The sequence below is a fragment of the Cardiocondyla obscurior genome, linkage group LG01, assembly GCF_019399895.1.
Source record: "Cardiocondyla obscurior isolate alpha-2009 linkage group LG01, Cobs3.1, whole genome shotgun sequence".
Lineage (NCBI taxonomy): Eukaryota > Metazoa > Arthropoda > Insecta > Hymenoptera > Formicidae > Cardiocondyla > Cardiocondyla obscurior.
The window spans coordinates 4,052,906-4,124,994 of record NC_091864.1 but is presented as its reverse complement, the minus strand read 5'-3'; the positions used below and the strand labels follow the sequence as shown (position 1 = coordinate 4,124,994).

The window sequence follows — 72,089 nt, the reverse complement described above, 5'->3', positions numbered from 1 at the left end:
AACGAGACGAGACGGACACACCATAGTGAACAAAGTATTGAGTCAGCAGTAGACTCAGTATCTGAACCCGTGATAAAAGAAAGGAAGGAAGAAACAGCCAAGCAGTGCGACGAGGAAGCAACATAGCGGCCAAGCAGTGCGACAAGGAAAGCAACATAGCAGCCAAGCAGTGCGACAAGGAAAGCAACATAGCAGCCAAGCAGTACGACAAGGAAAGCAACATAGCAGCCAAGCAGTGCGACAAGGAGAGCAGTATAGCAGCCAGCAACAAAACAGATCAAACATGCGAGTCACAGCGTTAATGTAAGTCCGAAATATTTTGTAACCGACCGATCCATGTCGGATAGCGAATTAGAATTACAACGCCGCGTTGCAAACAATTCGTGGCTACACAGCTAAGCGGCTAGACGAGCGTTACAGCCGACACCTGTACAACCATTGCGAGTCGCCATAAACGCATTAAACGACATTAGAAATAGGGTACGCCGCGTGTTAGAATACGAAGACGACCCCGCGACAGAAAGCGAGGAATCCGTAAATGTTATCACGCCGCGCGAATTTGATTTTGGCGAAATAGACGACGCGCTATTAAACCGCGGAGACGGAAATATTGCGCGCCGTACACATAATCAAATACTCGCAGACACCCCGAGCGACATTAGCGGTATTTCGGACAGGGGAGAATTCTCCTTAACGTCATACGATAGTAGCGTGTTTGATCCCACGGAAATTTTCGCAAATAATTTAAACACTACCCGTGAAAAAATGACACATAACTACTCATTGCTGGACGGAGCGGTTGGAGGAGTACCGGAGATACTCATCGACAGAGAGGTAAACGCGTTGCGAGAGTTACATACCGCGACGCCACACCCGACACAACGACAAGAACGATTATTAGAACAAGTACTCGAAAACTTGCGAGAAATGAATTCTCGAATTGTTCGCCTCGAACGTCGACCAAATGAAAGCCGAGAAACGCGGGGAAATCAAGAACTCATCGAAGGAAATGGACGCCCGCACGAAGAGGTACGAAATAGACCGACAGAACCAGTATCTACGTTTAAACTTAAGGACGCACGAGCAATGATTCCGACGGTAGACGGAACAAATCATGCTCAAACGAAAGAATTTTTAAAAGCATGCGCGTACGCCGCGAGACATGTCGCACGCGAAGACACCGAAACGCTATTAGAAGCAGTACTCTGCACGAAATTGAAAGGCGCCGCGCTATTAGATTTCGACGCAAGAGACATCACGACGTTTGACCAATTCCTAAAAGAATTCGAAAAAACATATTTAAGAAAAAAGGGGACTTCGCGTTTACAAACAGAAATGAGCTCGTTGAAACAAAAATACGGAGAAAGTGCGACTGCATACGGACTACGCGTACAAAAAACCACGATGGAATTATACGAAGCGATGACGGATGAAGAAGAAATGACCAGCGAATAGAAACGGACGGTTCTAAAATTAATTCAGCGACAAGCGTTACATTATTTTCACATGGGACTAACAGACGACATTAAAACAATGGTCCGCTCGCAACATTTCGAGACGTTAAAAGACGCAATAGAAGGCGCAGTGGAAGAAGAAAAAATAAGGATAACAAAATATAAAGGCACGTATGAGAAAACGCGAACAAACGAAACGCACGAAAAACCGCGATCATCAAGCATTACATGCAACAAATGCGGGAAAGCAGGGCATATAGCACGCGAATGCCGAAGCAACAAACATATAAACGGATTCAACTTGCCGCGAGCCGAAACACGTGCGAGAATTAATAACACAGAGAAATTCTGCACACACTGCAGAAAGCCAGGACACACTCGAGACGAATGCTGGTCGGTGAACGGACGGCCAGATACGCGATGGCAAAGAAAAGACAACAGACAAACAATACGCACAAGACAATCACCCGCGATAAACATAGCTCGCACAAGTAGGAATAGAAAAGAAACCAGCCGAAGCAAGGAAAGCGGAAGCGAGAGCGAAGAAGAAAGACAGAGACCAAGAGTGATAAGAGCGGCAAGAGAATATCAAGTTGCGAATATAGCGACGAAAGAAGTGAGCAACGGATTAAAACTCATCACGCTAAACGTCGAACAAGCGAAAAAGGGAAGATTAAATTTATTGGTGGATTCAGGAGCAACAATCACACTAATAAAAGTAGGAAATTTAAAGGAAGACACACCGATAATAGAAGAAAAAATGGCATTAACGGGTGTCACAGGACATAAAATCAATACGATAGGGAAAATAAGAGCAACAACTAAAATAGGCAGGAAAAATGTAAAACAAAAAATGTACGTAGTAAGAGATGATTTCCCGATAGAGTACGAAGGAATACTAGGAATAGACTTTCTGACTAAACAACGAGCATCTTGCTTGCACGGAAAGGAGCAGATAGTAATAGACGGAGTAAAATTTAAATTACATCCGTACGAAAAATATATACTACCCCCGCGCAGCGAAACAATACTCCGAGCAATTACAAGTCAGAACCAAGTAGGAGTAATTAATGCGGAAGAAACAAAACCAGGAGTATTTATAGGAAACTGCCTGGTAGCACCAAAAGATAACGAGTGCCCAGTAAGTGTGCTCAACATGACAGAAGAACCGATGGAAATACATACACCGCAAGTGGAGATAGAAGAACTGAGAACCATCAACTCCGCGAAAGTGCTGACGCTGAATAAAAGAACCGACAACGAAACGATACAGGAGCGCAGCGAAAAACTAATGAAGCAGCTAAGAACGAATCATCTAAACAAAGAAGAAAAAAGAGAACTTGAAAAAATATGCCTACATTATTGTGACATATTTTATTTAGAAGGTGACGCACTAACGTACACAGCAGCTGTCAAACACGAGGTAAATACACCAAACGAAAATCCGCCAATAAATAGTCGCCCGTATAGACTACCAGAAAAACACAAAGAAGAAGTAAATAGACAAATAGACAAAATGTTGAAAGAAGACATAATTCGCCAGAGTAGCAGCCAATGGAACGCGCCTATACTGGTAGTACCAAAGAAAGTAGACGCGTCAGGAAAAGCGAAATTAAGAATAGTGGTGGATTTCCGAAAAATCAACGAAATAACAATAGGTGATTCATTTCCAATACCAAATATCACCGAAATACTAGATTAGCTAGGAAACGCGAAATACTTTACCACATTAGACCTTGCATCTGGGTATCATCAAATACAAATGAAAGAAGAACATAAATGCAAAACAGCATTCTCAACACTACATGGGCATTACGAATTTAATAGAATGCCCTTCGGGCTAAAAAACGCCCCGCAACGTTCCAAAGACTAATGAACTCAGTACTAGCAGGATTACAAGGTATCAAGTGTCTAGTATACCTGGACGACGTCGTGATATACGGACCGACACTTGAAGAACATAACAAAAGGCTGACGAGCGTATTTAGCAGACTAAGAGAAAATAATCTGAAACTCCAACCAGACAAGTGCGAATTCCTACGGAAGGAAGTATTATTCCTAGGACACATAATTACAGAAAACGGAATACAACCAGATCCAGCAAAAATAAACGCAGTAAAAAACTACCCGACGCCGAAAAAAGTAAAAGATATACAAGCGTTTATAGGTCTGGCAGGATATTACCGGAAATTCATAGAAAATTTTTCGAAAATCGCGAAACCACTAACAAAACTGACAAAAAAGGGAGAAAAATTCGAATGGGGAATAGAACAGCAGAACGCATTCGAAATATTAAAAGAAAAGCTAACGACAGCTCCGGTGTTAAGTTACCCGGACTTCACGAGACAGTTCCTGGTAACAACAGATGCCTCAGATTATGCAATCGGAGCAATACTATCACAAGGAACGGTCGGAGAAGACAAGCCGATCGCTTATGCCAGCAGAATTCTAAATAAAGCGGAACGAAATTATAGTACAACGGAAAAAGAACTGCTAGCAATAGTATGGGCGGTAAAACATTTCCGACCATACGTATACGGAACAAAATTCATGATAATAACGGATCACAAACCATTAACATGGTTATTCAACGTAAATGATCCAGGCTCAAGACTGATACGCTGGAGATTAAAATTAGAAGAATACACATATCAGATAGTGCACAAAGACGGAAAGAAAAACACAAACGCTGATGCACTAAGCAGAAACCCGATCGAAGAAACCGAAATAAATAAAATAGAAAACGAAACAAAAAAATATTCTGAAGAAGAAAAAATGGAAATATTAAAAGAATACCACGACTGTCCATTGGGAGGACACCAGGGTGTGAAACGTACAATAAATAGAATAAAACTCAACCATAATTGGCCAGGCATGAACAAAGAAGTGGAAGAATACATCAGTAAATGCGAAAAATGCCAAAAGAACAAACTAAGCAAAAAAACGAAAATGCCAATGGTAATAACCGACACGCCGGAAAAGCCATTCGAAAAATGCGCACTCGACATCGTAGGACCATTAACAGTAACAAACGCAGGAAATAAATACATCCTAACATTTCAAGATGCCTTAACGAAATTTAGCAAGGCAATACCAGTAGCAAATCAAGAAGCAGCAACCGTGGCGAAAGCATTCGCAACAAAAATAATTTTTGAAAATGGAATCCCAGAAAAAATACTAACAGATCAAGGAACAAACTTTGTAAGCGAAATGTTCAAAAACATATGTAAATTATTGAAAATCGAGAAAATACAGACAACGGCGTATCATCCGGAAAGCAATGGGGCGCTAGAGAGATCACATCGAACTCTAGCAGAATACCTAAGACATTATATAAACGGAGACCAAACCGATTGGGACGAGTGGGTACCGTATGCGATGTTTGCATATAATACGACACCGCACACAGCAACAGGGTACACACCGTTTGAATTAGTGTACGGGCACCAAGCCACACTGCCGACGGCACTGGCAACGGCACCAAGGAAAACGTACACATACGACGACTACGCGCAGGAACTAAGGGAACGATTACGCGCATCAAATACAATCGCGAAGGAACATTTAAAAGGAGAGAAAGAAAAATCGAAAACAAACTTCGATAAGAAAACAAGGGAAAGAAAATTTAAAATAGGAGATCAAGTTTTATTGCACGATGAAACAGTGAGAAGAGGAAGATCAAAGAAATTAGAAGCACAATGGATAGGGCCGTACACAGTAATAGAAAAGTGCGGAGAAGTAAATTACAAAATAAAAGGAGGCAGAAGAAGCATAAGAATGCATGCAAACAGGCTAAAGGCTTTTGTAGAGCACTAACAAAAAAAAAAAAAAAAAAATAATAACTTAAAAAAAAAAAAAAATATTCGTACTTACCAGTGTGCATCGGATATACAGCACGAGTCACGCCGTCAGGACGTTCCTCCACGACAATCAGAAAATTAGGCAGGAGAGTGGGACGGTAGGCCCGCGGCCGCACGGGAGACACCTCCCGCACCAGACAATCACGGCAACGAAGTGCCATGAATTCCCGCCGGCAAGTGGTACAAGCCACCCACCGACGGGAAGATTCCGCAGAGTCGAAAACAACATCAACAGACGAACTATAGAAAATAACACAAAAATAAGTGAAAAACACAATAACGCCCGAAGAAATAAAGAAAAAATCAAAAAACGTACGACATTATAAAATTTTTTTTTTCACAAGAAAGAAACTTAGTGAAATAAGACGGCGAGAAGGCAACTGACGGACTGACGGAACGGACAACGAGGCTAAGAGACAAATCCGACGCGATATAAAAATGCATATTAAAATTTCGAGAAGTGCAACGCGAAACCGCGCGAACACAGCAGAGGAAAGTTATAAAGACTTACCTCGTATCATAATACACAGTCGCTCCCACGAAGAACACACACACACATAACAGATAACACACACGAAAAGAAATAAAAAATTAAAACCGCGAAAAAAGTCAATCTGAAAGAAAATCATCTTTCAGAATAATAATCACCGTGACGCTGGGCGCAAGCGACAAACCGCCGGAGATAAGCTCACCGTACACGGTAACGCAGTTCGTACATGAACCCGGACTCTACTACGAAAACGTGGGACAACTGCAGCTATCAGACGCGTCGTGGAAATTAGTAATAATAACTAAAACACAGGAATTAAAAGCGCAATATGAAAAACTACAAGAACGGGTAAAAGACGGAGAAAAAGCGTGCGAAACATATAGCGGAGAATTACTTAAGGATAAATGTAAATACTTAGCAGAAACAGTACGATCCCAAAACGAAAAATTAATAATAGCGATAGAATTATTAACAACATATGAAGCACAAAAAACAAAGCGAGGATTAGTAGATGTAATAGGAAACAATAAAGTACCATGAGAAAGTTATAACAAACGCGACGAAGCTATTAAGCAAAAAAGTAGACGGGGTAACGGGACAAGTAGAAATGACGGAACATTTCTACATATTAAGAATGTTAATAACAGATCTATTAACAAACGTGCAAGAGACGATGAAATTCATAGCACAAACGAAATTGGGGATAAAAAACACGCGAATGTTACCGGTTAATAAAATAATAGAAGAATTAAAAGAAGCAACCGCGCACCTCGAAGAAGGGACGTATTTCCCCTTCAGAATAAATACAAAAAATTGGAACGCGATAGAACAATATGCGGAAATAAGCGCATATAGTGACGAGCAGATGATAGTCACAATAATAAGATTCCCGATAGTAGACGACGCAAGATACGAATTAAAAAGAGTAACGCCGTTTCCTGTATTGGACAAATCGAACGAGAACATATTTAAAATAATAGAAATAGAAAATGAATACATAGCAGTAGATAGAGAAAACAATAATTACCTAACATTAAAAAGAGAAGATATCAGGCAATGCGTAAATAACGATAATATATATATATGCGAACAAAGCATCCCGGTATACCATACCAGGGCAAGCGCACCGTGCGAGGTAAGAGCGATTACCGAGCCAGCAAAAAAGCCGGACACGTGCGTAACGCGAGAAGTTGCATCACGGGCAACAGTATGGATAGCAGTAAGCGAACCACAAGAGTGGATATACTCCACGACAAAGGAGCAAACAATAGAAATTCAATGTAGACATAGACCGAGTAAAAATTAGAAATAAATAGAACAGGAATAGTAAAATTAAGAACAGCATGTAAACTAACAACAACAGAAATGACAATAAAAACAAGAAACACGGTAGGAGAAAGTAAAATAGAACGACACGTACCGACGTATAATTTAACAAACATAGAAACAGAACAGGGCGAATAAACCGACCCAATAATAAAGAAAATAGAAGAAATAAGCCGCGACAAGGTAATAAAAAACCCGAACGAATTAAATAAATTAGGGATAGAATTAAGTAAAATGAACAAGCAACTAGACGGAAATGTAATATTAACAAATAGAATAATCATGTATACAACGGGCACAAGCGCCACAATAATAGCTATAATAGCGACTATAGTACTAGCAATAGTAATAGTAAAACTGTACAAAAAGAAAAAGAATAAAGTAACCGAACAAATAATCCTACCTAGCGAAATAAAAAGAAGAAAAAAGAAAGAAACGCAGAGTGTAAAAACACCACGACCAACGGTGATACAATTGTAAATAGAATAAGAAAACATATTGTAAGGAAGAAAAGATTGAGGTGTATAAACACACTCAACCTTTTCTTCCCCCTAGGGGGGAGGGATGTTGTAACCCAAACCCCGTTACAACACGAAACATGACGCAGGGCATTTCGGAATAAGTATCTCGTAATTAAATAACCTCGGAGGATGCAAGATCAGCAAACCTCCTTAAGAAATTAAATAATAAAAGAAACACGTGCGAGAACTTATTGCCGAAATCGCTGAGGTTGCATTCGCCGAACTACCGAAGTTCGGCATTGCAACCCGAGGAGGCCAAGGCCCTGCGTCACTATTAAATAACCGCGAACCGTCACGGACGGGCAGTCGCATCATAGTCCGTACCGTAAACTGAGAGCGGTGATAATCAAAGTTCGGTCGCGTGCCAAGTAAGAGGAGACCTCGCGGAGCCGAGGACGCGTGACAACGCGAGGACGTGCGCCGAACCGACAAAAGGGAACCATAGGGAGATAGACAAGTGCAACATTGTAATTGAATAAAACTCTAATCTTTTTATTTAAAACAAATCATTTCGCCCTCCCTCACGGATCCCGAAGGACGGACCCCGTGCACCGGCCCCGGTGCAACAAATGAACTACGGTCTACTTTCCCCTTAACTAAATTTTCCAATATGTGTCGAAAAAAAGAGACGCGGAGTCGAAGACGTAACATTGACATCTCATCCTACATTAGGATGCACACTTTATCCTTTATCGACATTTGGGAAGCATATTTTTCTAAATGTCTCAGAATAAAAGTGTTCAACCCCGGGGAAAGAGATATCTTGTGGAGCGCCAACTGCAAAGTTTTAATTGCCGGTAAATGTTAAAATACTTCGCGTAACCGCGTGTAGACACGTTTTCCCATTGTTTTATACAGAGTAAGCGCAAGGGTTTTTTGTTCATTCTTGAATCTTTGTCCCTGTTAAAATAAACAAATAAATAAATCTGTTTAATAGCAATTATCTAACAATTAAGGGATAGGTGCCATGAAAGGGACGGTTTTGAATGGAGCAAATTGCATTGCAAAATGTCTGTACACATTGCATATTCAAATTATTTTTTATTTTATTGTGCTGTAACATTTGCAACAAATAATTAGGTAGGGACACATAATAAAATACAAAATAATTTGCATATGCAATGTGTACACTCGTGGTCAGAAAGGTTGCAACAGTAACGAAGTTAGGTACACGAATCTAGTACCTGAATGAGAACTGCTACTTTTGCTCATGCGCAATGAATACGATATAAAGTTATCTAATCGGTATATACGCGGTGTATTTTGAATTATATTATTATATTTAAAGACGCATCGCATTGCTTACTATATTCATAAAATTATACAAATCCGAATAATTATAAATGAATAACGATTTAAATTAATAATTAAATTTTTGCGTTTTTTGAACATATAACTTTATTATAATAACTTTTGTAACATTAAATAAACATTTTATAAAAACATAAAACATAGAAAAACATTAAATATTAAACAAAACATTTTTTACATTTTAACAATTTTAAACAATTTTTTGTAACATAATTTTTAAATAGAAATAACAACTATAATTAAAAAGGCACAACATAAGAAAATATTTTAAATTAATTTAAAAAAAAACGAAAATAAAAACTAAACATGAAACTAAAAATTAACAATAAAATTTTATTTAAAAAATATAACTAATAAGTGCAGCGGATGGCTTTTTTTACATAAACCTTTCATGCAACATTTATACAACATTCAGTCATTCAGTCATTCAGTCATTCGGAGGGTTGTCCTTCATCACATTCAAGCATCATGCAAAATAATTAATACAGAGTGGCACTTCCATTCGCTTCTATCACTGCATTCAATCTTTGGGGCATAGATGCTATCAAATTTCGAAACATCTCAAGTCTTGCGCGGAGCCCCTCCCATTGAGCTATTACATGATCAGCTAATAACTCGCGATTTCGCGGGACTTAAGGGTTCCATTCTTGCACTATAATACCCCAAAGATTTTCTATCACATTTACAACAGGAGATTTGGCTGGCCAGTTCAACGTCCTAAAGTTGGGTTGTGCAGCCAGCCACTCCTGGACAACTCTCGCTCGATGCACTCCTGAGTTGTCTTGAACGAAATTCACGAAAGGTACGTCGGGAAATGTCTCTGCAATGTACGGGATCATTACAGTCGATAATATGTTGATGTATTCTTCGCTGTTCATGTGTGGTGTTATCCGCACCAACGGACCAGGACCCAGCGAAGTCATACATCCTCAAAATCCTAATGTAATGCGCCCGCATCGTTGTCGAAAACGAATATTTTTCTCGGCGTACCTTTCTCCTTTCTCTCTCCACAACGTCACTCTTCCACTCTCATCTGTACTAAATACTTTTTCATCCGAAAAAATTGTAACATTCCACTCATCGTTCCAAACTAAATGTTCGAGTGCGAAAGCCATCCGCTGCTCCTTATGTTGTGCTGACATTAACTCTTTTTGCGCCGGTATATGACGATATATTCCATTTTCTTGGAATCGTCGACGAATCGTGCGCGCCGAACAATTTAATTCAAATATACTTTTTATCTGTAATATATAAAAATTACTAACTTTTTGCAAAGCAAGAAGAATATTTGTAAAAGACAAAAAAAGCAAAATTATGATATATTTAAATAATTGTTTATTAACGTTATTATTAACACGTACTTGTCTTGAAGATTGATATCTATTTTGTTGTATTTCTTCAACAATTGTATTTACTATTGCATCAGTTGTGCATTTTGGCCGACCGGGTATTGGCCTCGGATTTACGTGTCCATCTTGTTCATTTTTTTTTAAATTCTATATACAGTTGCTTTCTAAAAAAATTGCAGATTATTTAATCAACAGAAACACTTTTATTTACGAATTTTTTTTTTCTTACCTAACCATAAAAAAATTCAATTACTATTAAATTATAAATAAGGGAATTACATTTACATTGCACAGCTCAGATATTTCTCTCATACTAAAGCCCGCATTGCTATAAGCAAAAATTTGTCCTCGTATCATTTGAGAAGTGGGTGCAGGCATTTTTTATTTTTTATTTATTACAATATTTTAATAAATATGTAATTTATTAAGTAATGTTTCTTTTTCTTTTTTGTTTTTTCTCAACGGTGTTCTTTAAAGAACGATGAGACTGTTATCGCTTATAGTAAATCGGGTTTCAATAAGACCGAAATATCTAACAATGAGCTGAGTAATGTAAATGTAAGTACTTTATTAAATAATCTGCAATAATCTGCATATAGATCTTTAAAGCAAAATAAAATAGATGGAAACGTCTCCAGGTCAACGAAAGTGCACAAATGAAGAAGAAAAAAACACAATTGTTGACGATTTTTAAATATATCACAATTTCGATTTTTTTTATTTTTACAAATATTCTTCTTGTTTTACAAAAAGTTAGTACTGTTTATATATTATAGATAAAATCTTTACTTGAACTAAATTGCTCGGCAAGCACCATTCGTCGGCATTTGCAAGAAAATGAAATATTCTATCATAAATCAGCAGAAAGAGAGTTAACGTCACGTCATAATTAAAGAGTAGCGGATGGCTTTCCCATACGGATGAGAGTGGAATTGAATGTTGTATGAAAAAGTTTGAGTAATAAAAGCCATACGTTGCACTTACAATTATATTTTTCAATTAAATTTTATTATTAACTATTAGTTATGTTATAATATTTTTTAATATTTTTTTATGTTATGTTTTTTTATTATTTTTTCGTTTTATTAATAAATAAAATTTAATGTTTTATTAATAATAAAATGTATTTTACAAAAAACGCAAGAATTTATTTAACTATATAGATATAATTATTTATTTACTTACAATTATTTGCATTTATGCAATGTAATGCGTTTTTATATTTGTTATTTTAATTTATAATACATCGTGTATATGCACATTAAATCAGCTTCACATCTAATTATTGCGCATGAGTAAAATTAGCGGTTCTCAGTTTGTTTCTAGATTCGTGTTCCTAACTTCGTTACTGTTGCAACCTTTCTGACCACGAGTGTACAGACATTTTGCAATGCAATTTGTCTCATTCAAAACCTGTCCCTTTCATGGCACCTATCCCCTACACAGTCATTGGACAAACTATTAGTTATTCGAACATGTTGAATGTATTTGAAAAAAAATAAGATGTGTTTATGTGTATATTTATATAGTTTTACAAAAATATATGTTTTTGTTTACTGTGACCTGGGAACGTTGCACTAACATTTTTTATGCCCACAACAAATATTACCAGCAAATGTAGATTTGTATCGCAATTATAATTTTAAAAAATGACAAGTTAAAAGACAAAATTTGAAAAATTAACTTGATGATTTGCCTTCTTAGCAAATCATTAAGTAACAAATGCATTTTGTTGTGCTGATCAAAATTAATATTTTTTTCAGTGTAATATCGAAAGACAGGGTTCTTTATTTTATATTACTCAGATTATCGGATTTTAACAACGGTTAAACTGATTACTTTTTCTAAGTAAGATCATTAATAAGCTTGTAATTTATTTATATAAAAAATGTGTTTTGATTTTCTTACTTATTATACAAGCGGAGATATTAAAATGCATACTTCAAATCGTGAAATACGGATTTCGGGACAGCCATCAAAAAGTGCGCGGAGTCGTCGCTAGGAGGCGTCGCTTTCTCGCATTTAAAATACACTTCAGTCGGAATATAAATGGACCTAGTAAGACACTTAACAGTCGAGTTCTCGACTGGTACGTGGCACTCACAAGAATTTCTGGTTATTGATTTGATTATTGACAATTCTTTCAAAAAATATTTGTGTTTGGGTGGACTATGATTGAGGTTGTGTGGTATATTTGTGTAAAAGTTTTAAAATTTTTGATCGTACAACGATCGATTTCTTTCAACTGTTTCCTCTCGTAGAAAATTGCTTATTAGACCCGTTAGTTATAGAAGGTGTTTTCTAGAAGTAACGTGAAATTTATAATTAAAGTCGATATTGAATTGAACATGTATAAATTGATTCTGTTGAGAAAAGGGAATTAAATAATTATTATTTGTCTCATTTCAATTTAGATGTAAATAATTGACAATTTATAATTAAAGTAAAAGTAAATGTATTACAATTTCCAAAGTCGCATTTTCTTATTAGTTTTAGGGTCAAGTAGGGTGACAGTAACAGCCTCTGGTGGCCGGTCGTGAAGTACGAAATCGTATTTTCCATTTTACGGTCAAAATACTGAATAATGTTAATAAATAAATGACATTCGTGATCAGGAGGATTAATTACAGGGTGCTACAGAACAATTTTTTAAGATTTACGTCTAAATAAAATTTTTAATAAAAGGGGAAAGAAGTGCATCTAGTACAAAGTACAGGTGCAGTCAGCTGCAAGCAGTAATTGATTTATTTTAGAATAAGTTAATTTTTTTATATAATACATTTTATTTATAATTTAATAAATATTAATATTGATATTTTTTTATTTGTGATGTGGCCCCGACCTCTTCAGCTTCGACCCCTCCGAAAAGTCGGCACCGCTGCTGGTGCCGCTGCCGCTGCTGATACCGGTGCTGGTACCGGTACCGGTACCGGTGCCGGTACCGGTGCCGGTACCGGTGCTGGTGCCGATGCCGGTACCGGTGCTGGTGCCGGTACCGGTGCTGGTACCGATGCCGGTACCACTGCTGGTGCTGGTGCCGATGCCGGTACCACTGCTGGTGCTGGTGCCGATGCCGGTACCACTGCTGGTGCCGGTGCCTCTGCTGCTGCACGTTGCCTCTCACAGCGACGTGCACGGTATTGTAAGCGACGGTAAAACTTGAAGAAAATTAGCATCGGCCACGCGACTGAATATGTTATGAATGCGTGATGAGACGCGATAGAACCGTCCAGAAGACGTGCTAGGTATTGACGAAAGTAGAAAGAATATTCGGGAACACATGATGCGTGGTAGCGAGGAAAAGAGGTGTTTCCCGAATATTTAAAGCAAGCTCCGAGAATGCGAGAGGCCTTTAATCGGAATTATAAGTCGAGTCGGAATTATAAGAAATAAGAGTTGAGTCGGAATTATTCGGATTAAAGTCGAAACAGTCTTTGTATATTACGTGATCGTCCTACATCGTATAAATAAAAAGTGATATTATCTGTTAAAGAGAAAAGTCAGAATTATTGAACATCCCGTGTATCATTAATATTATTAACTTTTCAGTACCGCCGGCGTCGGTCTGCCCTAAAATCTTGTAAAATGTTAAATAATTATATTTTTTTATTAATGTTAGATTGCAATATACAAAAAAGTGTAATTATAATAATAAATATTACAATCTATGCGTATTTATTTTAATCAATCCGCTTTGTATATACTGAGAGCGACTGTCCTTCGTCAATTCCCTTACAACTCGCTTGGATTTGTCGCAGTCCTTCGCTACAACCCTTTTTCACTAACTCTCCGATCTTAACCGCCAGACCTTAACTGTTCACGATTGCACGCGAGAAGTCGGAAAAATAATTTTAGCAAATTATTTTTAAACAATGGACTGTATTTACAAGTGTATATGTACAGCAGGGATAAACTACGGCGAGTTTATCATACAGCAGGGATAAACTGTGGCGAGTTTATCATTAGCAAATAACAGTTAAAATCTCTGCGGATTAAAACCGGGAAAGCTAAGTACGCGATACTGCGATGCGCGTTCGGTGCGATGCGCGTTCGGTGCGATGCGCGTTCGGTGCGATGCGCGTTCGGTGCGATGCGCGTTCGGTGCGATGCGCGTTCGGTGCGATGCGCGTTCGGTGCGATGCGCGTTCGGTGCGATGCGCGTTCGGTGCGATGCGCGTTCGGTGAGTGCTAGCGGTAGACTGCCGGGATCGGCTGCGCGATTAGGCTGGAATGATTGGTGCCTTTGTCTTTTGACAAAGAAGAACCTTTGCACTTAGGTCCTTTCGATGGGATATTCCCGTTGCTGGGCGCGATACAGCACGTATTGAAATATAAATTGATAATCGCATGAGTTGTCCCGGATGCGCAGTGACAATAATCCGGCAGGACAATGCGACGTTGAACTGACTCAGAGCTCTAATCTTTTTTAGAAAAGAAACAATGACTTAATCCTGAACATTAACAGACAGACTCTTTTCCCGCAATCCTCCCCTTTTATATCTATCGATTACAGCGCTACTAGATCAACTATATAATTTGCATGTCGGTAACATTATCGATACTTACGGCGTATATACAATATTTTCTGCCATCACATTGCATCATACGTTATTTACGACGTCAAATAAAAATAATAAATGTTTTATAAGACGCAACAGAAACTTTTATCTTTCAGTTTTGTATTTACGCGATACCGCGTTGATTTTTATTTTTTATTTTTTTGTGTGTGTTGTGTTTCTTACAATCTACGGGGTGTATTTATTTGTGGTTTTTTCGTTTTCAGTGGATTTCTCAAGAAAGTTTCGCCTAGAATTGGAACAGCAGTGCTTTAGTTGCCCCTTGCCCGGCTTCATCATTGTATGCCAGGAGCATTTTCAGGCGCGGGCGCAGGAGCGCATATTGGTGGGGTGTAGAGGCATATACGAACCGCGTATGTATGAGCGGTGCTGCACTCCGAGAACGCCGCCACCGCTTCCCCCACATCAAGATGACTTTCGACTGCAATGGGTCAAAAGTCTCCAGTACGACCTGGATTTCCAGATCCGGGTGTCGTCCGCGGGGCGGGTCGTGTGGACCCTGAAAAATAGTGAGTAACATTCAATTACTTCTTTTCCGCTTGTTCTGTAGATCAGTGTCAACTATATTTCAGGTTCACCCTGTGGTTTCGAGTTATAAAATATAAATAATGTTTTACAGTAATAAGATTAAATTTATTTTATTAGGTATTTATAGAGATGGTGATTAACATATCACACTGATAATTCGCGAATGTTATAGCATGCTCTTTGAATTTAATGCGTTTAGGCGAACCTTTGTATATTTATATGTATATTTATCATAGTAACGCCGGGACGAAATCCTCATCGAAATACGAATTACAAGAACGCCGTGATATTCTCACAAATTGACTTGCAATAATTTTATGGAACGCACTCGCGTATATGTCTAGGGAACAATGTTCCTAGTCGCGATATTTAAGAGTGACTTTTTTGCAAAAAAATTGTTTAAACAATTAAAATGACTTCTTAACTTTTAAACAAAGTATCGGTAACCCCGAGTAGATAGTAACAATTGTTACTTGATAATTTGTGTTTTTGTAAAAGATATGAATTTGTTAATTAAGGATCTTTTACGAAAACGCTCGTTTTGATACCCGCTTTCCCCCGGAAAGCCTTCCCGTCACACCACGCGTTGGCCCCGCCTCCCCCCACTACGCGACAGTAGTCGCGCGGAGCTTGCCCCCACTTTCTCTCCCTACCGCCCGCGCACCACGCTTCCCGCGCCACCTTCTCTGCGCTTTTGGCTAAAACTTTGTGACGTTCTTACTTGGTAACTATTACGAATTTCGAAAAATGGTATTGGAATTTTCGACTTGTATTCTTCTCATTTACCCATGGTTCACGGGAAAGGACACCTTATACTGGACACCCTGTATATAATACATATAATAGTTTATTGTATAGTATTGTAAATAATACATTAATATTTTATTGTATTTTTAGATGTCTACATTATTTTAGCTCCAACGAAAGATTGGAAACACACAGCGTAGATTGTGGAAGAATCAATAAATGCGCAATTATGTTACTGAGTGAGGATGACAAATGGTTAAGTTTTAATAATTATAACAAGAAAAAACAAATGTTATTTGTTGTATATGCTGACTTCGAGTGCACTTTCAAAAATATGAATGCGGATCTTACAACATCTACGTGCGCACATCAATATCACAAGGTATTTAGCATAAGGTACTATGTGCGCTGTTCATATGATGATAACAACTGTGTTTCATGGTTTATCGAAGAACTTAGAAATTTAGCTCACAGCGTAAAGACAATTTTATTCAGCAAGTTATCCACGGTAGCTTTTATACAAAATGATTGGGAAGAATTCAAAAGAGTTACGCATTGTCATATGTGTGAAAAGCCGTTTGTAGCCGATGATACGCGAGTGCGTGATCATTGTCACTTAACTGGACAATACAGAGAACCTGCACACTCAAACTGTAATATAAATTATATGGATTCAAATTGTATTCCTCCTATAGTTTTTTACAATTTATCAGGTTATAACGCGCATTTTATCATCAAAAAAATATCTACAGCCTTTGAGAGATCAGTAGAACTGCTTCTCATTACAAAAGAAAAGTATATATTGTTTACAAAAAATGTAAAAAGTACTACTGACAAGAGAAATGACTATAAAATTACAATTTATCAATTTATTAAATTTTTTAAATGCTACTCTTAAGAAATTAGCATCTTTTTTAAGTTCGGACAAACTGCAAGTGTCACGATGCGAATTTTCTAATTTAAATAAAAAAAGATTTTAATTTATTAACGCGTGAAGGTGTCTTTCCATATGAATATATCGATTCTATTGAAAAGTTAGAAGACTTATATTTACCACCACATGAATCGTTTTACAGTTTGTTGACAGATGACATAGTATCCGAGAGCAATTACGCATAGGCTGCAGATATCTGGCAATAATTTTCAATTTAAACTCTTGGAAAGTACAGCGATTTATATTTAAAAACTAATGTCTTGTTGTTGGCTGACATTCGACAATTTTAGAGACAGCTGTACAGCGAGTTATAAGCTTGATCCAGCGTATTATTACACTTTACCTGGTTTTACATAGAACACGATGTTAAAACATACAGATATTAAATTTGAATTTCTTACCGACATCGATATGGTTATGTTCATCGAACGTGAAATAAGAGTTAAATTGAGTTAATACTCTGGTAGATATACCCATGTTAACAGCAAGTAGATGCAGTAATACGATTTATCAAAACCGTCAACATATTTGATGTATTTTGATGTATTTTGATGTAAATAATATATATGAATCAGCGATGTGTCAACCGCTACCATACGCGGAATTTCAATGGGGTGACAATGCTTCGAATTTTGACGCGATAAGTGTACCACTAGATTCACCTGATGGCTACATTCTCGAGATTGATTTAGAGTATTCACAACGTCACAACGTCTACACTACGCGCATGTCGATTTACTATTCTGTCCAACGCGTGATAAGCCGCCCGGTAAGCGGCAGGACAAGCTTCTCGCAATCTTATATGATACGAAACGTTACATCATTCATTATCGCAATTTGCAGCAATGTATGTATCATGGACTGCATCTTACAAAAATACATCGCATATTACAATTCAAACAATCTCCATGGCTACGTGTTTATATAGAACTGAATACTAAATTTAGAACGCTTGCAAAAACTAATTTTGAAAAAAACTTGTATAAATTAATGAATGATGCAGTATTTGAAAAAATTATGGAGAACGTGTGCAATTATGTTGATGTAAGGCTCGTAACACATTGGAAGGGCAGATTTTGCGCTGAGGCATTGATCTCGAAACCGAATTTTCATAGTTGTAGCGTCTTCGCCGAGAATCTGGTAGCGATCGAAATGCGTTTCACTTGAAGTGAAATTTAATAAACCGATCTATGTTGCAATGTGCATTCTGGACATATCTAAAACATGTTTGTATGAATTTTTTCATCAGTACATGCAACCATTTTATCAAAATAAACATAATATTATGTATACTGATACAGACAGTCTTATACAGAGCGTTTGATTTAAGATTTCTTTCTTGGCAACTGTAGATAGATATCCGGAATACTATTTGAAAAGTCAAATATTATTTCGTAAAATTTGTAACTGTTACCGAGTAAGAAATTACGGAATTATGACGAATTGACGCGAAGCACATAATGAGTCGGGCGCGGAAGGTGAGGGCGGGTACCCACCCTCTATACCTGTTTATCACACCACGCGTTAACTCCTCCCACTCCCACCCCACAATTATCGCGCGGCATTTAATCCCCGTTCTCTCCCTAAGGCCCATCCGCCCTCACATGCCGCGCCAGATTCATTACTTGCTCCACACTAATTCGTCAAAATTTACTAATTTCTTACTCAGTAACGGTTACAAATTTTACTAAATGGTATTTGACTTTTTGATTAGTATTCCCGATATCTACCATTACTTTAAAATTTTTTTTTTATAATACCATGTGCACGAAAAATCATATTTTTATAAATAAATTGTTATTGCGCTGTAGCAATGTATTTATAAAAATATGATTCCTCTTGCACATGGTCATCAAGATGGACAGGACAGGATAGACAAGCAGGCAAAGCTAGCAAACAGGCAAAGGTCTGTTATTCTTATGTGCACGCGTATTACAAAGCTCCAGATGTTGCCACGTTCCGGTACGGAATTTGCGCTTGGCCTGACATATCGACGCCGTGCAAGTTCGGCGACGGCTTTAACTTCCCCTTAAAGAAGTATTAATATGAAATTAATGTCAATGTAATTACAACATAAAATTTAATACTAATATTATAGATATTTATATTGTAAAACTCGTTATTTATTTACTTACTTAATTTATTATGAACGATGAAATCAGTCTGTACTCTTTCACTTGATTTGTGTGTTTCACAGGCTACTAAAACAGGAACATTAAAGGCAGGAACATTACAGGCTTTTGCTATTAAAGCAACTTATGCAGTTCCAACTCTTGACATTACTGCTCCATTAGCTAATATTGCATGAGCACCTAAGAAAACTTTAATAACCTAAACAAAATAGTACATTTATTGCTACATTTATTCCTAACTCTATATTTGAAACAATTAGAAACATGTTTGTACATATATGTGACTGGTTTGTTTTATTAATTTATAAATTACTCTTAAAATTTGCTGTGAACATAACTATTTACCTCTGGTATAATAAAGATGAGAGCATTGATCAGTATATAAGAACAATCAATCCCATGTTTTGCTAAACGTCTCAACAATTCTTTGCCTTCCAACCACGGTGTACTATCAACTACAATCACGTGAAACTTTTTACCTGCAGTATGTGCTTCTACTAATATCTTTTGAATTAAGGATGAACTAAAATATTGTATATTTTCAGAAATTACATCGTTTTCTCTTAAGACAGTGCTCGGAATTAGTTGCACATTTTGGCCCGATTTCAGAGACTCCGCCTCCTTTTCCCCTTACACCTGACGATCGGCCGGCCGAGTCGTCAAACCGCGCGCGCGACGCTGTTTCTCAGGAGCGTTTTGTTATCTAAGAAATAGACTGGGGTAAGGGATATATTTAATATCAATTATAATAGTTTTCCACATCACCTACGAGGTACTATTATTGATGCGTATAGGCCTACTGGAAACCACTTAAAAAAACGCATTAATAATAGTACCTCGTAGGTGATGCTTATATATATTAATATATCCCTTACCCCAGTCTATTTCTTAAATAACAAAACGCTCCTGAGAAACGCGTCGCGCGCCGGCCGAAGAAAGGAGGAGGAGTCTCTGAAATCGGGCCGAAATGTGCAACTAATTCCGAGCACTGTCTTAAGAAAATAATATATCCTCAAAAAATAACAAATATGCACAAAGTTATAATTTTTTATTATGCCCCATTAATAAATTATCAAACTTACTCACTAACTATATGTTAAAATAACATTTCCGTCTGATATTATCTTTTTCTTCTTCTTGGTCTCGCGGCTTGTGTGTGTGCTCGCGCGTATGTGTATATTGCGACACACAAGCTGTGTTTCTAGCACGAAGCGATAGTACATCAGTTGTTTCCAAACGTCGATTCAGAGAGGTAATTATTTAAGTTAGTCACAGTAAAAAATCATATTAATTAAATTGTTTCTTTTCAGATGGAAAAAGGAAAGAAGAAGCCCGAAGAATCGGTAAATCCGCCGACTACCGCGGTGACAGCGGCGACGGCGCCGACCGTAAGATTGCCAAGTCGCGACAAGGCCGAAAATGGCAATAAAAAGTAAGTTTAGAATTACATTGTTATAAAAAAATTAAAAATATATTAATATGTTTAATTATTTTTAGAAAATAAAAAATATAATCAAGAAAGCCGTAGATAAAGATAGAAAAAATAGGTGGCGTCAGCCGGCACCGTCGACGCCGTACCCGGCGTACGCCGGGTACCCTGCACCGCAGCCACCAACACCGTACCCGGCGTACGCCGGGTACACTGCAATGCCTCCGCCGCCGCCGTATCCGGTGTACGCCGGGTACCCTGCACCGCAGCCACCAGCACCGTACCCGGCGTACGCCGGGTACCCTGCACCGCAGCCACCAACACCGTACCCGGCCTACGCCGGGTACCCACCGCCACCCCGCCACCGCCGCCACCGCCGCCGCCCCCGCAACCGCCTCAGTCCCATTATTTTTATTACAAATAATATTATTTTGTATATGTAAAAATAAATATAAAAATATAAAAATAAATATATTAATATTCTTTAATTGTGTCGCACCTGTCCCCGCCCGCGGCCCGCCCGCGTCCCCGCCGACGTCGTACCCCGCATGACGACCGTCAACGCCGTACTCTATGTACACCGTGTACACCGCCCCCGGCCCCGCCGACGTCATACACAGCGTACCCCGCACCACCCCGCTTGCGCTAAATAAAATGACAATCGCGGAGTGAAACAAACAGTCACAATCGTTGCACTGCTCTGTGTAATACGTGAGAGAATCGTGTGCAACGATTTGTGATTTTTAACACGCGAAATAGTTGAAATATAGTTTTATTGTATTATTTTTACACGTGTTCGCGAAAATATTGTTGTGAATACAACAACATGGATCGACACATAAAAAATAAGATGTTGCGTCCATCCTGTCCCCGATATTCACAAAGGAAAGGATGGAGAAAAAGTGAGTAACATGAATGATTTTGAAATATTATTTACACATTTTAGTTTCAGCAGCGACTTTTTGCGGCATCGACGGCTAGCGTACGTGAGATTTCGTTGGTGTGCGTGAAACGTAATACACGAAATATGTACATGTGTCGATAGATGTCAACCATGTTTCGTGTATTATGTTGCATACATACATCAACGCTAGCTCATGTACGCTAGCCGTCGTTGCCGCAAAAAGTCGCTATTATAACCGATTTTCATGAAAACATAATACAAATATATGATAATACTAGTAGATAAAAAAATTAATATTTTAGATACTTTATAGTATAAAAAAAAAGTCAGATGCATCCCACGGGATGGTACTGGCGTTTTAAAAGTCAGATGCATCCCACGGGAGGATGGTACTGGCGTTTTAAAAGTCAGATGCATCCCACGGGATGGTACTGGCGTTTTAAAAGTCAGATGCATCCCACGGGATGGTACTGGCGTTTTAAAAGTCAGATGCATCCCACGGGATGGTACTGGCGTTTCAAAAGTCAGATGCATCCCACGGGATGGTACTGGCGTTTCAAAAGTCAGATGCGTCGATTTCGATGGTACTGACAATAAAAATAAGCAAAAAAATAATTCATTATTATTAAAAATGTTTAATATTATTACACACACACACACATGTATACAAATAATATTTTTTTTATTTTTTTTTATTAAAAATATGGATTACTTTCTTACAGACGACAGATACTAAGACAAGAAAGCCAACCCGACGTAAAAAGCGACGAAGGAAGCATTGAAAGATGTTTACCAGGGGCTTCGGAAGAAAAGTGTCTGGAACGAATAAGTAATGAAAAAGGTACTGTAAAAAATATCTTACATTACGAAAATGACAATAATCTTGTCATTGACAAAACAGGCGTGGATATTGATAACATCAAAGACCACGAGCCTGAAGGTCGTCGCATTATAGACGTGCCGTACTTTTTAAAAGAAATGCACAGAACATTTGATAACCATGCGCGCGGAATCGAGTGCCAATTTAAAGATTGGATACTCGTAAATTCCCAACGCCATGGATTGTTAACTCAATTCTTTTTCAAATGTAAAATGTGTCATTTCGAAACAAATATCTGGTCTGAACCAAAGAGACCAGATATGCTAGACATAAATAAAGCAACTGTAGCTGGAACTATTACAGTTGGAATTGGCTATGCTCAATTACAAGAACTGTATGCAGCCCAGAATATCTCTATAATGTCTGAACCGACTTATATACAATATAGAGAAAATATACTAGAAGACTTTCAAAACACAGCCATGACAAATATGATAACGGCTGGGGAAGCTGAGAAGCAACTCGCTATTGAAAGAAACGACGTAATAGACGGCATTCCGTATATAACCGTTATTGCAGACGGTAGCTGGATGAAGAGATCGTATGGTACTAATTACGATTCTCTTTCTGGCGTTGGAGCCATAATTGGTTACCACACCAAAAAAGTTTTATTTGTGGGCGTGCGCAATAAATATTGCTCAATATGCAACATGGCAGAGCGCAAAGGTATAGATGCAAAAGCTCACAAATGTTATAAAAATTTTAATCGCAATGCAAGCTCTACAAGAATGGAAAGCGATGCTATTGCTGAAGGTTTTAATTGTAGCCTGGAAATGCATGGTTTAATATATAAAACTGTTATTGCTGACGGTGACAGTAGTGTATTTCAAACCATTCTCGATAACGCACCTTACGAAAAGCAAGCGGTGACAGTAAAAAAAATAGAATGCGTCAATCACTTGCTCCGTAATTTGTGCAAAAAATTAAAGACTGTGTCAGAAATGACTCAGACAAAAACAAACAGGCAGCGTGGCTTTGTACAAACGCGAAATATTGTAAAAATCAATATTTTAAATATCCGGAAGGAAGTACAAAGCCTAGCAGAATTACGGCGAAAAGAATCAAAACCTCAACATTGCAAAGCTAAAGCGTTGCAAAAAGATATATTGAACATTCCAAGTCACGTTTTCGGTGAACATAGGCGTTGCGAAGCACTTGGTCGAATGTGCAAAAGCAACAAAACAGAAAAAAATTATGTTCCGTATTTAAAACTGTTTGGTTTATATGAAAAAATAGAAAATGCGTTTATACGTCTCAGTGGTTATTCTGACAGTTTGTTAATAAACTGTACTAATAATCCCGCAGAATCGTTCAATTCGATAATCTGCAAAGAGATTAGCGGAAAACGCATAAATTATGGTAGACGAGGCTCCTATAATGCCAGAATAGCGGGAGCAGTTGTGCAATATAATACACAACAAGTTCTTACCGAACTGCATAAAAATATGTGTGACAGTGTTCCGCCTATTATAGAGAAACTGGAAACACGTCGCCAAATAAAAGTTGCGAGAAGTAGAGAATATCGCCAAACAGAAAGAAAAACAAAGAAATTTAAAAAACAGGCAAGCGCAGATTGTTATTACGGTCCGCAATCGCAAAAGCCAGACCTTCCGTCTGATGTTGTCGAACAACTACGTCAATATCATGTAGAACAGTTGGAGGAAAATGCCAATAATAGCGATGTTATAGAAATGTTAACAAGAAAACAAAGTGAATCCGAATTATGGTTATCACTAAGACGAAAAATGTTAACGGCATCAAATTTTGGAACTGTATGTCGCATGAGACCGACGACGTCTTGTGCAGCGACAGTAAAAGCCATTTTGTATCCTCCATTTATTGATAACGAGGCCGTAAAATATGGTCTCGAAATGGAGGAAGTTGCAAGAAAAGAATTGGCTTTGCAATTAAAAAAAGAAATAAGACCTTGTGGAATGTTCATAGATAATGAAAATCCATGTTTGGGTGCTTCTCCTGACGGAGTAATCGATGAAGACGGTCTTGTTGAAATTAAATGCCCTTTGTCAGCTGAAAATTTAACTGCAGAATCAGCTGTACAAACATTAACTTCTTTGAAAAGTATATTTGATAAAAGAAACCCAAATGAAATGAACAAAAATCATAGATATTTTTATCAAGTACAAGGACAGTTAAACATAACGCAACGACAGTATTGCGTTTTTGTTATCTGGACGCCAAAAAGCATGAAAATTACATTTGTAAATAAAGATATTGCTTTTGGAAAATAAAATGCTCCCTTTCTTGAATCGCTTCTATTACGACTGCATGCTTTCAGAGATCTTGGATAGTCGTCATAATAGACATATGCCGATTAAAGATCCGGAATATGTAATAGAAGCAAAAAAGAAAGTGGCTATAAACGAAAGTAGCCAAGAAAGCAATCAACAATGTGCACGACAAGTTGAAAATCTTGACGAACAAGATACATTTGACATGTCGTGTACAAAATTAGAAATTGATACGATTGTTAAAAATATGGACCAATATGACGATTGTACATATATTGGTACAACGTATCAAGAAATTATAACTGAGGAGGACAAGAAAAGACGACAAATCAATTTAGATAAAATCGTTATTCCTTTGTCTTTAGTCAGACAAAATATCTTGTCTAACGACATGTTAAATGATGAATCGCTAGATTCATTTTTACGTGTTGTAAGAGAAAGCTCTCCCTTTGAAACACAAAGCGTACAATATCAGTCATATCCTGATATTATTGAAGCTAGTAAGGGTAATCTGAGCTTACAAATTATCGGTGGAAAAAGTAGCCATTCAAAACAGTTTGACGCATTACAAGAAGTTATGCATTGGCGGTGCATATTTTTTGATGGCATCAAACTTCGTATGTATGACAGTATATCTAATAGTACATACGACAGTTTGGCTGCTAAGGAGAAAAATTACATACGTCTCCGATATTCCACGGTCAGGCAATGCGACATCATTTTTGAAAAAGTTGATGTGCAACCTGACGCTATAAGTTGTGGCATTTATACAGCTGCTTTTGCCACAACAGTTGCCTTAGAAGATAATCCGTGCAACATAAAATATTCAACAAATGTAAAGTGTATGAGACAACACTTTATGAAAATTATAGAAGGCAATGAACTTCTACCTTTCCCTACAAGAGAGTAATAATATGCATACATAGATATGTATTTTATTTATTACTTTCAGTTTCATACGGGAAGAAAACGTCTCAATAAATAAAAACGGTACTAGCACAATAAAAGCCACAAACGTCGTTTTAGATGGTACTGATTGTAAAGAAAATCAGATGCATCTGTTATGCGACGACATTGGTAATATGATTGCTAGATGCGTTTTTATAAATAATTGTATTATAAAGTCAGATGCGTTTTTTATGACGGTACTGATTTAATATAATTATTTGTAACATTGCAACGGAGAGACGAATACAATATACTTGGTAGCGTCTTTCTCGTGAATGTTCTGCACGTGACAGAGTTTTTAGTGGGTATTGCTGATTAGCGGTGAGTCCCACACTACCTGAGGGACCGGTTCCCAGGTGTGCGTAAATGCATTTTCTCCCCACACGTAAAAAAATAAAAAAAAAAAAAAAAAAAATTAGTTACATTTTTATTGTCGACAGCGTAATAAACAATTTATTTATAAAAAATATGATTTCTCTCTGCACATGGTATTATAAAAAAAAATTAAAAAAAAAACTATGAGTACATAACGGGACTCGAACCGGCGCTCACACGGTCGTCAAATTAGCAGGCCCGCTGTTAGCCGTTGCGCTACAGATATTTTATTAGTTTAGACTAAGTTACTGGTATTTGTATAATAATAGTATCATTTAAACATTTACAAGAAATGTATGTAATAATCAGCTAAATTACTAAAGATTGAGTATTCTTGCTGTTAAATTCACATATTTATTGTAAATGTTAAAATGCTACTGTGTCAAGTATCAACTATAGTACTTTCTACTTATAAAAGTCATAATTTATTCATTCATGTATGTAGCTGATACCAAAAATAAAATATGTATAATATATACATTTTTGTAAAAGTATTGTACATATATTTCTTGTAGTATCAAGTACATATATAAATTGTTACAACTGTTATTATAAAAAACAGAGTACATGCCTACGCTCTTACTTTATGTTATGTTTTTACTTGAAAAGGGGCGAGTGGAATCGCACAATTAAAAGATTCGGTGAAGGACTATATTGGTATTTATTATTATTTTAATAGGCAGCGGAGTGTACAATCCGACTCCGTGCTAGATCGCCAGTACACTGGTGAACAAAAGAAGATGCGCGAGCAGGGAGATAATCCCTACTCATATAGGGACAATAAGAATGCTGATGCATTAATTCAGCAGGGTCGCACGCAAAGATTAATAATATATTTAATATAGAAATACATAACATTTTATAATAAAATTGTATCATGTCCGATACATGGAACAATGGCACCAAAAAATTTACATGGATTGTGTGAAAAACATAAATAAATTATTTATTTTTTCTGCTGTGTGTTTCACACATTCCATGTAAATTGTTTGGTGCCATTGTTCCATGTATCAGACATGATACAATTTTATTATAAAGTAAGAGCGTAGGCATGTACTGTTTTTTTATAATAATAATAGTATTTATTTTCCTTTCGGAGTACGCTTGATTATTCGTTTCATTTACATATTTACATTTTTCTATTTCTACATCTATTACTACTTTATTTTACTTTACTACATTTTACTTTTTCCACTAATCACTTCCACACCCATGCATTCCATTTTCCATTTTTCTTACATTCCCCTTATTCCCTTTACAATTTATATTTGAAAACCTTTCCCTTTATTCTTACCCATCTCTAAACCTATGCAACCATTTCCAATTATCATTTTACAATTTTCTTTTCTTCTTTTTACATTTTCTCTTCTTTACTTTGTTTTTTACAATAACAGTTGTAACAATTTATACAGGGTGTCCGGTTCGTTTTGTCACTCTTGAAATTTTGGGGTAGACAATAATAATTCAAGACGAAAAATTTTATACAATTATGCAAAATTCGTCACCGTTGATTTTATAAAAATTATAATGTCTCGGCGAATGAACGCTAAGAAATCTATGGGCTAGGCGCGGCGATGGCATTGTTTAGTTTTTTGCGGAAAGTAGCCGAATCGAATAATAATGATTGGCGAGCGGGTTCGGTGAATGAGCTCTAAGCAACTTAGGAGCCGGCCGCGGCGGCGACGGTGTTTATAAAAATGTTATCTGAGTCAACTCAAAAGGGGACAATCGCGAGCGCATTCGTTTCATTTTTGCCGCATTGATTTTGAAACGTATTGAAATCTTTGCGGCAAAAATGAAACAAATGCGCTCGCGATTGTCCCCTTTTGAGTTGACTCAGATAACATCTTTATAAACACCGTCGCCGCCGCGGCCGGCTCCTAAGTTGCTTAGAGCTCATTCGCCGAACCCGCTCGCCAATCATTATTATTCGATTCGGCTACTTTCTGCAAAAAACTAAACAATGCCATCGCCGCGCCTAGCCCATAGATTTCTTAGCGTTCATCCGCCGAGACATTATAATTTTTATAAAATCAACGGTGACGAATTTTGCATAATTGTATAGAATTTTTCGTCTTGATTTATTATTGTCTACCCCAAAATTTCGGGAGTGACAAAACGAACCGGACACCCTGTATAAATTGTTACTACTGTTATTGTAAAAAACAGAGTAAAGAAGAGAAAATGTAAAAAGAAGAAAAGAAAATTGTAAAATGATAATTGGAAATGGTTGCATGGGTTTAGAGATGGGTAAGAATAGAGGGAAAGGTTTTTAAATATAAATTGTAAAGGGAATAAGAGGAATGTAAGAAAAATGGAAAATGGAATGCATGGGTGTGGAAGTGATTAGTGGAAAAAGTAAAATGTAGTAAAGTAAAATAAAGTAGTAATAGATGTAGAAATAGAAAAATGTAAATGAAACGAATAGTCAAGCGTACTCCGAAAGGAAAATAAACACTATTATTATTATAAAAAAGCAGTACATGCCTACGCTCTTACTTTATAATAAAATTGTATCATGTCTGATACATGGAACAATGGCACCAAACAATTTACATGGAATGTGTGAAACACACAGCAGAAAAATTAAATAATTTATTTATGTTTTTCACACATTCCATGTAAATTTTTTGGTGCCATTGTTCCATGTATCGGACATGATACAATTTTATTATAAAGTGTTATGTATTTCTATATTAAATATATTATTAATCTTTGCGTGCGGCCCTGCTGAATTAATGCATCAGCATTCTTATTGTCTCTATATGAGTAGGGATTATCTCCCTGCTCGCGCATCTTCTTTTGTTCACCAGTGTACTGGCGATCTAGCACGGAGTCGGATCGTACACTCCGCTGCCTATTAAAATAATAATAAATACCAATATAGTCCTTCACCGAATCTTTTAATTGTGCGATTCCACTCGCCCCTTTTAAAGTAAAAACATAACAATTGGCGACAAGGATTAAAAAAAAAAAACTCAAAACCTGCAAGATTTTGCATAAGCTTCTAGAAGCTTTCTTCTTGTCACACGTCATCTCAGCACCTTCCCCCCTTCAAGATAACGAAGACAAAGAGAACCTACAATGACGACTCAACACTTACCTTATTCTACGGGGACTATTCCAGTGCAAAAAGTGGCGATTACAAATCCAATGCAAATTGACGTTTACGACCCTACTCGTCAAACCTTGGATCGCTGGCTTCAACGTTTGAGAGGAGCTTTCAAAGTCTTTCAAGTCCAGGAATCTGACAGGTCAGCTTACTTACTACATTTCGTAGGAGTTGACGCTTTTGGAATTTTAAGTGACCGCCTGGATCCTGTCGACCCGTATACTCAATCTTATAGTGTACTTGTCGAAAAATTAAAAAAATTTTACGCACCGGAACCTCTTGAAATCGCTGAGATTTACATCTTTCGCAAAAGAATGCAACACCCAGAAGAAAATGTGCAAGAATACATGGCAGCGCTTCAAAAACTTTCCTTATATTGTAAATTTGGAGAGTATTTACCAACGGAGCTTCGGAATCAGTTTGTTGTTGGCCTAAGGAATCATCGAATTCAATCTAGACTTTTGGAAACAGTCGACCTTACCAAGGATAAGGCATTAAAAATCGCCTGTGGAATGGAGTTAGCGGAAAAAGAAGTCAACAAACTTAAGGAGGAGAACCCTCTTGAAACTGCTGTCAACTACGTAGGATCTGGCTCTAAACGACGACCAGTCAAAGGAAATCAAGAAGCCAAGCACCCTGGGCCACGAAAAAAAGCGTCCAAATCAACAAAGCGTTCGAATTTTCCTAATGATAAGCGCTCGCCTGTAAGAAATACTAATAATGTCATTTGTTTTAGATGTGGACAGGGTCATTACGCGACCAGTTGTACTCTCCCTCAAACGATTAAATGTAAACAATGCGGCGGCCTTGGGCATTTACAAAAAGTTTGCAAAAAGTCTGGTCACACCAATTTATTGGAGGAAGTATTTTCTATTGAAGACGTGCATTTTGAACATAGGGCAAAGTTCTTAGTCCCGCTTTACGTGGAAAATCGACGAATTACTTTTGACGTGGATTGTGGCTCAGCTGTTACTCTGGTAAGCCACAAATGGTTGCGGAATACATTTCCCAATCTTCAAATTTTTGAGACTACTTTAAAATTGCGCTCTTATTGTAAAAAAAATTTCGTACCATTGGGTTATGTTCAAGTTAAGATTAAAGATTTAAATGAAATTAAGATTCTCAATATGTATGTCGTTCAATACGATAGAAATCCTTTATTGGGTCGTAAATGGATTAACCAACTGAAAGTTTTGGCAAATATTAAAGAAAGTTTAGAAAATGTCGGAGATATCAATCTTCTTGAAGATGCCAAACAAAAGCACTTAACGGGGTTGTTCCAAAAATATAACAATGTATTAAGCAAAAATTTCGCGTTTATTAAAGGCTCATTTAAAATTAAAACCTAACACAGAGCCAGTGTTTATCAAACATCGTACTGTTCTTTTTAAATTAATGGAAAAAGTCGAAAAAGAATTAGATCGCATGGAGGAAGCCGGTATTTTAGAAAAAGTCAATTCAGCAAGATGGGCAACCCCGATCGTTCCCGTATTAAAAAAGAATGGAGATGTTAGAATCTGCGGAGACTTTAGTATTACAGTTAATCCAGCTTTAGTTATTGATGAGCACCCATTACCTACCATTGAGGAATTATTGTCCTCAATGTCTGGTGGTACGATATTTTCAAAAATTGATTTAACACAAGCGTATCTACAATTACCCCTTGCGAAAGAAGATTGCGATATTCTTACTCTAAGCACTCATAAAGGTTTATATAAGTGTAACCGATTAATGTATGGTGTAGCATCGGCACCGGCCATTTGGCAGCGAACAATTGAATGCATTCTACGAGGAATACCTGGGGTAGCAGTGTTCTTAGACGATATTAGAATTGCCGGAAAAGATTTGAAGCAGCATTTTGAAAGGCTTGAAGCAGTTTTAAAACGATTATCGGAACATAATATACGCATTAATTTCGATAAAAGTTCTTTTTTAAAAGAACAAATTGCTTACTGCGGATATATTATTAGTAAGAAAGGAATATGTAAGGAACCTGCAAAAATTGAAGCGGTACAAAGAATGCCTAGACCCGCTAATCTTACGCAATTACGAGCTTTTCTTGGACTCGTAAATTACTACGGTCGTTTTATTTCAAATTTAAGCGACAAATTACATCCGTTAAATACTTTATTACAAAAAAATACTCCCTTTAGATGGTCAAAAGAATGCGAGAAAGCTTTTAAAAATATTAAGATTGAATTCGGGAACAACAAAATTCTAATTCCTTTTGACCCTAAGCTACCCCTGTTACTCGCCGTAGATGCTAGCCCGTACGGAGTAGGTGCAGTACTATCACACGTTCTTCCGGATGGCTCGGAACATGTTATACAATACGCCTTAAATTCTTTAACTGCAACCCAAAAAAAATACGCTCAAATTGACAAAGAGGCGTTTGCTATTGTTTTTGGAATTAAGAAATTAGATCAGTATTTATATGGAAATCGTTTTACCCTTTTAACAGACCATAAGCCCTTGGCTCATATTTTCAACCCACAAAAAGGTATTCCAACTTATAGTGCTCTCCATATGCAGCACTATTCAGTTTTTCTTCAAGCTTTTAATTTTGACATTAAATATCGGAAATCCGAATTACACTGTAATGCTGATGGACTTTCTCGATTACCCTTGCCGGAAACTAAAGTCGGGGACTTCGATACAGTAGACGTTTTTGAAATTGAAAATATAGAAATATTACCCGCAACGGCAAAAGATATTTGTTCCGAGACATATCGAGATAATACACTCCTTAAAATTCGACAAAATTTATCCTCCGGCAAAAGTTTAGTTCCCCTTGGTTATTTGGATGGTGAATTCGCATTACAAGACGGAATAATTTTAAGAAAAGAATGAGTTGTTATTCCACAAACATTAGGCGTAAAGTATTGCAAGAATTACATTCCGGTCACTTTGGCACTGTGCGAATGAAACAATTAAGCAGAAATTTCTGCTGGTGGCCGCAGATCGATAAAGACATCGAAGAAATTACTAAAAATTGTTCGGCGTGCCTAACCTTTACTAATAATCCAAATAATAAGCTTAAGCATCATTGGGAACCAGCGTCGAAACCGTTTGAACGCATTCACGTCGATTTTGCTGGCCCTTTTATGGGACACGTCTTCTTAATCTTAATCGACGCATACACTAAATGGCCGAAAATATACATTATGAAAAATATGTCGGCTTTAAATACTATCAATAAATGTAGAGAAACTTTTGCTCGTTTCGGCCTTCCCCACGTTTTAGTTTCTGACAATGGCAGAACGTTTATTGCTCAGGAATTTCAAGATTTTCTTAAGGGGTTATACCTAGTAGGAAATTTTTTTTTTGGCCATTTTTTTTTATTGGCTTAAATGATGTATTGAAGTGTCTAAAATGATGTCCAAAAAGATTTATTACTATAATAATTTTTTAAGTGCTCAAAAAAATTGATTTTTTAAAGCGCCGCGCGCCGTTCCGAGCGCGCCAAATCGACAAAATAAATATCGGAGTAAGTTTCACCTTTAAACTCTTTACCGACATAGCTTTTTTTTCTAAAAAGACGTACAGAAGTCACTGCTTGGGTTATAATTTGGGGAGTAACTAAGCATGTTTCATATTTTTACCTGCGTATCCTTTTGTACCCAGGCAAGATCCTGTTTTCAAAAGACGTGTAACCGTTGTGAGTGTCGGTCGCAATTTTCTCGTGTGGTATAGTGGTCAATATAGTTCAAATCATGAGTAATAAAATATATGAAGGGCATAAAGAAACTAAACAAAAAACCATCGCTAGCAAACGGAGCAATATAAGTAATCGGAAGCCACCTAATCGACACTCTATGGACAGCGTTCCGCATCATCTGACGCCGCCAAAGCCTCGCGCCGTGACTCTAAATCGGCCAGGAATGATTTAGAGAGGCAGGAAAAAAATATTGAAGGGTAGTTATATGGTGCTGGGATAGCTGAGTAAAGGTAAAAAAATCAGGAAGTCTGTATCTTAAAAATTTCATGAAGTAAACTCATTGTCAAATTTTAAACACGTTTTTCTCGAAATCACATTTTTACGCGCGGCTAGCAGCAGAACTCGAGTAATTTTTATCCGATTGACTTGAAATTTTAACTGTAGCTTCTTCGATAGATTATCTACTGAAGTACACACGATTTTTAAGATCGGTTAACAATTACAATTTTTATAAACAAAAAAAAGTCGATTTTTTTACGAAAAAATGTACTTATGTTTCAAAATTCTGCCAAATTAACAAAAATTAATATTTCTGAATGTCCATGTGTACTTCAGTAGATACACTCTTTTAGATTATAAAAAAATTTTTTTTATTGTTCCAGGAACATTTGTTGATGACTTCTACTGCTAGCCGTAGAAGGCATACAAAAAAATCGACCTATTTTCTATGGACTGTTAATCCGCCATTTTGTTTTCGATTTAAAAAAAAAAAATTTTTTTGTACATATAAAGATAGGTGTATTGAGCCCTCAAAATTCCAAATTGATCCATCCATTCATTATATCACAAAAAACTGTTAAATATAAGCTATGATTTTGGCCTTTCTACTAGGTATAACCCCTTAAACAAAACTGTATTATTCACAAACGTACCGCTCCATATCATCCTGCAACTAACGGGCTTGCGGACAGATTCGTTCAAACCTTTAAGCAAGCAATGCGTAAATTAAACTTTTCTAATAGCAATATTAAAACTAGTCTGCAAAAATTTCTCTTTCATTACAGAATAACGCCACACCCGGAATTACATAAATCACCCGCTGAAGCAATAATCAATAGAAAATCACGAAGCAGACTGGATTTAATATTCCCGAAATTAGATACAGATAAAGAAACGTCTCCTCCTAGTGATACTATACCTATAAGAGAATTCAAAACGGAAGACCCAGTTATTGTAAGAGATTTCTTAAGTAAAAATGTGAAATGGCGTTTCGGTAATATATATAAGCGTATTGGAAAATTACACTACCAGATAAAATTAAATGATGGACGCCTTTGGAAACGTCATCTTGATCAAATCAAAGCAATCGGATCCAACCTCGATCATACTACCGTTCTAGATCATAATCCTCCATCTCAAGGCAAACCTAATGATACGATGACATTACATCCTGCGACATCTAAGAATTTTGCCCTTGCTGATTCAATTGCTCGCACAGCTGTTAATGCTAACCGTGACCCATCTATTATAATAATAAGCAATACAGAGAAAGAGGAAACTGCCCGTTCACGTACTTCATCCACATATTCTTCGCCGACTCATACACCTTCCGCACGTACCCCTCACTCACCTACATCGCCTTCTCAAACACCTTCTCCGCATACACCTGCTTTCGAATCTCCCTTATCCGATATAGAACCAGAACTCGCCCGCCCAAAAAAAATTCGCAAACCTCCTGAAAGATACGGCACTGACTTTTCCTCCCCCTTTTAAGTTTCAGTAAATAATGTAATTTTAAGATTACAGAGGGAAGAGTTGTTATGTATTTCTATATTAAATATATTATTAATCTTTACGTGCGACCCTGCTGAATTAATGCATCAGCATTCTTTTATTGTCCCTATATGAGTAGGGATTATCTCCCTGCTCGCGCATCTTCTTTTGTTCACCAGTGTACTGGCGATCTAGCACGGAGTCGGATTGTACACTCCGCTGCCTATTAAAATAATAATAAATACCAATATAGTCCTTCACCGAATCTTTTAATTGTGCGATTCCACTCGCCTCTTTTCAAGTAAAAACATAACATAAAGTAAGAGCGTAGGCATGTACTCTGTTTTTTATAATAACAGTTGTAACAATTTATATATGTACTTGATACTACAAGAAATATATGTACAATACTTTTACAAAAATGTATATATTATACATATTTTATTTTTGGTATCAGCTACATACATGAATGAATAAATTATGACTTTTATAAGTAGAAAGTACTATAGTTGATACTTGACACAGTAGCATTTTAACATTTACAATAAATATGTGAATTTAACAGCAAGAATACTCAATCTTTAGTAATTTAGCTGATTATTACATACATTTCTTGTAAATGTTTAAATGATACTATTATTATACAAATACCAGTAACTTAGTCTAAACTAATAAAATATCTGTAGCGCAACGGCTAACAGCGGGCCTGCTAATTTGACGACCGTGTGAGCGCCGGTTCGAGTCCCGTTATGTACTCATAGTTTTTTTTTTTTTTAATTTTTTTTTTATAATACCATGTGCAGAGAGAAATCATATTTTTTATAAATAAATTGTTTATTACGCTGTCGACAATAAAAATGTAACTAATTCTTTTTTTTTTTTTTTTTTTTTTTTTTTTTTTTTTATTTTTTATTTTTTTACGTGTGGGGAGAAAATGCATTTACGCACACCTGGGAACCGGTCCCTCAGGTAGTGTGGGACTCACCGCTAATCAGCAATACCCACTAAAAACTCTGTCACGTGCAGAACATTCACGAGAAAGACGCTACCAAGTATATTGTATTCGTCTCTCCGTTGCAATGTTACAAATAATTATATTAAATCAGTACCGTCATAAAAAACGCATCTGACTTTATAATACAATTATTTATAAAAACGCATCTAGCAATCATATTACCAATGTCGTCGCATAACAGATGCATCTGATTTTCTTTACAATCAGTACCATCTAAAACGACGTTTGTGGCTTTTATTGTGCTAGTACCGTTTTTATTTATTGAGACGTTTTCTTCCCGTATGAAACTGAAAGTAATAAATAAAATACATATCTATGTATGCATATTATTACTCTCTTGTAGGGAAAGGTAGAAGTTCATTGCCTTCTATAATTTTCATAAAGTGTTGTCTCATACACTTTACATTTGTTGAATATTTTATGTTGCACGGATTATCTTCTAAGGCAACTGTTGTGGCAAAAGCAGCTGTATAAATGCCACAACTTATAGCGTCAGGTTGCACATCAACTTTTTCAAAAATGATGTCGCATTGCCTGACCGTGGAATATCGGAGACGTATGTAATTTTTCTCCTTAGCAGCCAAACTGTCGTATGTACTATTAGATATACTGTCATACATACGAAGTTTGATGCCATCAAAAAATATGCACCGCCAATGCATAACTTCTTGTAATGCGTCAAACTGTTTTGAATGGCTACTTTTTCCACCGATAATTTGTAAGCTCAGATTACCCTTACTAGCTTCAATAATATCAGGATATGACTGATATTGTACGCTTTGTGTTTCAAAGGGAGAGCTTTCTCTTACAACACGTAAAAATGAATCTAGCGATTCATCATTTAACATGTCGTTAGACAAGATATTTTGTCTGACTAAAGACAAAGGAATAACGATTTTATCTAAATTGATTTGTCGTCTTTTCTTGTCCTCCTCAGTTATAATTTCTTGATACGTTGTACCAATATATGTACAATCGTCATATTGGTCCATATTTTTAACAATCGTATCAATTTCTAATTTTGTACACGACATGTCAAATGTATCTTGTTCGTCAAGATTTTCAACTTGTCGTGCACATTGTTGATTGCTTTCTTGGCTACTTTCGTTTATAGCCACTTTCTTTTTTGCTTCTATTACATATTCCGGATCTTTAATCGGCATATGTCTATTATGACGACTATCCAAGATCTCTGAAAGCATGCAGTCGTAATAGAAGCGATTCAAGAAAGGGAGCATTTTATTTTTCCAAAAAGCAATATCTTTATTTACAAATGTAATTTTCATGCTTTTTGGCGTCCAGATAACAAAAACGCAATACTGTCGTTGCGTTATGTTTAACTGTCCTTGTACTTGATAAAAATATCTATGATTTTTGTTCATTTCATTTGGGTTTCTTTTATCAAATATACTTTTCAAAGAAGTTAATGTTTGTACAGCTGATTCTGCAGTTAAATTTTCAGCTGACAAAGGGCATTTAATTTCAACAAGACCGTCTTCATCGATTACTCCGTCAGGAGAAGCACCCAAACATGGATTTTCATTATCTATGAACATTCCACAAGGTCTTATTTCTTTTTTTAATTGCAAAGCCAATTCTTTTCTTGCAACTTCCTCCATTTCGAGACCATATTTTACGGCCTCGTTATCAATAAATGGAGGATACAAAATGGCTTTTACTGTCGCTGCACAAGACGTCGTCGGTCTCATGCGACATACAGTTCCAAAATTTGATGCCGTTAACATTTTTCGTCTTAGTGATAACCATAATTCGGATTCACTTTGTTTTCTTGTTAACATTTCTATAACATCGCTATTATTGGCATTTTCCTCCAACTGTTCTACATGATATTGACGTAGTTGTTCGACAACATCAGACGGAAGGTCTGGCTTTTGCGATTGCGGACCGTAATAACAATCTGCGCTTGCCTGTTTTTTAAATTTCTTTGTTTTTCTTTCTGTTTGGCGATATTCTCTACTTCTCGCAACTTTTATTTGGCGACGTGTTTCCAGTTTCTCTATAATAGGCGGAACACTGTCACACATATTTTTATGCAGTTCGGTAAGAACTTGTTGTGTATTATATTGCACAACTGCTCCCGCTATTCTGGCATTATAGGAGCCTCGTCTACCATAATTTATGCGTTTTCCGCTAATCTCTTTGCAGATTATCGAATTGAACGATTCTGCGGGATTATTAGTACAGTTTATTAACAAACTGTCAGAATAACCACTGAGACGTATAAACGCATTTTCTATTTTTTCATATAAACCAAACAGTTTTAAATACGGAACATAATTTTTTTCTGTTTTGTTGCTTTTGCACATTCGACCAAGTGCTTCGCAACGCCTATGTTCACCGAAAACGTGACTTGGAATGTTCAATATATCTTTTTGCAACGCTTTAGCTTTGCAATGTTGAGGTTTTGATTCTTTTCGCCGTAATTCTGCTAGGCTTTGTACTTCCTTCCGGATATTTAAAATATTGATTTTTACAATATTTCGCGTTTGTACAAAGCCACGCTGCCTGTTTGTTTTTGTCTGAGTCATTTCTGACACAGTCTTTAATTTTTTGCACAAATTACGGAGCAAGTGATTGACGCATTCTATTTTTTTTACTGTCACCGCTTGCTTTTCGTAAGGTGCGTTATCGAGAATGGTTTGAAATACACTACTGTCACCGTCAGCAATAACAGTTTTATATATTAAACCATGCATTTCCAGGCTACAATTAAAACCTTCAGCAATAGCATCGCTTTCCATTCTTGTAGAGCTTGCATTGCGATTAAAATTTTTATAACATTTGTGAGCTTTTGCATCTATACCTTTGCGCTCTGCCATGTTGCATATTGAGCAATATTTATTGCGCACGCCCACAAATAAAACTTTTTTGGTGTGGTAACCAATTATGGCTCCAACGCCAGAAAGAGAATCGTAATTAGTACCATACGATCTCTTCATCCAGCTACCGTCTGCAATAACGGTTATATACGGAATGCCGTCTATTACGTCGTTTCTTTCAATAGCGAGTTGCTTCTCAGCTTCCCCAGCCGTTATCATATTTGTCATGGCTGTGTTTTGAAAGTCTTCTAGTATATTTTCTCTATATTGTATATAAGTCGGTTCAGACATTATAGAGATATTCTGGGCTGCATACAGTTCTTGTAATTGAGCATAGCCAATTCCAACTGTAATAGTTCCAGCTACAGTTGCTTTATTTATGTCTAGCATATCTGGTCTCTTTGGTTCAGACCAGATATTTGTTTCGAAATGACACATTTTACATTTGAAAAAGAATTGAGTTAACAATCCATGGCGTTGGGAATTTACGAGTATCCAATCTTTAAATTGGCACTCGATTCCGCGCGCATGGTTATCAAATGTTCTGTGCATTTCTTTTAAAAAGTACGGCACGTCTATAATGCGACGACCTTCAGGCTCGTGGTCTTTGATGTTATCAATATCCACGCCTGTTTTGTCAATGACAAGATTATTGTCATTTTCGTAATGTAAGATATTTTTTACAGTACCTTTTTCATTACTTATTCGTTCCAGACACTTTTCTTCCGAAGCCCCTGGTAAACATCTTTCAATGCTTCCTTCGTCGCTTTTTACGTCGGGTTGGCTTTCTTGTCTTAGTATCTGTCGTCTGTAAGAAAGTAATCCATATTTTTAATAAAAAAAAATTAAAAAAATATTATTTGTATACATGTGTGTGTGTGTGTAATAATATTAAACATTTTTAATAATAATGAATTATTTTTTTGCTTATTTTTATTGTCAGTACCATCGAAATCGACGCATCTGACTTTTGAAACGCCAGTACCATCCCGTGGGATGCATCTGACTTTTGAAACGCCAGTACCATCCCGTGGGATGCATCTGACTTTTAAAACGCCAGTACCATCCCGTGGGATGCATCTGACTTTTAAAACGCCAGTACCATCCCGTGGGATGCATCTGACTTTTAAAACGCCAGTACCATCCTCCCGTGGGATGCATCTGACTTTTAAAACGCCAGTACCATCCCGTGGGATGCATCTGACTTTTTTTTTATACTATAAAGTATCTAAAATATTAATTTTTTTATCTACTAGTATTATCATATATTTGTATTATGTTTTCATGAAAATCGGTTATAATAGCGACTTTTTGCGGCAACGACGGCTAGCGTACATGAGCTAGCGTTGATGTATGTATGCAACATAATACACGAAACATGGTTGACATCTATCGACACATGTACATATTTCGTGTATTACGTTTCACGCACACCAACGAAATCTCACGTACGCTAGCCGTCGATGCCGCAAAAAGTCGCTGCTGAAACTAAAATGTGTAAATAATATTTCAAAAATCATTCATGTTACTCACTTTTTTCTCCATCCTTTCCTTTGTGAATATCGGGGACAGGATGGACGCAACATCTTATTTTTTATGTGTCGATCCATGTTGTTGTATTCACAACAATATTTTCGCGAACACGTGTAAAAATAATACAATAAAACTATATTTCAACTATTTCGCGTGTTAAAAATCACAAATCGTTGCACACGATTCTCTCACGTATTACACAGAGCAGTGCAACGATTGTGACTGTTTGTTTCACTCCGCGATTGTCATTTTATTTAGCGCAAGCGGGGTGGTGCGGGGTACGCTGTGTATGACGTCGGCGGGGCCGGGGGCGGTGTACACGGTGTACACTGACCGGCAATAATGGCCTGACGCTCTGCGGCGACGGCAGCTAACGTGCGTGAGCTAGCGTGGTGTGCGTGAGGCCACACCGCGGAGCGCGTACGTGAGCCGTGAAGCGCCGAGAGAAGCGAAAGGACGGGGGAAAATTTGGTGGGAGGCGTTCTCATGCTCTATCCCGCTCGCAACCCGTGCGTTTGAGAGAGAACGCATGAGTGGTCGCTAAGAAAAAGTTATAGGCGCACCTTCGTTCTCTCGCTTGCACGCGTTCGTGTTTATACGGGCGCGCAAGGATAGAAATAGATCGCAAGAGTACGCTATTAATTCTAGCATATACTTCAAGACATTTCGCGATAATGACAACCGAAATTGAAGACCCGTGTTACTAATGTTATTAAATATATAATTCTACGTTGCGTGTAATTTATTTTCGCGATAATTTTTCGACAAATATATAAATAATATCTCGAGAAAGAACGCATGGGAGGACGGTGCGAAACTGTTAGAGGTGCACCTCCGATCTCTCGCTCGCACGCGTTCGTGTTTATACGGGCGCGCAGAGATAGAGATAGATCGCAAAAGTACGAATTATAGCGTATACTTTAAGATTTTCGCGACTAATGATAACCGAAATTAAACACCCGTGCTACTGATATTATAAATATATAATTTTACGTTGATTGTAATTAATTTTCGTAATAATTTTTTGACAAATAAATAATGTCTTGAGAAGACAAAAAATTCTGTTTTCTGTCTTGAAAAGACAATTTAAAATTCTGTTTTCTGTCTTGAGAAAGACAATTTAAAATTCCATTTTCTGTCTTGAAAAAGACATTTAAAAAAGACGGTATTTCAAATTGTCTTTTTCAAGACAGAAAACATAATTTTAAATTGTCTTTTTCAAGACAGAAAACATAATTTTAAATTGTCTTTTTCAAGACAGAAAACAGAATTTTAAATTGTCTTTTTCAAGACAGAAAACAGAATTTTAAATTGTCTTTCTCAAGACATTATTTATTTGTCAAAAAATTATTACGAAAATTAATTACAATCAACGTAAAATTATATATTTATAATATCAGTAGCACGGGTGTTTAATTTCGGTTATCATTAGTCGCGAAAATCTTAAAGTATACGCTATAATTCGTACTTTTGCGATCTATCTCTATCTCTGCGCGCCCGTATAAACACGAACGCGTGCGAGCGAGAGATCGGAGGTGCACCTCTAACAGTTTCGCACCGTCCTCCCATGCGTTCTTTCTCGAGATATTATTTATATATTTGTCGAAAAATTATCGCGAAAATAAATTACACGCAACGTAGAATTATATATTTAATAACATTAGTAACACGGGTCTTCAATTTCGGTTGTCATTATCGCGAAATGTCTTGAAGTATATGCTAGAATTAATAGCGTACTCTTGCGATCTATTTCTATCCTTGCGCGCCCGTATAAACACGAACGCGAGCAAGCGAGAGAACGAAGGTGCGCCTATAACTTTTCTTAGCGACCACTCATGCGTTCTCTCAAACGCACGGGTTGCGAGCGGATAGAGCATGAGAACGCCTCCCACCAAATTTTCCCCCGTCCTTTCGCTTCTCTCGGCGCTTCACGGCTCACGTACGCGCTCCGCGGTGTGGCCTCACGCACACCACGCTAGCTCACGCACGTTAGCTGCCGTCGCCGCAGAGCGTCAGGCCATTATTGCCGGTCAGTGTACATAGAGTACGGCGTTGACGGTCGTCATGCGGGGTACGACGTCGGCGGGGACGCGGGCGGGCCGCGGGCGGGGACAGGTGCGACACAATTAAAGAATATTAATATATTTATTTTTATATTTTTATATTTATTTTTACATATACAAAATAATATTATTTGTAATAAAAATAATGGGACTGAGGCGGTTGCGGGGGCGGCGGCGGTGGCGGCGGTGGCGGGGGTGGCGGTGCGGGGTACCCGGCGTAGGCCGGGTACGGTGTTGGTGGCTGCGGTGCAGGGTACCCGGCGTACGCCGGGTACGGTGTTGGTGGCTGCGGTGCAGGGTACCCGGCGTACGCCGGGTACGGTGTTGGTGGCTGCGGTGCAGGGTACCCGGCGTACGCCGGGTACGGCGTCGACGGTGCCGGCTGACGCCACCTATTTTTTCTATCTTTAGCTACGGCTTTCTTGATTATATTTTTTATTTTCTAAAAATAATTAAACATATTAATATATTTTTAATTTTTTTATAACAATGTAATTCTAAACTTACTTTTTTATTGCCATTTTCGGCCTTGTCGCGACTTGGCAATCTTACGGTCGGCGCCGTCGCCGCTGTCACCGCGGTAGTCGGCGGATTTACCGATTCTTCGGGCTTCTTCTTTCCTTTTTCCATCTGAAAAGAAACAATTTAATTAATATGATTTTTTACTGTGACTAACTTAAATAATTACCTCTCTGAATCGACGTTTGGAAACAACTGATGTACTATCGCTTCGTGCTAGAAACACAGCTTGTGTGTCGCAATATACACATACGCGCGAGCACACACACAAGCCGCGAGACCAAGAAGAAGAAAAAGATAATATCAGACGGAAATGTTATTTTAACATATAGTTAGTGAGTAAGTTTGATAATTTATTAATGGGGCATAATAAAAAATTATAACTTTGTGCATATTTGTTATTTTTTGAGGATATATTATTTTCTTAAGACAGTGCTGGAATTAGTTGCAGATTTCAGAGACTCCTCCTCCTTTTCCCTCTGATTGACGGCGAGTCGTCAAACCGCGCGCGCGACGCTGTTTCTCAGGAGCGTTTTGTTATTTAAGAAATAGACTGGGGTAAGGGATATATTTAATATCAATTATAAGTTTTTCACATCACCTACGAGGTACTATTATTAATGCGTTTTTTTAAGTGGTTTCCAGTAGGCCTATACGCATCAATAATAGTACCTCGTAGGTGATGTGGAAAACTATTATAATTGATATTAAATATATCCCTTACCCCAGTCTATTTCTTAGATAACAAAACGCTCCTGAGAAACAGCGTCGCGCGCGGTTTGACGACTCGGCCGATCGTCAGGTGTAAGGGGAAAAGGAGGCGGAGTCTCTGAAATCGGGCCAAAATGTGCAACTAATTCCGAGCACTGTCTTAAGAGAAAACGATGTAATTTCTGAAAATATACAATATTTTAGTTCATCCTTAATTCAAAAGATATTAGTAGAAGCACATACTGCAGGTAAAAAGTTTCACGTGATTGTAGTTGATAGTACACCGTGGTTGGAAGGCAAAGAATTGTTGAGACGTTTAGCAAAACATGGGATTGATTGTTCTTATATACTGATCAATGCTCTCATCTTTATTATACCAGAGGTAAATAGTTATGTTCACAGCAAATTTTAAGAGTAATTTATAAATTAATAAAACAAACCAGTCACATATATGTACAAACATGTTTCTAATTGTTTCAAATATAGAGTTAGGAATAAATGTAGCAATAAATGTACTATTTTGTTTAGGTTATTAAAGTTTTCTTAGGTGCTCATGCAATATTAGCTAATGGAGCAGTAATGTCAAGAGTTGGAACTGCATAAGTTGCTTTAATAGCAAAAGCCTGTAATGTTCCTGCCTTTAATGTTCCTGTTTTAGTAGCCTGTGAAACACACAAATCAAGTGAAAGAGTACAGACTGATTTCATCGTTCATAATAAATTAAGTAAGTAAATAAATAACGAGTTTTACAATATAAATATCTATAATATTAGTATTAAATTTTATGTTGTAATTACATTGACATTAATTTCATATTAATACTTCTTTAAGGGGAAGTTAAAGCCGTCGCCGAACTTGCACGGCGTCGATATGTCAGGCCAAGCGCAAATTCCGTACCGGAACGTGGCAACATCTGGAGCTTTGTAATACGCGTGCACATAAGAATAACAGACCTTTGCCTGTTTGCTAGCTTTGCCTGCTTGTCTATCCTGTCCTGTCCATCTTGATGACCATGTGCAAAGAGGAATCATATTTTTTATAAATACATTGCTACAGCGCAATAACAATTTATTTATAAAAAATATGATTTTTTCGTGCACATGGTATTATAAAAAAAAAATTTTAAAGTAATGGTAGATATCGGGAATACTAATCAAAAAGTCAAATACCATTTAGTAAAATTTGTAACCGTTACTGAGTAAGAAATTAGTAAATTTTGACGAATTAGTGTGGAGCAAGTAATGAATCTGGCGCGGCATGTGAGGGCGGATGGGCCTTAGGGAGAGAACGGGGATTAAATGCCGCGCGATAATTGTGGGGTGGGAGTGGGAGGAGTTAACGCGTGGTGTGATAAACAGGTATAGAGGGTGGGTACCCGCCCTCACCTTCCGCGCCCGACTCATTATGTGCTTCGCGTCAATTCGTCATAATTCCGTAATTTCTTACTCGGTAACAGTTACAAATTTTACGAAATAATATTTGACTTTTCAAATAGTATTCCGGATATCTATCTACAGTTGCCAAGAAAGAAATCTTAAATCAAACGCTCTGTATAAGACTGTCTGTATCAGTATACATAATATTATGTTTATTTTGATAAAATGGTTGCATGTACTGATGAAAAAATTCATACAAACATGTTTTAGATATGTCCAGAATGCACATTGCAACATAGATCGGTTTATTAAATTTCACTTCAAGTGAAACGCATTTCGATCGCTACCAGATTCTCGGCGAAGACGCTACAACTATGAAAATTCGGTTTCGAGATCAATGCCTCAGCGCAAAATCTGCCCTTCCAATGTGTTACGAGCCTTACATCAACATAATTGCACACGTTCTCCATAATTTTTTCAAATACTGCATCATTCATTAATTTATACAAGTTTTTTTCAAAATTAGTTTTTGCAAGCGTTCTAAATTTAGTATTCAGTTCTATATAAACACGTAGCCATGGAGATTGTTTGAATTGTAATATGCGATGTATTTTTGTAAGATGCAGTCCATGATACATACATTGCTGCAAATTGCGATAATGAATGATGTAACGTTTCGTATCATATAAGATTGCGAGAAGCTTGTCCTGCCGCTTACCGGGCGGCTTATCACGCGTTGGACAGAATAGTAAATCGACATGCGCGTAGTGTAGACGTTGTGACGTTGTGAATACTCTAAATCAATCTCGAGAATGTAGCCATCAGGTGAATCTAGTGGTACACTTATCGCGTCAAAATTCGAAGCATTGTCACCCCATTGAAATTCCGCGTATGGTAGCGGTTGACACATCGCTGATTCATATATATTATTTACATCAAAATACATCAAAATACATCAAATATGTTGACGGTTTTGATAAATCGTATTACTGCATCTACTTGCTGTTAACATGGGTATATCTACCAGAGTATTAACTCAATTTAACTCTTATTTCACGTTCGATGAACATAACCATATCGATGTCGGTAAGAAATTCAAATTTAATATCTGTATGTTTTAACATCGTGTTCTATGTAAAACCAGGTAAAGTGTAATAATACGCTGGATCAAGCTTATAACTCGCTGTACAGCTGTCTCTAAAATTGTCGAATGTCAGCCAACAACAAGACATTAGTTTTTAAATATAAATCGCTGTACTTTCCAAGAGTTTAAATTGAAAATTATTGCCAGATATCTGCAGCCTATGCGTAATTGCTCTCGGATACTATGTCATCTGTCAACAAACTGTAAAACGATTCATGTGGTGGTAAATATAAGTCTTCTAACTTTTCAATAGAATCGATATATTCATATGGAAAGACACCTTCACGCGTTAATAAATTAAAATCTTTTTTTATTTAAATTAGAAAATTCGCATCGTGACACTTGCAGTTTGTCCGAACTTAAAAAAGATGCTAATTTCTTAAGAGTAGCATTTAAAAAATTTAATAAATTGATAAATTGTAATTTTATAGTCATTTCTCTTGTCAGTAGTACTTTTTACATTTTTTGTAAACAATATATACTTTTCTTTTGTAATGAGAAGCAGTTCTACTGATCTCTCAAAGGCTGTAGATATTTTTTTGATGATAAAATGCGCGTTATAACCTGATAAATTGTAAAAAACTATAGGAGGAATACAATTTGAATCCATATAATTTATATTACAGTTTGAGTGTGCAGGTTCTCTGTATTGTCCAGTTAAGTGACAATGATCACGCACTCGCGTATCATCGGCTACAAACGGCTTTTCACACATATGACAATGCGTAACTCTTTTGAATTCTTCCCAATCATTTTGTATAAAAGCTACCGTGGATAACTTGCTGAATAAAATTGTCTTTACGCTGTGAGCTAAATTTCTAAGTTCTTCGATAAACCATGAAACACAGTTGTTATCATCATATGAACAGCGCACATAGTACCTTATGCTAAATACCTTGTGATATTGATGTGCGCACGTAGATGTTGTAAGATCCGCATTCATATTTTTGAAAGTGCACTCGAAGTCAGCATATACAACAAATAACATTTGTTCCTTCCTGTTATAATTATTAAAACTTAACCATTTGTCATCCTCACTCAGTAACATAATTGCGCATTTATTGATTCTTCCACAATCTACGCTGTGTGTTTCCAATCTTTCGTTGGAGCTAAAATAATGTAGACATCTAAAAATACAATAAAATATTAATGTATTATTTACAATACTATACAATAAACTATTTTATATGTATTATATACAGGGTGTCCAGTATAAGGTGTCCTTTCCGCTCTCAATTTTTTGTCGAACGCGAGGTTCCACATCAAGGGGCTTAACACTGACTTCTGCGGAACCCCGCGCTCGACTTCCATCACTACAGGGCGCCTGTCCCGGTTGACATAAGACAGGCGCCGCTTATCCAAGTACTGACCCACTATCCGACGCAGGAACGGAAAGACCTAAAAGTGTTTCAAGGCCTCTTCAATTTCCCTTCACGGGACGGTGTTGATGGCGTTCGCTATGTCTAACGATACCGCCAACAACACCCTCCTCTCCTCCCTGGCGGATTCCGCTTGGGATCTAAGAAATGCTATAACATCAATAGTTGATCTCCTCTCGCGGAATCCAAATTGCGTCTCCTGTAATTCTATTCTCTCCTGTGTTATCTCCCGGACAAGCCGGTCGGCGATAATTCGCTCGAAGAGCTTACCCGCCTCGTCCAAGAGACATATCGGCCGATACGAGGACTGCTCTCCCGCTGGCTTCCCGTCCTTTGGTATGAGGACGAGGGAAGCCGCCCTTCACACAGGGGGGAAGATTTTCTCCTTTAGGAGCCGCGTGTACACGCGACAGAGTCTTTGGCCCAGCACTCCGGAGAAAAGGCAGATGACTTCACCGGGACCCCATCTGATCCCGGGGCCTTATTTCTCCGGACTTTCTTAATGCCCTGGGCCATCTCTTCCTCGACCACGCCGTGGTCGGCGTCGCTCCATTCCGGGCAGGGAGCACCCATAGGCTCGGGCCCTTGCCGGATACGTTCCCCCGTTTCTCGGAGGAAGAGCGACGCTAAACCTTACCTAACCTAACTTAATCTTTTTTTTTTTTATCGTGAGGAAATTTTTTTACGAATATTCTCGGTTTGGGAACTCCGGGGGTTATGTGGGACTCAAGACTTATGCAGACATGCAGCCTAATACCCACTAAAACCTCACGAGTTGCCTAGCACAGGTAGTCATTGGCGAGCGGCACGGGAATCGTAAACACATTCCAAGCACCGCACCGCTCGCTCACTACCGGGACCCCCAGGTGTTAGGGGGTCTCTGCCTGGCCGGGGGCGTTTTTTTGAAGGCTAAGGAGGGCCCACCGGCGCCCGGTTATTGAGCTTGACCGGGCCACCATCCTAATAACTTGACGAGAGGGGACCACTACCCTCTCGCCAACGCCCACAAATGGGCAAGGGGGAGACAGGTGGTTCTCAGCCACCCGTGATGCCTCCCCCTATTCTTCAAATGCGCCGAGGCACCAGGGAGACGGGAGGAAACCCTCACCCTTACGGAAGCTATTGGGTCCCCCCGTTCCCCGGTGCGCAGCACTTTATACCCGCGCTGGATTGAATGCCAGCGGATGACAAAGGGCTCTGAAAAGAGCCGATATGAGCTCTGAAAAGAGCCAATTGTAGATCCCCCCAATTATTCCCCCATGACGGGTGAATACACCCACAAACAAGACGAAGGGGGGGATAGGAAAGGGAATTAATACTCCCCGCCGTCCCCCCGGCGCCGTTATGGTGGGCGCAAAAGTGCTGGGGCCCCCCGCCGAAGTCTTCTTCCCCTGGCTGGGGGTCCACTTCTGCCCGTGGCAGCAGAAGGGGTGATTTCTCCCCTTCTGACTCTTTCATTCGTCTCCTTCTGGAGGATGACGTTCTCACAGAAGGAGACGAAGGCATCTTTTTCGGTATCTCCCCCTACCACTGCGGCAATAACTGCCGGCAGGGAGAGATCCGGTCCGAGCGCATTAATAAGCGCCTTTCGTTGGCTCGCGAAGGCCGGGCACTCGGCAAGTGTATGATCTGCCGAGTCCCGACCCCCGCCACACTCCCAGCATACTGGAGTTTGCTCTCTACCAATGCGGCACAGGTAATCACCGAAAACACCATGTCCGGTAATCACCTGCGCCGCCCTGAATGGGATCTTCCTATTCCTAATGCCGTTCACCCATTCTAACAGGAATGGGCGAACGGCATGAACCACGCGATGTCCCGGGGCCTCCAGAGGCATTTGGTTTAATCTGGAGCCCCACTCCTTCATAACTTGGCGATTTCCTATAGCCCGGAGCCTCGCCAGAGCCGCGGGGGTTAGAGGTACCCCGCGCTTCTGCATGAGGGACTTACGCCGATATCTTTCGGCGTAAGCCCTCGCTACTATTTCGATGGGGGGAAGGCCCGCCATCACAAATGCGGCATCTGCCGCAGTCGTCCTGTACAGACGGGCCACTCGAACGGCGAGTCTGCTGTCAACCTGCCGCAAACCGCTGAGTGCCCGCCTGTTACTGACGAGATCGTTCGCCCATATCGGTGCCCCATAAAGGGCAACCGATCTTACCACCGCTGCATACAAACAACAAGCCTTCGCTTCCGGCCCACCAAGATTGGGCATTATGCGACCCAATGATGCCGCAATTCGACACGCCTTCGGAGTTACATGAGCGAAGTGCTCCGAGAATTTCCATTAACTGTCCAAGTGGAGACTAAGGTATTTAAGTGTGTGGCCCACCTGGACAGACACCCCCCCAACAAGGACCCAAGAAGGAGGAGGAGGACCAAGGGAAGGGTCCGAGAACCATATGGCCTCGGTCTTCTGGGCTGCCACCTCAAGGCCCAGCTCTACCAGTTCGGCACACAAGGCTTGTGGCCACCTCCGCAAGCGCACGCGCTTCTCCCCAGTCCATCTCCCGGGCCAGGACGAGTGTATCGTCTGCGTAACAACGCACACTGCAGCCCGGAGGGAGGGGTAACCGGAGCATTCTATCGAATGCAAGGTTCCACAATAAGGGGCCAAGTACCGACCCCTGTGGAACCCCGCGCTCCATCGGCCTGTTGACAGGGTGGCCATCTCTGTCTATATAGGACAGTACTCTAGAATTTAAGTACTGCCCTATGACCCGCTGAAGGTATTCGGGGACCTTAAAATACTCGAGTGAATCTCCGATCACTCTCCAGAGGAGCGTGTTAAAGGCGTTGGAAATGTCCAACGAAACGGCCAATAACGCCCTCCTCCTCAACTGCGCTCTCCGCAAGGGCACGGACTGACGCGACAGCGTTGATAGTCGATTTGCCCTCGCGGAAGCCAAACTGCTCCGGCTGAAGCGGCGGGTCTCCTTTACTAATATGCTGGATGAGGCGGCACGAGATAACTCTCTCGAAAACTTTGCCCACCTCATCTAGCAGACAAATAGGCCGAAAGGCGGAGGGATCTTCAGCCTCTTTGCCTGGCTTCGGTATCAAGACCAGGCTAGCGCGTCGCCAATCCGGCGAAAACAAACCTTCGCGTAGCAAAGAAGTAAAAACCTCCTTTGCTCGCGGGGCCAAGCTAATAAGAGCCAAAGAAAGGGCCCCTCCCGGAACCCCGTCTGGCCCGGGAGCCTTATTTGGGCGAATCCGTCTGACCACCACGGTCAGTTCGTCGTAACGCCACAAATCCCCTCATCCCAGTTAGGAGTAGGAACGCCAGTAGGGAAGGGGGATTGGGATAATCTTTTACCTGTATCAGGTGGAAATAAATTGTCCACAATGGACCCCACGGTATGTGGATCAAGACTTTCTGTGACTGGAGGGACCCTGGGACGCAGACGACCGGTAACGATCCGGTAAGGGCGTCCCCAGGGATCTTCGTCTATAGTGAGGAGTAATTCCTCCCAAGCCTTGGACTTGGCTTGTTTGATAGCCAGCCTTAAGTCCCGCCGCGCATCACGATAGGCCTCATAGGCCGCCGTTATATTCTCCGCAGTTTCGCGGCGACGCCTCTTGGCACGTGTATACTGTCTTTGTGCCTGGACGGAGGATCGTCTTAGTACAGCGATATCCTCCGTCCACCAATATGCCTGGGTGTTAACGTGTGTGCCAGCGTGAGGCATAGCTACATCGCATGCCCCTCTAACCATCTCACAAAACCACTCAGCCCTCTCAAGGGCATTACTCCAAGTAGGCTCCTTAGGCCAAGTATAAATGCCTAGGGCAGCGAGGAACTTGTCCCTGTCAAACAGGCGATAGGCCCATCTTCTTTTCCTCGCAGGAGGAGCATGATTACGAGCTCCTCGGGTGGCGGAGAGAGACATAAGTAAATACCTATGATCTGATAGTGTCTCTATCTTTTCCGCCACCCTCCAACTTCTCACAAATGCTCACGCGGAAGAGGAGATCCAAGTAAGATCTACTATGGAGTCTCCCCTCCACGCGGAGCAAGTACTGACCGTTCCCTCATTTACAATGAGGAGGTCTAATTCTGCGGCCCAAGCCGCCAAGAGGCCACCTCGTCTATTGGCCCTAACACAACCCCAGTCTGGCGATTTTGAATTAAAATCACCAGCTATTAAAAAGGGGTGAGGAAGTCTTGCACGTATGAAAGTGCCTAACGAGTCGAGTCGATCCTCAAACTTGGCAATACTTAGCGCGGAAGATATATAAACGCCTACGATAAATATAGGACCCCACTCAACGCTGACCCACCCGTTATCTTTACTTACAGGAAGACAAGGATGGGAAGTCTGGGTCCAAGTAATCGCAACTGAGCCCCGCAAGTCACTTGCCCAACAAGAATTGTTAGGGGGCACGCGGTAAGGCTCCGCCATAATGCCTACTCCACAACCACGCTCCACTAAACTATGTAGAAAAAGATCTTGAGCCTGGGAAGCGTGATTTACGTTGGATTGGAGAATGTGAAGGAGAGCGAAAGCTGGGCCGCTTCGGTTTCCTCCGAACCGTGATCTTTCTCGGCTAATGTAGCCTTGAAGACCTTAGAAGGTCTTTTCTCCAATGGAGGAGGGTCTAAGTTTACCACTGAAGGAGGATGATTCTCCACCTCCATAAACTCTGCCTTTGAAAGTATGTCAGAGGGCAGAGGAGTCTCCTTAGATTTGGACTGGGTGGTGGCCGTCTTATTACGGCGTTTTGGTACAACAATACCACCCATCCTTGTCTGCCTATTGCGTGAAAAGCATGAAGCTCCACCCATCTTGTGTGCGGCTGACTTGTCGGCTTTATTACAAGCGAGACAGAAGGGAGACGCGTCACAATTGGCCGCCAAATGATTAGGGTCGCTGCAGCGAAAACAACAGCTGCTCCTGTCCACATTGTTGGGACAATGTTCCCTAACGTGTTCCTCCTGCAAGCATTTGTAGCATTGCAGGAGGCGACTTGGGAGAAGCTCGACACAAGCTGAAGTCCATCCTACCTTTATTTTGCCTGCAGTGGCAAGTTTTTTAGCTGCGATGAGTGGGCAACGGGACCACACCGTAAACAGGCCGTTATTCCTCTTCCTAGGGGTGCCTACTTTTACACTAAAGGGATCACAAGATGTGGATGCAACTATAGCGTCAGCAATCTCTATGGAAGTAGCGGAATCATCAAGGTTTTTAATCCGTACTTCAGCCATTTTAATAGGGTGCGCTATACGCACTCCTTCTTCGTCCTTGAGGACCTTTTCTAACTTATCCGCTAAGGTCTTGGCCTTGATGACGTTATCCTCACCAGCCACCTCATAGATAATGGCGCCGGTAAGCGCACGTCTAGGGCGGACGGATTCGATACCAAGACTTGGGAGGTCTATCAGCTCTTTTGCCTTCCCAATTATTTTATTATATTGCCCCGAAGGACATGTAACTGTTACTGCCGCTGTTCTCGGCACTTTCATCTTCTTTTTCGCGGACGATTTTTGACCGCTAGCCCGGCTCGGAGTGTTACCACCGAATTTTGGTTTGCCGGGAGGCACCTTTTGTACATAGTTCTGTACATAGTTGTTAGAATTCGCCTTATTTTTAGCTTTCCTACCTACCACGGTAGCCCAACTACTCGCTTCTTGTCCTTAAGAGGTAAGAACAGGCCTCGGAGTGGACAGAGGGGCCATCTTGAGAGGAACTGACCTTTCGGCTTGTCTCGGAGTATTGATCGGACCGCCTTTCACCTTCTTGCCTTTTTTATTAGGCTTTAATTCCACAGGTCATTCCTTGGGAATGGATCTAACTATGAGAGGAGTACCATCTCTCCCCCATTTCCTTTCGCACCATCTTTCAAAAAGATGATCTAGCCTGGATAAAAGAGGATTTTCCTCCTCTTCAAACCTATATTGTGTCCTTGGTTGACTTCTAGGGGGACTAAGGATCTTTCTTCTACCCCTAAGGACAGGTCTAATAGCCGGTGGAACTTCCTCGAACGGAGTCTCACTTTCCACGTCAAAATGGGCACTTACAGCGTTTTTATTTTTACTTTGCCATTGCCCTTTAGGAAGGGTATTACTGGAAGGACCTTTATTAGCTGCTGCCATAGCCTTAACAGCCGCTATATCGTCTTTAAGACGGGCAATTTCTTTCTCCGCCGCATTTAATTTTTGACGAAGTTTATCCGTTTTTGCCGCCGGAGATTCCGCTACGACAGAGTCAACGCGCGTCATAAGATTAGTCAGACACGCACTTGTTTTACATGCCGACTCTTTGAGGGAATTGATAAACGTCCCCTTAAGGCCTTTTGAGGATGAGGCCATCTTAAGCACTTTTTGCATCTTTTGCAATGCAACTGCCGCTAAGCTGGCCGCTAGATCATCGCGCAGCTCATCGGTATACCTCGCAGTTAAATTTAATGCCTTTGCTTGTAGGCCAGTGGATAACGGAGCCGTTGGATTAAGGATCGCCTTCTCTAGACGCCACTGCTCCTCCTTCTTTTCCTCCTCGCGTAGCCGTTGTTTGGCTTCTTGCAGCTTGACGTACTCCCCTGTAGTAGGGGGACGCCCTCGCTCTCGCTTCCTTTTGCGACCTGAAGACGTTGCAGAGTCATAGTCGCTCTCCATAACTACGTCCGATAGATCTTTCATCACAGATGCCATGGATGTTACGGATGGTGATGGTGAAACCGCACGGGACGACGATGGGGTGATCTTCCTCGTAGAAACAGGCGAAGGTCCTGGAGAGACATCGCCAGCTTGTTTGACCGAAATGCCCTTGGACGATAATAGGCCCGGTCGGTCAACTCGCACCACGCTAACAATAGCTGATTTCATGAAGACAGCGCTCTTCGCAGATGCAGCTTCTCCTGCCGCCCCTGCGGGGCAAGCGGCAGGTGGTCTTTAGCTAGATGACGACGGGAGGTGAGCTGGGACAACACTCCCCTCGCGCCGGCCCCTGGGGATCCGATCCCCCTGAGGCGGTGCACCCGTGTTTTTCTTTGAAGACATGTCCATCATAGAAATCATTATGGTGTTGATTTGTGTAAGGTTTACTCCCCTAGGCCGGTGGGGTACCAACCCTAACGACCCCGGCCTGGCCGACTCCTCAACCTCACGGCGCGTGAGCCCCGCCTCGGAATATGTCCGAGCGGCCTCACGCCCGTACACGCCGCTCTATCTGAGCGGGACAGGGAAGGGAAGGAAAGGAAAGGAAAAGAAGAAAAGGAAACACCCCCCAAACCCCACACCACCCGCCGGAAGAGAACAAATTTCCCTAACGGCCCCGGCAGGCCGGGCGTTTGAATTCCGGGTCGCCATCCCTTACCACCTCGGGGGAAATATAACCCACCCTCTCGTCAAAGTGGTTGCCGGACTCGGGTACCTCGGCATCGCCAAATCCCGTACCACAGACCTACACCGAACTAATAAAGGGTCGGCATCTGTGACCCCTGAGGACAACCTAACCTAACCTAACCTAACCTAACCTACCCTAACCTTTTTTTTTTTTGTTTTACGTGTGGGGAGAAAATGCAAGTTACGCACACCTGGGGGCCGGATCCCCCAGGTAGTGTTGGACTCGCCGCTAACCGGCCATACCAACTAAAAACTCCGCCACGTGTTTGACAATCACAGGACATAACGATAACGGGTAAAACGGAAAACGTGCTATTTAATACACATTAGGCTTCATTCGACCCATATCTAGCCCCTACATATACATGTACTTCAAAAATCCGGGATAAAACAGTAATTAATAGAATTGACCACTTAAGAGCGTCTCACATGCATATAAAGTCCCTTATTAAGTTTATAAGAGTTTAGCACTAAAGGTTCTCGTTTAAAATAGAACCTGTAACCGATGAACCGACCTTTAATTTAGATCTAATTATTTCCCCCCCCCCTTTTGTACATAGTAATATATAGCAAGAGAGAAAAATTGTAAATAAGTTTAACAAGAGTTACCCGGGACTCTACCTCTTCTCTTGTACGACCTGTCTATAAAAATTACCAAAGACTTTCTAATATTTATTGCTCTGGTATATCCACTCTATTATTATTTGGCTCATTCTTAATTTTGGCACAAAAGTTTCATAAAACGGAGACTCAAACTTTCCCCATCGGCAGCACTCTTGCAGAGTATATTCAGCCATATCTATTGACTTTTTATCACAATATTCGCATTCAAGCGTCTCGGCCTTATTAAATTTATATAATGAAAATTCACCGTACGATGTATGAAACCGTATAATGTAATAGCTTAAACTACCGCGCTTCAGCCACTTTTCAAAATTATCTAATACGCATGTTTCCGTCCATTTTTTAACGCTTCTAAACTTCTCAATATAACTTCTCCAGTTTCCACCTTTACAATTTCTCTAGAATTTAAATTTCCAGTTTATCCAATCATAATCAGAAAGATTCATCTCTTCTTTTAACATTTTCCATTCGAATAAACATTCTATCGCATCATCAGTGTACATAATAAAAACCACAACCGAAGAGCCTTGATACAAATTACATGTGAAGTCTAAATTGTTCAATATGTTCATATTCTTATCGAGACACCAATTATACAATAACCTCTTTCTCCAATTAATTTTAATATTCCACTCAATTGAGCGCGCATTAAAATCTCCAGTCAGCAATCGATTTCTACCTTCACTTAAGTTAAATACGCTATCTAAATCTAGTATTAAATTTTCAAAGTTCCTTCTTTCACAATTAAGCGAGATATCAATTAACGCAACATACAACTTATCAATTTTAACCGCAATAATAATAAGTTTATTCTTACACGCAACTTGTGAGGCCGATCTTAGCTTATTTGAGTCAACGTATATAATAGATGTTTTTAAATCGTTAGAATACCATTCCAAATGTTTAAATTTCCTTGGCGCTTCCCTCGCAATTACAATATCATAATCAAATTTCTTAATATACCGCAACAGAATCTCACACGCTTCAAAAGACTTGTTAGGATTGATCCGCATCACGCTTACATACTTAATTTTATTCAACATTATAATAGTCGCCGCGATCTCCAATATTTACACCTTCTCTGTTAATAGCATTATAATCACCTCCTCTCCTATTTACATTCTGAGCAGAGTAACAAAAATATGATCCTATCCTATGCATACTTCCGTACCCCGCTTCTTGACATAATACGCAATTTATTTTTTGTTTACAGTCTCTCATTGCATGGCCCGCCTGACCACACCGGAAACAATTCTTCGATCTGTCTTCACTATTTCTGCATGTATTAGCCACGTATCCAAACCTCCAGCACCTATAGCATTGTACCTTGCACGCCCGCGTTTGATCTACTTTGGCAATGGACCAGCCCAACCTCAGTTTTTGTAAGTTTGTTAATCTGTCAATGTAAGTTAAGGGGCCTTTAACCCAGCACATATTCATACGATTTCTCATTTCTCTGATAGGACTCACCGCAAAATCAGTTATACGCGCTCCCATCGCAGTGGCGATGACCCCCGCAATTTCCTCACACGTGATTGAATAATCAAAATTCGAGATGCGCGCTTCTCCCATTGCTACAGGCCTCGTTACTTTTGCCTTTTTTCGTAAAACTCCATTTAGTCTTTCAAATAGTTTGTCAGCCCTTTCGTGGTTATCTTTCCCAGGTAACTCGAGCATCAAAGCGCCCCCCGCCGACATCCTTACTCTCACGTTATCGCCGTACTCTGTGAGCGCGACTTCTTTCTTGGCCGCTTTTATGATATCCGCGTACGATTTTTTAATATCATCACCATCAGTTTTTATCGCAACAACCGCATTCCTCGGCGCTCGTCTTATTTTATTCGCGTTATTCCTCCTTTTCCTATTTCTAACTAGTTCAAAATTTAAATCATCCGCTGTTTCTATATCTACCGCGTTGTTTCTTCTTCCTTCGAATCGATTATTATTACTTATATTATCAATAGAGTCATAAACTCCTCTATTTGCGTTTCTACTAATCTTATAAGTCTTTGACGACTCCGTCATCTTCGAGTTGCTGTCACCCGTCATCGGATTATCTACCGGGGTGCTTAAGAATTCTGCCTTCTTTTTTGCGCGTAATTTGAACAGTTTCTCCATTTCCTCGTCAATTAGCCTTGTATCCGCTACTATCTCATCTACATTTCTGCGATTCAATCTCTCCGGCGAAATAAATTTCCCTTTTAGTACTTGAGTAATTTTTGGCTTAGATTTAACCCTAAGCGGCAGGTCCACCGGGCGCTTTATATTTCCGCTACTTCCTACAGTCGACGAACCAGTCGGGGTATCTTTAACTTCAATATTTTTATTCTTCAGCTCCTTTTTAATCTTAATGTTTTCCTCCGTTACGTATTTCATTTGTTTTGTCAACGTCAACATTTGATCTTGTATCTTCTCCATGTTTTTAGTTAAGTCTTTTATTTTAACTTTTAATTCTTTATTTTCTTTTTTCAGGTCACCGTTCAACTGTCGCAGGTAAGCCGGGTCGCCCAGATCGGACGCCCTTTCCATCAATTTTTCCACAATAATTTTAATGCCGCTCAGCCTATTCTTCATATTTCCGGATGTTCGTTTTTGCAGATTCTTCGACTTGGCGCGACTCGTATCCACCTCTTCTATCCACTCAATAGCCTTCTCACCCATTTCTCTTATGCCGGCGCTTTTTTCTTTTCCTATTAAGCTTTCAATCGGGGACGGCTCCTTAGATATTCTTGCCCATTTTCTCTCTTTCTTAACGCTGTGTACACTTATTAGACTATCTGCCGATTCGTCGCTTAACGACTGTATATCGAAAGGGTTTTCTTCCCTTCCGCTTGTTTCATCCATACTGCTAATAATAGACTTCTTCCTTCTTGCCGTGATAACTCTCCTCGCATTAGGAATCCCAATTGAGTCCGAAGAATCCTCCGATGACTGCATTACTGCCTTCCTCTTCATTCTTTTAGGCATCTCACCTTCGACCTCCATCTCAGAAGCAGGCGACTCCATCTGCCGATGTATGACGACTTTACACGACGGAAGTACGTAAGTATCAGCTCCAGTATCTTTATTCCCTTCTAAATTATATATGACAGTTTTAATAGAGTCATCCTTATCTATCTCTTCTTGAATTTCATCTCCAATTTCCTCTCCTTTCTTCCTTTCTTTGTCCTTCAGCAAACAAGTTCCAGAAATTTCATCTTCACATTTAGTTTGGCAGACAGGTGCATCTGCGGGCGGAGAGCCTGTCGGCACACTCTCCACCTGCCCCTCGCATACTGACGAACGTGCCACGTCGGGGGCGTGGTCATGGCGGAGTGGTGACCCATCCGAGAGGTCATCAATTTTCTTTTTATTAATAGACATTAGGACATTTTACATAGAGTAGTTTTTTAATACGAAGTGCCTCTCTCCGTGGTAAAGTTAACGGTGAGACCACACCGGCCGGGTACAGGTTGACCTACAGAGCCTGTAGTCCCCAGGCTGACTGATATTATTACAATAAGGCAGACTCTGTATCATATAATTATTATACTAATCAATTTATATTCAGGCGCTACTTAACGATAACTCTCTTGTAAATATTTAAATTAATAAATCTATATCTAAGTTTTAATATTACAATTAATTAGAAAAGCGCAATTTATAATCCATTTGACTGTAGAGTCATAATTTTTATCAATCACTCCTCCACATAATACTTCTTAATGTTCTAGTTTAAATTCAGCTATTATCTTAACAATAAACCTTTTTAATCATTATATATTAATTCTTCACACAAACATCTTTGTATCCTAATCATAACTTAACAATCAGCTTCAATAGATAACATAACTTTAACAATCAAGCCGTAAACATGATGTCTCATCAATGCCTTAGTTTATATTATGCTTTCAACACAATCATAATCAGTCCTAAACACAGTATGAGATTCCGATACTTATAACATAATTATATACACGCGCACTTAACTAATTAAACATTTCCAACCCGCCTCACGATAGGTCTCCAACCAATCTATACGGAGAATTAGTCGTATACATAAGCGATTAACAGATTCAAAATTAAATAATATATACAATTAATTAATAACAATTTCAACAATAAATAATTAACAACATATTAATAAATTAAATAAATAATTCCTTAAAAATGCTGTATAAGGGCAATAAATAAATAAATACTCAATTAGAAAATAAATTAGATTAGATAAAATAATAGTTAATATATCGCGATCAACCCATCATGAGACAGATTAAATACTACCTCCCTTCGAATTATAAGTCTCCCTTCGAATTATAGACCATCAATTACACCGTCTTTAGTATCGCAATAGTTTCTTACATCGCCCGTTTAAATCTTATAATTTTTAACATTATAATTATCAAGAGGCACGGCAGTGCCTCGCGCCAAGTATAGGCGCAGCGAGGCACTATCGTGCCTCTATTACGCGAGACGACGTTTTGAGAAATCCGTAGATTACCGGATCTCAATAACGGCTCAACCAATCGCTTTCTTAATAGGCATATTGTATAGATTAGGGTCGACTTATATAATAAAAGTCTTTTTATTATTTCGCTGCGTGGTCTATTAATAAAGATATCGCGATGTTAATTTTGGTTACAAGTATAAAATTATTAAGATACTCCATCGTCATTTTTACGTCTCAAAAAATGTCCCTTTCGTTTTCGCGTCGCTAGATGGTGCGGATTGATTTATCGACTGTTTGATAATATTATCGACTCTGTTGATTGACGTGTGAGTTTGACGTGTGAGGTTAGTGATCCGCAGTGATCCGTTAATTAAGGTAAGTGTGACTAATATTATTTAAATGTTATTTATAGTATATATATTATATTATATCAAATATAATTTAAATGTCATTATTAATAATCTTATATTTCAGAGATGGCTCAAATTCTTAAAGAAGGTAAAAATTAATGGTTAAATAGCGAGGTAATTATCAAAAATTTGTTTGTCAAATCTGAAACAAAATATATTTTATGATTAGGTTTCTTGTCTGATGGCTGCGTTTCGAAAAGGTCATATTAAGGTATTGAAATGGATGGATGGTAAATCACGTAACGCAATTTCCAAGTGATCAAGAAATGACAAGATCTTGATAGCGTTACCAGTGCAGGATCGGTATCAACAACTTCGATTACAACCACTAGGACATCCACCAATATTAATTCCGATTGAAAATTGAAAGGTCAATTAGTTTTTGAAACTTCCTTGAGGCATCCTGCTGATAGGGAAGATTTTGAAGCGACTGGTAATGAAACTTATGTTCCTGGCAAAGGAAAAAAGTCTTATAATAATCAATACGATGGAGATACTTTAAACACATCATCGAAAACGAGTAATACCAGCCCCAAACAAAGTGGAAAGCGTGAAGAAGGTTGGAAAGAAGTTGTACGAATGTAAGATACATGTTCTTGAAAAAAGTTTTCCAAAATTCTTTTTTTTATGTTTTTGGTGATTAATAATATTTACGGCTATCTAATGTAATTGTGGTTTACAGGGGACAGTCTGATGATTCGGGAAGATTTATGAATTTACCGTTTCGTTCTAAAAAAGTGTCCGTTCCCACAAATGCTATCAGCCGAGTAATAGGCAGAGGTGGCAGTCATATAAATGCTATTCGTGGTGCTACGGGTGCGTACATCGAAGTAGAAAATTGGTAACATATATAGCATCATTTTTATAGGCAAATTCTCAAAAATATTCAAAATATGAATTCTTTTACAGCGCGTTAGATCACCTAAAAGTCTGTGAGAAATACAAAACGTCGGGCGGCCTCGCGCTATTTCGACGTCGTGACGAAAGATGAACAGACGGAAGGAGAAAGAGAGAGAGTCGAATACGTTTGACTCCGATAAGGCGTAAGAGACAGAGAAACGAGACCATGAAACGAGCGAAGGAGAAGGGAAAAGATTCCAAGGAAGGTGGGAACAAACTTGCGCGGAGTTGAGGCCGGTCAAGGCCGGTAAAGGAGGGCAACAGCCCTCAACAACGGAGTTGAGTTTGAGGATCGTTTCGCGCCGGGCACTCCAGAGCGTCTGGAGAACCCCGGGGAGTCGCGTTCGCGCGCTTTGTACCGGCGTGGATGCAGAAATTAGGTATTCGCCGACAGCTCGTCGTTGCCGTCACGTCGGCGTAGACGAACTCAAGTTAAATTTCCTCCGAGGAGCACTCGACGACACGTGCGCTCGTCGACGCCAAGATGAAATCGGCAGAGATCCTTACAAAGGACATGGGCCCCGGAGTGCTGATCGCGTTGATATGGGCAGCTAACGAATGTATGAGTAATGATTACTAATCAGCAGATGCAAGCGTCACTCGTTATGTTGCTTGTTGCAACAAGAACAGCTTTGTTTCTCTGCATAAATATTTTTCTTGACTGCCTTTTCGTATTACGTTTCGCTAACACGGTAATATTAAGTTTGATGTCGCACATAAAAGGCATTAGAAGGAGAAGTGCTAAATTGTACGAATAGCGTATCCTCGAACGCATTTAATAAAGACGAAAAAGATCGATTACGCAATAATTTAATTTTTAAATTCAGATGAAAAAAATTTCTCATTGAAAGTTAAAATATATGAAAAGTTTAAAGAAAGCTGTTCTTGCTGTATTAACTATTTTTTTTTTTCTTTTACTAACATTTAATGTTTAAAAAATATAGGTGGGAAAGCATCAACATTTACTGCTCGGACGCTGGCTAAGAAAACGTTACTCCGATTTTTTAAGCGACACTTACACCCCATACGATATTTACGTTCGAAGCACAGATGTAGATCGCACCTTGATGTCAGCCGAGGCAAACCTGGCGGGTCTCTATCCACCGGTGAAAAACCAAATTTGGGACAGCCTCAAATGGATGCCGATTCCTGTGCATACTACTCCCGAAAAGTTCGACAATATATTGAAAGGAAGCAAACACTGTCCGCGATACAATTACGAGGTGGAGAAAGTGTTAAGATCGCCAGAAATAGAACATATGAATAAATCAAACAAGAAACTCTATGAATACTTAACTGAAAACTCTGGGGATAATATAAATTCATTTAAGAAAGTTGAGCACTTATATGATGTTTTACTTATTGAAGTACGTCAAAATATTTTATTTTATCAGTTATTTATGCGATTGGCTTGAATAAGTATATAATTAAACTTGCTTGATTTATTTTTACAGCAATTATACAACAAAACTCTACCGCAGTGGACGAAGTCGGTATTTCCAGACAAGCTAAAACCTATTACCATATTTAGTTTTATGCTAGAGTCTTACAACAAAATACTACAAAGGTTAAAATCAGGTAATTTTGTTATTTATTTAAACTTTAATTATGCATTTTGTTATATTATTTTAATGTATTTATTAATATTTATATGCACTTTAAAAGACGTTTATTAACTTAATTATATGGATATATTAATTTTAAAAACGTATTATTAGGTCCGCTGGTTAAAGAAATGATAGATCATATGGTCAAGAAAGCACAAAATACTTTACAACCTGATAGAAAACTGTGGATTTATAGTGCTCCATTAAAACGTGGTGATGTGTACGATTATTTAAATATTGATATCGAACCTCGAATGGAATTTATTCGCAAAGAAGAACATCGCAGCGATTGGAAGAATATGAAACATAAATTATAAAAAAAAAAAAAATTTATATACACTGGTCATTATACATAAAAATTATGCTTTTTAATTTCTTAACACTTTTATTGATTTAAACTAAAAATATTTGAACAAAAACTAAAAACTAAAAATATTCGCATTGAAATTATAATTAATCAATTGAATTCTCTTGAAGTCTGAAAAAAATAATATTTATATTAATAATATACTATATATTTATTTATGTATTAAATGAAATCATACTTACATTTTTTAGTATAAATACCATGATTGTACTTTGCTCTCGTTGCGTTTTGAAGCGCCTCGGCTTCGGCCTCGGCCACGTCCACCGCGTCTGTTCTGGCCAGCTCGTTGCCAGCGAGGAGCTGAAAAGAAATTTTATATTAGTTATTTGTAAAAACGCTTTGTATAATGAATATACTTACGTCTGTTTAATTTTTCCTCCAAATCTTTAATTTTTTTCTTTAACATTTCTACTGTTGTTTGCTCCTCTTCTTCCTCTACCTCCTGAAGAGGAGATGAATGCCCTGTTTCGTTCCGTTTAATACTTAATATTAAGCGAGGTTGTTGGCTCGTGGATTCGTTTGGACGTTGCTGCTGGGCAGCCGCCCCCTTGCAAGAAGGACACGGCTGTTGCTGGGCAGCCGTTTCTTTGCGAGCAGGCGGCTTCGTATTTTCTACTTCAACGTTCATTTTCTCCATTGTACTGAAATATAAAATATACATATTAATATTATATTGCGTTTAATTTTATTGATTATATTTTACCTTCGTATTTTTTCAAAATTTTCAGCGTCGTCTAGGTCAATTAATAGTTCGTCTTCATCTATGTCTTCAAAGTTTGCCATTTTAAATGTATTGCAGCATTTGAAGGGAAAAACAAAAGTCAATCGCGATTTTTATATGCGATTTACAATAAAGTGCAGTATAGTGTAGTTCTTTTACGATGAGTTTCGTAACACATAATTGTTTGTTTATAACCGCTGTCATTATAAAAGAGATATTTTTGTGTTGTGTGATAGTTTTGCAGAATTTTAATAATTAAAAAGGACGGAAGACCTCAGAAGCAAGATATTACGAGTATTGCAGTAAGTAGAAGATATTGAATTAATATGTGAATAAAAATTAATGTATTGAATTAATATTTGAATAAAAAATAATGTACAAAGTTTAGTTTACAGGCACATTGTCAGCGTAAGGTGTCATCGAGTCTTAAAAAGGACGGAAGACCTCAGAAGGAAGATATTACGAGTATTGCAGTAAGTAGAAGATATTGAATTAGTATGTGAATAAAAATTAATGTATTAAATTAATATTTGAATAAAAAATAATGTACACAGTTTAGTTTACAGGCACATTGTCAGCGTAAAGTGTCATCGAGTCAGTGTAAAGTATCATTGAGTGTTCGTCAAAGTGCAACGACAGCCGTCGTAAGTTTTATTGCTTTTCTCTTGCTAATTACCGCTCTCTCGTTCTTTATTATTTGATGCTTTCTCTCATTCTATTTCGCGTCTTTATGCTTGTTTGTATGCTTTTAGTAATCATTTTGTCGCTTTCTTAATTTCCGTATTTTTTTTACTGCTTTTTTTACATTTTTGCAGTTTTTACGCTTCTCGTTTTTATGCGTATTTATTAAGGACGATTCACTTTCCGTAGTTTTTTCTTACGCTTCTCGTTTTAGCCAATCAACGCGTTTTAATTTATTTATTTAAATTTTTTCGCGTTAACTCGTAGTTTCATCAATTTTCTTGCATTTTTCGTCACTTTTCGCGTTTTTTATTGCTTAAGTACAATTCACTTTTCGTGTTTTGTCACTTTTCGCGTTTTTTGATTAAAAACGATTCACTTTTTGTGGGCGCTGATTGGCTGAAATTTTCAGCCAATCAACGCGTTTAAATTTATTTATTTAAATTTTTTCGCGTTAACTCGTAGTTTCATCAATTTTCTTGTATTTTTCGTCACTTTTCGCGTTTTTTGCTTAAGTACAATTCACTTTTCGTGTTTCGTCACTTTTCGCGTTATTGCTTTACGCTTTTTAATGCTTCTCTCGTCTTGCAGTTTCTTACGCTTCTCGTTTTTATGCGGTTACGCTTTTTAGTGCTTTTGATTGCCGTTTTTCATTTCTTAAGGACGATTCACTTTTCGTGGGCGCCGATTGGCTGAAATTTTCAGCCTATCAACGCGTTTAAATTTATTTATTTAAATTTTCTTGCGTTAACTCGTAGTTTCACCAATTTTCTTACATCTTTCACCACTTTTCACGTTTTTTACGCTTTTTAATTATTTTTATCACCGTTTTTCGTGTTCTATCCATACGCTCCGTTGTTTCCGCGCTATCTGTTCTATCCGTACGCTTTGTTTTTTCTGCGCTATTCGTTCTATCCGTACGCTCCGTTTTTTCCGCGGTATTCGTTCTATCCGTAAGCTCCGTTCTATTCGTACGCTCCGTTCTTTCCGCGCTATCCATTCTCTATTCGTTCTATCCGTACGCTCCGTTTTTTCCGCGCTATCCGTTCTCTTTTCTCTGCGTTATGAATGCAATTTCTTTTTCTTCTTTTCAGGTCGATTTGGAGAATTTTTTTTTAATAAAAGCGGCTGTGCGCTTACATACGTAGGCTGCTGTGCGCTTACAATCGTAGGCGGCTGTGCGCTTACATACGTAGGCTGCTGTGCGCTTACTAATGTAGGCGACTGTGCGCTTACATACGTAGGCTGCTGTGCGCTTACAATCGTAGGCTGCTGTGCGCTTACTAACGTAGGCGGCTGTGCGCTTACATACGTAGGCTGCTGTGCGCTTACATAAGTAGGCTGCTGTGCGCTTACAATCGTAGGCTGCTGTGCGCCAAAAAATATAGACTGCATTTGCGTCAAAGAGTATAGGCCACATTTGCGCTAAAGAATATAGGCTGCAGTTGCGCCTAAGAATATAGGCTGCAGTTGCGCCTAAGAATATAGGCTGCATTTGCGTCAAAGAATATAGGCTGCATTTGTATCCAAAAATATATACTTTATTTGCGCCAAAGAATATAGGCTACTTCTGTGCCAAAACATAGGGTATTTCCGTACCAAAGATTATACGTTGTATCTGCACTAAAGATCATAGTTTGCTTTTGTGCCAAAAAATACAGATCGTTGTGTGCCTGCACAAAACGATTGCTTTGTTGTTTATAAATACAAATTAGTAACTTAAAAAACATGTTTTCAAAACAAAAAAAAGTCATTTTACAACTTAAAGAAAAAGATGAAATTACTCGGGGAGATTGGTTAAGTGATGTCCATATGGATCATTTTAACAATCTGTTAGAAAACCATTCAGATTATAAACCTGTTTCAACGTGGCGGATACAATTACCACAAACAATAAATCCTGTCTCTCCGAACAAAAAACATATACAAATATTATATAGTCAACAACATTGGGTATGTAGTTATTACAATACAAAACGTATATTTATTTATGATTCATTAAATTCAAACAATATACATGAAGATCATTTAATAATGTTATCAAGGTTGTTTCCAACATATAATTTTCAAAAAAAGAATTCAATTATATTTCCTTCTGTTCAGAAACAACCAAATAGTGACGATTGCGGTGTTTTTGCCATAGCTTTCGCCATGTCGTTATTATTCAATATAAAACCCGAGAAAGTAAAGTATGATTGGAGTAAAATGCGTTTGCATTTATTAAAAATTTTTTAATTTAATGTGATAGAGCATTTTCCACAAGATTTGCAATGTGGCGTAATACAGAAAGTGTTACCATTAGCTGTAGTAAGAGCAAAAGAGTTAGACGCAACAAAGAAACGTATAAAACGACAATATGATAAGAAGCAATTACAAAAATTAAATAATATTAATAAAAATAAACAATGTCAGCAAGAAGACAATGTACATGATAATGACCAAGTGAATTATGCACAAAATTTAAAGAGATGTGCTATAAAATGCTGTCAAAATTATGAAGATAAAAAAAATAAAAGTGCTGAAAAGCGGCGTAAATATGAAGAAGATTCGGTTAATAATATTGTTAAGCAGAGAAAACCATGTAAACATAATAAGAGAAAAAATAAACGTGCTAAACAAAAAGAAGACTGTGAAAAAAGTAACGAATATAAGCTTGCTAAACGGAGAGAAAATTATGCACGGAAAAAAGAAATATATCGCAAAAAAAAACAATGTCTATACATAAAAAATAAAGAAAAAGAACATTTACGAAAACGAATATTTTATTTTTTCAATTCAGAACATGAGCAAAAAAGACAAAAAGCGTTCCACAGGTTGCACTCGGAGCGTAAGTGGCTTTATAATAAAAAATATTACCAGAAACAAATATTAGAGTACACAGTTGCAGTGGAAAAACGTAATTATGTCAAAAATATTTTTAAAAAATATGCAAAATTTAGATCCACAAATTATTTAAGAACTCATAATTCTTTTGAAACATATGTGATACATATTTTATACAAACAAGGTATTACTAATAGTAATAAATCTTATATTGAAAAAAGATTGAAAGCAGAACAAATTGTTCGGTGGTGTTTCAATATTAGAGATACTTTTGTTCGTGATATGTATAAAATATTAGCTAAACTCAAAAATAGATCTGAAACCTGTTTGCTTGTTGCTGCAGAATGTATTACAGTTGATAACAAAATAAGTGCATTTTGTGGTATATCTAGACATACAGTTTCGTCTGAAAATTATTTCGTTGATTCGACGTATTGTGATATTAATTCATCCGAAGTTAATGTAACGGAACCTTTAATGTTAAATACGAGAGGACAAATTGTTAATATGTTAACTTTGGTAGAAGCTCGAGCAAAAAAATCGTGGTTTTGCGGTACTTTATGTAAAGTTAATGATCCGCTTCTAATCGAACGATATCAAAAATTGTTAGAAGCTATAAATGAGTGTACTTTAAGGAAAATTCCGGAACTAATGCAAAAAATTCACGATTGCACTGTAACAATTTTTGACAAAAATTTAGAAAATGCTAAAAAGGGTCATGCACATAGCTGTTACATTAATTTAAATCTTTGTAAAGCTATGTTTATTCCAGTTCAATTATTATCGCCGCATTTCCCAAAAGTGAGATATATTAGACGTTTGCTTTACCAACTTTATAGCTCTTATCAAAAAATGTTACAGTTGGACGAAGCATTAACTTGTGGTGAAGTTGATAAACTACAGGAAATTATACGTTCAGCACAAGAATTGGCGGATATATACAAGCATCAGCAAAGTGATACAATTATGAGCGATGATGATATTATTTCTAAATATCAAAATGCGTTTAAAGCTTTGAAAAAACGTTCTCTTGATACACCACGATATATTTGTATATCGTGTGAAAGACTTTGTTATAAGAAAAATATTTCTAAAGTTAATAATAATAAAATTCAAACACGTAGAAGTAATCCAATTTGGAACGATTTAATGGCATATGTAAATCAACAAAAAATTAATACTGAATACATATGTCATTATTGTGATAAGAAATTTCGTAGCGGACTGTTGCCTGCTTATTGTATTCTAAATAATTTATTCGCAAATGATGTACCGGAGTGTATATCTTCTCTTAACGAATTTGAGAAAATACTTATACAGAGAGCTAAAGCTTTTCAGACTGTGGTTAAAATGGGAACAGTTTTTCATAAGGTAATTCCAGAAAGACAAAAAATACAAAAAGTTAAAGGTTCAACTTTTCATTTACCAATTCCTTTAGAAGAAACTTTTAATAAATTATGTTCAAAAATTGATCCAATAAATTTAAATCACGAATTATGTATCTTAGTTAGAAATATTCCAACTAAATCAAAAATTATTTGGGAAGATTTAGTGGATTTAAAAAAAATATATCAAGCTTTAAAATGGTTGAAAGTTCATAACTTTTTATATTCTGGCATTGAACTGCCCATAACACATGTTCAATTAAATTTAGGAAGTCTAAATAACGTAGAATTTCAGGCACAAGAAACAAAAAATGATGCAGAAGCTCCATTTAATGAAGAAAATGATTTAAATAATTCCAATTTGCAAACGCAAAAGATGACAGATGATGAAGTTCAATTACACCAGCGCAAGGCTATGTTGACTCAAAAAGATGACAATGAGAGTTACTACGAGCAATATACTATATATCCATTATATGAAAAAAAAGAAAATAAAACTGCAACTGCTTTGTATCAAATGTTAAAAATTCAAGATGTACCTTTGGATAATCGTGAAAAGAATTTGGATTTGATGTGTTTTCCAGATTTATATCCATTCGGTAAAAATGGACAATATGATGAAAAAAGACCAAACAAACTTGAAGAACATGAATTTATTAAATGTCGTTTGATGTCTAAGCATCCACAATTTAGACTGAATCAACAATACTTATTTTATTTGTTAAATAGAGCAAATATTCGTCAGTTAAGTCGTGGAATTTATCATAAAATGAATATAATTGATCCACGAAGCCGTTATACGGCTGCGGAATATTTAAAAGCTATGTCGAAAGAACTGTTGGAGTCCAATTTAAATACTATATTTTCCGTACTTCGAAATACAGAGCAATATTGGCGTCGACCAAGAAGCGATTTAGATTGTATGGCTCGACATTACGGACCTGCAACATGGTTCTTAACGTTAAGTCCTAGTGAATGGTTATGGGACGATTTAGGTGAATATATTCGTGAAGTTAATGGATGGCAAGATTCTTCGTTGAGTACTAGTGTACTTGTTGCTAAAGATCCTGTATCAACGTCGAGATTTCTTGATAATAAATTTCGAGCGATGATAGATTTTATTTGTTCGAAAGATTTTCCGATCGGAGAAGTAACGCACTATTTTTGGCGACGAGAATATCAAAGTAGAGGCATACAACATTTTCATTTATTAATTTGGATAAAAAATCCACCAATTTTTGGAGAATCTTCTGTAGAAGAAGTTTTAAAATTTATTTCGCAATACATTAGCTGCAAAAAGCCAGATAAAAATATTGCACCATTATTGTACGGTCGTGTTGATAAACATCAACGACACAGACATAATGATTATTGTTTACGATCGAAAAAAGTAGGACGAAAAGTTATTCGTAGGTGTCGTTTTGGATTTCCACGACCTGTTACTGAAACATTGTATATGAGAGATGTAGCAACTGCAATAGCAGGTAGAAAGCAATTGAAACATAAAAGTAGATTGTATGATCTTCCTAGAACAGAAGATGAAGTTGATATTAATGATTATAATCCCGTGCTTCTTACTGCATGGGAAGGAAATATGGATATACAATTTATTGGTGAAAAGTCGACCTTGCTTACATGGTATGTTACTAAGTATGTAAATAAAGCGGGTAAAAGTGAGTTATCTAACTTCGATCTTGAGAGTTTTAAAAATAATAAAAATAAATCATTGGCCAGTGTTCTCTGGAATTATGGTTTACGATCTATAACTAATAGGGAATGTGGAGCTCTTGAAGCTGCAGATACATTAATAAGTATTCCTTTATATGGAACTGATCGTAATACTACTATTAAATGGTTGAACGTTAATCGTATACGACAGAAAAAATTAAAAAGTCGTAAAGAGATTGAAGCTCTAGATGAAGAATCCACAGATTTATTTTGTCCGGCTTTAGTAGATGATTATTATCCAAATAGAGTGGAAAAATTGGAATCAGTGTCTCTTTACGAGTTCGCAAAGTGGTATGATGTCACGACAACGGAGCCAAAGAATAAATTAATTGAATATTATAAAATAGATATAAAACATTTTCTTAAACGACGACGATGTGCATGTCTTATTAATCACTATAAATACAATGTTGAAACACAGCCCGAAGATTACTTCTTTTCTTTACTGCTTATGTTTAAACCATGGCGAAATTTAGACGATCTTAAAAATAATTGTGACACTTATGCAGAAGCATTTGAAAAAGCAAAATTACATCTTACAGAGGCATTGCAGTATCATGAAAAAGTACAAGAATTGCAAAAAGCATTTGAAAATGCAAAACAGTTGGTTCAGCAAGTTGATGAAGAATTACAACAAAAAAATGTGTCTCAGGATGATCCTGATAATCCGATTGGTATTCAAAATATAGAAGCTGGTGAAGCGATGCAAGATTTTAGAGATCTTGGTGAGAAAATAGATAATATCGATGTTTCAGAAATGATAGCAAAATTAAATGCGGATCAACTAAGAGTATTTGATAGAGTCATTGATACGGTAAGGTCGAAAGATTCGATACTACGTTTATATGTTAGTGGAGAAGGTGGAACTGGAAAAAGTTTCTTAATTAAAACGATTAAATGTTGGATTAAACATAATCTCAACAAAGATACCGCTTTAGCAGTACCTACTGATATAGCAGCGTTTAACATTGATGGTTTGACTGTTCACAGATTACTTCAATTACCTGTTGAACATGGTCAGACTTCAAAGTATAAACCATTGTCAAATCATGTATTAAAAGTTTTACGAACTGAACTTAAAGAAGTTGTTCTCTTTGTAATTGATGAAGTGTCAATGATATCAAATTTGATTTTAATGTATATACATTTTCGATTGACAGAAATCTTTGATACAAATGACGTTGAAGATGGTTGGTTCGGTAAAAAACACATTCTTTTATTTGGCGATTTACTTCAATTGCCTCCTGTACGTGAAGATTGTATTTTTGCACAATTATCAAATGATAAAATTAACAAATGCATTGGTTCTTTAACTGCTATTAATTTGTGGTCAACGTTATTTCATTATGATGAATTGACGATTAATATGCGTCAGCGAGAAGACGATACATATAGGCAATTGTTGTCGAGAATTCGTATTGGTATATTGACAACGACTGATCGTGTCGTACTTGAAAATAGAAAAATAATTTTTAAAGGTGATTCTTTGGAATCCAGATTAAAGGAATTATGCGATTTTATTAATAATTGTTCATCGGACGCTGTTTGTCTACTACCTGCACGTCATATGTGTGACGCTCTCAATACAGCTATGTTAAGTCGCATTGATTCGAAGGAGATATTATTAATTGCTGAAGATACAATTGACTGTACTTCATATTTAAAAAAAAAAGTATTAAAAGTATTATCAAATAATGACGATGATAATTCTAAAACTGCTGGACTTTCAAAAGAAATTTTAATTAAAATTGGAGCAAAAGTTATGATAAGGCGTAATATCGATGCTACATTGGGTCTGGTGAACGGTACAATAGCTACAGTAGTTTCAGTTGTACGAGATATATCTACTGATTGTGTGGAAAAAATTAAATTGCTTTTACCTTCTGGATTAGAATATTTGATAGAAAGAGTAAACGTTAAATTTGAAGTGGT

At 38.1% G+C, this 72,089-nt stretch overlaps 3 protein-coding genes across 3 annotated transcripts; 2 read left to right on the top strand and 1 right to left on the bottom strand.

Annotated features, from left to right (window-relative positions):
* Positions 1 to 6,411: 6,411 nt before the first annotated feature.
* On the top strand, positions 6,412 to 7,110 carry LOC139108642 (uncharacterized). The gene has a single exon (XM_070667104.1). It carries the CDS (start codon positions 6,412 to 6,414, stop codon positions 7,108 to 7,110), a length of 699 nt encoding a protein of 232 aa, XP_070523205.1.
* Positions 7,111 to 35,496: 28,386 nt separating this feature from the next.
* LOC139108623 (uncharacterized) lies at positions 35,497 to 39,439 on the bottom strand. The gene is made up of 2 exons (XM_070667068.1): positions 39,381 to 39,439; positions 35,497 to 39,220 (listed from the first exon to the last, which is right to left on the bottom strand). Exons 1-2 carry the CDS (start codon positions 39,437 to 39,439, stop codon positions 35,902 to 35,904), a joined length of 3,378 nt encoding a protein of 1,125 aa, XP_070523169.1. The 3' UTR covers positions 35,497 to 35,901.
* A 21,948-nt stretch (positions 39,440 to 61,387) lies between these two features.
* LOC139108604 (lysosomal acid phosphatase-like) lies at positions 61,388 to 62,794 on the top strand (the record flags this gene model as incomplete). The annotated part of the gene is made up of 4 exons (XM_070667046.1): positions 61,388 to 61,405; positions 61,790 to 62,212; positions 62,300 to 62,423; positions 62,564 to 62,794. Coding segments are annotated over 4 exons (771 nt in total), but the record flags the coding sequence as incomplete, so codon positions are not given.
* Between the last annotated feature and the right edge of the window lie 9,295 nt (positions 62,795 to 72,089).

Excerpts from the sequence above, each read along its gene's own strand:
- LOC139108642 (XM_070667104.1), top strand. The coding sequence starts at position 6,412 with ATGACGGAACATTTCTACATATTAAGAATGTTAATAACAGATCTATTA.
- LOC139108623 (XM_070667068.1), bottom strand. The coding sequence starts at position 39,439 with ATGGTACTGGCGTTTCAAAAGTCAGATGCATCCCACGGGATGGTACTG. Across the intron at positions 39,221-39,380 it reads ATGGTACTGGCGTTTCAAAA|ACGACAGATACTAAGACAAG; the intron begins GTCAGATGCGTC and ends ACTTTCTTACAG.